Source organism: Schistocerca serialis, chromosome 7 (genome assembly GCF_023864345.2).
Source record: "Schistocerca serialis cubense isolate TAMUIC-IGC-003099 chromosome 7, iqSchSeri2.2, whole genome shotgun sequence".
In the NCBI taxonomy this organism is placed as follows: Eukaryota; Metazoa; Arthropoda; class Insecta; order Orthoptera; family Acrididae; genus Schistocerca; species Schistocerca serialis.
The window spans coordinates 557,765,538-557,837,626 of NC_064644.1; positions in this window are offsets into that span (position 1 = coordinate 557,765,538).

Consider the following 72,089-nt stretch of genomic DNA (forward strand, 5'->3'; position numbering starts at 1 on the left):
TATCTTACAGAAGTAACTGCTACCAGTGTTTGTTCCGCTATCATATAATCATACAATAAAGGATCCTTCTTTCTATGTATTCGCAATACATTACATTTGTCTATGTTAAGGGTCAGTTGCCACTCCCTGCACCAAGTGCCTATCCGCTGCAGATCTTCCTGCATTTCGCTACAATTTTCTAATGCTACAACTTCTCTGTATACTATAGCATCATCCGCGAAAACCCGCATGGAACTTCCGACACCATCTACTAGGTAATTTATATATATTGTAAAAAGCAATGGTCCCATAACACTCCCCTGTGGCACGCCAGAGGTTACTTTAACGTCTGTAGACGTCTCTCCATTGATAACAACATGCTGTGTTCTGTTTGCTAAAAACTCTTCAATCCAGCCACACAGCTGGTCTGATATTCCATAGGCTCTTACTTTGTTCATCAGGCGACAGTGCGGAACTGTATCGAACGCCTTCCGGAAGTCAAGGAAAATAGCATCTACCTGGGAGCCTGTATCTAATATTTTCTGGGTCTCATGAACAAATAAAGCGAGTTGGGTCTCACACGATCGCTGTTTCCGGAATCCATGTTGATTCCTACAGAGTAGATTCTGGGTTTCCAAAAACGACATGATACTCGAGCAAAAAACATGTTCTAAAATTCTACAACAGATCGACGCCAGAGATATAGGTCTATAGTTTTGCGCATCTGCTCGACGACCCTTCTTGAAGACTGGGACTACCTGTGCTCTTTTCCAATCACTTGGAACCTTCCGTTCCTCTAGAGACTTGCGGTACACGGCTGTTAGAATGGGGGGCAAGTTCTTTCGCGTGCTCTTTGTAGAATCGAATTGGTATCCCGTCAGGTCCAGTGGACTTTCCTCTGTTGAGTGATTCCAGTTGCATTTCTATTCCATGGACACTTATTTCGATGTCAGCCATTTTTTCGTTTGTGCGAGGATTTAGAGAAGGAACTGCAGTGCGGTCTTCCTCTGTGAAACAGCTTTGGAAAAAGGTGTTTAGTATTTCAGCTTTACGCGTGTCATCCTCTGTTTCAATGCCATCATCATTCCGGAGTGTCTGGATATGCTGTTTCGCGCCACTTACTGATTTAACGTAAGACCAGAACTTCCTAGGATTTTCTGTCAAGTCGGTACATAGAATTTTACTTTCGAATTCACTGAACGCTTCACGCGTAGCCCTCCTTACGCAAACTTTGACATCGCTTAGCTTCTGTTTGTCTGAGAGGTTTTGGCTGCGTTTAAACTTGGAGTGAAGCTCTCTTTGTTTTCGCAGTAGTTTCCTAACTTTGTTGTTGAACCACGGTGGGTTTATCCCGTCCCTCACAGTTTTACTCGACACGTACCTGTCTAAAACGCATTTTACGATTGCCTTAAACTTTTTCCATAAACACTCAACATTGTCAGTGTCGGAACAGAAATTTTCGTTTTGATCTGTTAGGTAGTTGAAATCTGCCTTCCATTACTCTTGCAAAACAGATAAACCTTCCTCCTTTTTTTTATATTCCTATTAACTTCCATATTGAGGGATGCTGCAACGGCCTTATGATCACTGATTCCCTGTTCTGCACTTACAGAGTCGAAAAGCTCGGGTCTGTTTGTTATCAGTAGGTCCAACATGTTACCTCCACGAGTCGGTTCTCTGTTTAACTGCTCGAGGTAATTTTACCACAGCATCATCCGCAAAAAGCCTCAGTGAACTTCCGATGTTATCCACAAGGTCATTTATATGTAATGCGAATAGCAACGGTCCTACGACACTCCCCTGCGGCACACCTGAAATCACTCTTACTTCGGAAGACTTCTCTCAATTGAGAATGACATGCTGCGTTCTGTTATCTAGGAACTCTTAATCCAATCACACGTTTGGTCGGATAGTTCATATGCTCTTACTTTGTTCATTAGACGACTGTGGGCAACTGTATCGAACGCCTTGCGGAAGTCAAGAAACATGGCATCTACTTGGGAACCCGTGTCTATGGGCCCCTGAGTCTCGTGGACGAATAGCGCGAGCTGGGTTTCACACGATCGTCTTTTTCGAAACCCATGTTGATTCCTACAGAGTAGATTTCTAGCCTCCAGAAAAGTCATTGTACTCGAACATAATACGTGTTCCAAAATTGTACAACTGATCGACGTTAGAGATATATGTCTATATTTCTGCACATCTGTTAGACGTCCTTTCTAGTATGTGTGGTGTCACCGCCAGACACCACACTTGATAGGTGGTAGCCTTTAAATCGGCCGCGGTCCGTTAGTATACGTCTGATCCGCGTGTCGCCACTGTCAGTGATTGCAGACCGAGCGCCGCCACACGGCAGGTCTACAGAGACTTCCTAGCACTCGCCCCAGTTGTACAGCCGACTTTGCTAGCGATTGTTCACTGACAAATTACGCTCTCATTTGCCGAGAAGATAGTTAGCATAGCCTTCAGCTACGTCATTTGCTACGACCTAGCAAGGCGCGATTATCAATTGCTATTTATCCTGTGATGCATGTACCGTCAGACCGATGTTCACCAATTATGGATTAAAGTTAAGTATTCCAGCAGCTACGTACTTTTTTTGCTAGTATAATTACTTTACCTGTTCCAGACCTCACGCCAGCCTGCGTGAGCTTAAACGCGTGCCTTTCGGCTTCCTCCTAGTGGCTTGGCTGTCTTTCCAAGTCACAACAGTATGTGTTTTTTTTTAACTTACAGGAATCAGAAGAGGGCAGAACAGTAGTCAGGAGTCGTCATTCTTAATCGGAAAGCTCAAATACTGAATGCGTACATAATTGGGCAACTCTCCTTGGTGTTTGAGTGAGCGTGGCTTGTATCTGTGTGTGTGTGTGTGTGTGTGTGTGTGTGTGTGTGCGTGCGGCGATCTGGCATCCACTGGAGTAGCAGCTTTCGCTGTGCAGACGTTGTTGTGGCCAGCGGCTTATGCTGTACCGGCGGACTTTTGGCGCGGAGATGGAGAAAGCAGCGTAGTGCGGCGACGAAGGCTTTGTCGCGAACAGGTACTGGCAGTGACAGCGAGGGATTGTGGAGGGTCCAGTACGTTATGGAGCAGCTGGTGCGACTGCCCTGCGTCCCGGGGACAGACAGGTGCGGCTATGGGAGGCTGATCCGTCGCGAGGCCGGAGCCACCTTAGTTATGCGGACCGTCCCGTGTCTTTATGTCTCTGTCGTTCGGGATACGCGACGTCTCTGCGTTGAACTGTTGCGAAACATTGACCTATTCTTCTAATGATTGCCAATTAGTAAAGGAAAGTGCTGATATATTGACAGCAACAGCATACAGCGAGGCGTGGAAAGTATGTTTTGCGCAGTATTTTTGCTAGTTAATTTGGCTTTATTCTCGGAGACGCAGATGTTTGGCGGGGGCCACCTTTAGGTGTTCGTGATAAACCTAGGGACTGGCGCGAGTGACAGCTGCCTTATAACGAGCGAAGGGGTGTCGCGTCTTTGTGCGACTGCAATCATTGTCACTGTTTATTGGCCGTAAGAGAATGTCAAAAGCAGAAAAAAATAAGTGCTAGCTTATAATTCAAATGACAGGTGGGAACAGTGTAGTTTACACCTGTGGCAAGAGAAGGCGGAAAGAACGAAATACAACTTCCCAAGACCGCTGAAGTACTGGCCGTAGTTATAGGCTGCTCTGGAAAGAAAAGCAACAAGTAGCGTGGTCTCCTCCAGAAGAACCCCAATACTGCCAAACAGGAAAGATGGAAACCAGTTTCTCGTTCAGAAGCTATGATTTACGTATTTTCTGATAATGTGCGTCTATCGTGTTATATCACCTACTAGCGTTTGTTTGTTTTGTTTTGCTTTAGGGCGCAAAAAACAACTGGGGTCATGCGCGCCCAAACTAGAGTATCAGTTCTGTTATCTTATTTACTAGTTATTTACTTACTATTATTAGCACAACCTCAGTAATAAACTAAACACATCATAATCATAGTGTAAAACCATTGCTGCTTATGGAACTCACAGCGTCATTTTGACTTTCGTAAAAGAGCCTCCAGGAGTTGTGAGAATATGGATTCTGTCATTAAATCTGTATCTCGATTATTATTTATGAAAATAAGAAATGCAGCTTAAAACCCTTTCGCAGTAGGTACGCTATAAAGCACTATATCTTTCATCAAAATCCGTAGGCTGATTCTCGACTTATATGTCAAAAATTTTGAGATGTTGTGAAAATCATTTTTTCCATCGCACCTCGACATCGTCGTATGTGACTCAGGGACAGTTCAACCGATTTTGGTTTAATAAGGAATACCCTTATTTTTGGAATGATGACAGTATCTTGTTTACGATACCTGAGTTTCTCCTGTCGTACACAATTTTCAAAAAACTTACGGGAATTCAGCCAGGTTATATTAAAAGCGACCGTCGATATTTCGGTGGGAGCACACCCCGCCATTTTCAAGGCAAACAGCAACGGACAGGCGATGTACAGGCAAATTTAAAACCTCGATTCTTGGACTAATGCAGGAAAGACACACCCTGAACATTAGTGCCACCAAAGATGATCAATGTTAGAGATATCGATAGTGAGACAACGAACTAACAGGTGAGGAAACATTGACTCTCTCCCTCTGTTTTTGACAGGGGAGACAGCAGGATTCCAAACAGAGTTTAAGAAAAGCTCCATCCCTGTTTACAATGTTGCTCGCCAATTTAATCTCAACTGCCTCCTTAATAACACTGTCCCAATAGCTGGACGTATATCTTGGTGTTGTTGTATAATGTAGGGTGACCAGTATCCAAGCAATGTTCGGCGATAGCGGATCTACTTGGCTGCTGTAATCGTCCGTTTAGCTCTGTACATCGATCCTCCACGGTCCTGAGATAGTTTGACCAATATATGCCACGCCAAGGCTACAAGGAATGCGATGTACACCCGCCTTACGCAAACCAAGATCATCTTTAACGGTATCCAAAAGCATTCTAATTTTAGTTGGAGGTCGGAAAACTCATTTCACATCGTATTTCCGTAAAATACGACCGATCTTGTTGGACGTGCTTCCTACGTAAGGCAAAAAGGCAGTAGAGTTAGATGTTGACTCAGTATTACTATCAATCACCCGATGCACGGTTTGTCGATAGCGCAAGGCACGTTCAATGTGTCTTTCACTATAGCCATTTTGACGAAATGTAGTTTCAAGATGGGACAGTTCAGCTGGCAAAGTCTCAGTGTCGGAAATGACATGTGCCCTGTGCACCAAGGTACAAAGTACCCCTTGAAACACGTATGTAACGTAGCAGCGATGGTGAGCCACGTTAAAATCTTTGACCAGAGAGCCTATTATCGTGGTTAGTATGCGCTTGACCGCGCGAGTGTTACGAGCAGTCTGTTAGTAGTCGTCGTGTAGAGTACTCTGTCAGTAGTCGTGCAGTACAGTTGCGAGGAGTTCGCTAGTGGTCGTCATGCAGAGCGGACGGTCAGTAGTAGCAGCCCAGTGCGGTTGTGTGATGTAGTCTGTCGGCAACACTGGTCAAGATGCTGAATGAGGTATTTTGTTAATTAAGATAATCATCGGATAATGTAAAGTTTATTTATTGTAATTAATTTTCAACAAGTGCCCCCAATAATAATTTTGATTTTAAAAGCAATTTTACATAAAAATTTTATTTAATTGAAGTAACTATTTCGTTCCACTTCCCTTAAAGAAAAGTTTCAGTTTTCAGTTAAAATTACAAAAAAAAAAAAAAAAGGAATATTATTATTTGCAATGCAGTTGCTCCGAGCCGTGCGCAAGAATAAGAGCAGAAATTTGACTAGCAGTTACAATGAGGTAAGAATTTAATTCTGATTTTTTGCACAGGGCCAAAGACCGATATTTCGGTTTAATTGAATTATCATTATCACTGAGATTTCATTAGCACTGAATTGTTTTTCATCATTTTTCGTGACAGCTTATACTTTCAGTCAGATTGCGATTCTCATTTTTTATTGTCATTAAATTTAATTGCTAGAGAGGTTACGTTTGGCTCCATTTCTATTAATTACTGTCTTTAAAATTTCAGTGGAGAGGTTACACTTAGCGCAATGTCCATTAGCACTCTTAAATAATATTGTCATTTTCTTTAAAATTTTTGTGGGGAGGTTACACTTGGCGACACCCAGGCCAGGATCGAATTTCGTTGAGAATCTTTTGAGCGACAGTCAGATATCTGCTCTTATTTGCTTAGATATAATTAGGATTTGGCGCTACGCTTTTAATAATATTGTGACTTTATTTCTACAGGTCAACGGCAATTTGTTGCTTTGTTGTATTTGTGTGTTGCTTTTGCATTGTGCTTATTTATTTTGTGAATAATTTTGACTATTGTTAAAATGCCGCGAAAGACTGTGAATAGCGTATCGCGAGGTATTATGAATGAAATTACCGACCCAAACAACTTTACCGATAGGACATGTGACACGCAGTGTAATGATGACAATCCTGCGTTCACTAACAATCACTGCATTACAACCACTGATGATGACTTTTATCTTAATGATGAACAAACGAACTCAATTGTCTCGTCTGTTAATTTGGCGACAATTGATGACGCGGGACGCTCTATTGTAATGAGCGCTGCCGAGCTTAACACACCCGATTTGGAAAACTCAAGTAACGAACAGACAAATTTGTCTAATGAAAATGAACAGGATACACAAAGTACGACGGATTCATTTAATTCCGAAATAGTGAGTGACAGTGTACGTCCGACTGATAATCCTTTTTGTAAATTGCAGAATGACCAAATGGTCACACAAAGCGCGACAATTCCAGGTACACAATCAAACAGCACAGATAATGGAGTAGGTAATGTTACTTTGGATCAATTTATAGCAATAATGCTACAGTTTAGGAACGAACAGAACGAAAAACAAGACAAACTTAGTGAACAGGTCAAACAACAGAGTGTAGATAACAAACAATTTAAAGAGAATTTCAAACAACTTAGGGAAGATAACAAACACTTAAATGAGAAACTTGACAATAATGACGAAAATCTCAAACAACTTAGTGAACAGGTCAGACAACAGAATGAAAAATTAGACGACAATTCCAGACAGCTTAGTGAACAAATCAGAGCCGTTGCCGCGCAGTGCCATGACACTAAGGAACAGTTGCGCGTGGAAATTGAGGCTTGTTCACAAAAAAATAGCGAAGAAATTAAGTCTGTTGCGCAAGATTTAAGGGAATTGCAAACAGCCGCAACAGAAACACTCAGAGACGAAATTAGCGGAGTCGCTAAACAATGCTCTGAAAAAGCTACACAATTACGGGATGAGTTTAAAGCAATGACGGTAGAACTTTCGCGCACAATGGACGCAAAGATAGACGCGAAATTCGAACAGCAGAACACTCAGATTAACGAGCGCTTTAATCAGCACATACAAAACAGTGATACGCGTTTCCGCAAATTTATTCAAGATCAAAACAAAGTAAAACGACAAGTCATGGAAACAATCACTGCACAAAGACAAGAGGACAAACGTAAAATGTTCGCGAAAGCGAAGACGTATGTAGACAATAATATTACTACAGTGTCCGACAAAATTAATACCATAGAACAATTGAACGCCGAATTACGGGATGAAATTTCTGATCTTAAATCAAAAACAGATACACACACACAGTAAATATTCAAACAGTGACAGACAGATTCGAACAATTAGAACTAACACAGGATTGCGATGTCATCAAAGCTGATGTTAAAAAACTTGGCGAAACTACGGGTAAGTTGCAAAAACAGATTAATGCGTCTGATTCTAAAACCGATGATCAGGTTAAAATACTGACTGAAAAATGTGGTGAATTGGTCAGTCGTATTGATGTTATCGAAAATACTAATGCCAATAAATCAGACGATACTGCACCGGTTTCATTTATCCAAACACCTGAATTTCAAAATTTACAGCAGACAATTAATGAGATCGATTCATCTAACAACACGTTACGTAGGAAGTTATCAAATTTACAACAAGAAGTAACAGAGATAAAAAACATTTCAGTTAATAATAACATACCACAACAGACGCCACTTTATGAACATTTGTCAGACTCACGCAGCGCGTATAATTTGGGTAATCTACAGAGAGTACGGGACTTAGATTCCGATCAACCACAGTTCAATAGATTCTCTTACGATCCTGAACATGTTCCATTACACAGAGATGATAATTTCGACTACAAACATTTTCTGTCAGTGAGAAAGTTTAAGGTTTTCAAAAACGATAGAACGCAGATTCACCCACTGGATTGGATTCAACAATTTAGCTTTGCTCTTCCACCGACTTGGCCTGTAACACACAAACTTGAATTTATTTGCAGTTTTTTGGAAGGCGAACCGGCAACTCGTATGAGACCGATCGCGAGACAGTGTTACTCGGTAGAGGAATTTCAGAATGCTTTTCTGTCAGCGTACTGGTCGAAGACGACACAGCGCGGAATTAAAGATCAGTTAATTAGCTTACCAAATTATGAGAACTCCAATTTTCCCAGTGTGACGCAATTTTTTGAGCACATGGTGCAACAAAACCAGTACCTAAGTGAACCGTACAGTGAATCCGCACTTATACAATTATGCATTTCCAAATTACCACGGTCATTACGAGTGTCACTTCTAACGGGGCAGCAAAAGGAAAACATTTCAGCATTCAGAGATCTTTTACAGCTCCTGGAAGTACAGCAATCAGATTATTCTTTTATAAACAAAAACTTTTCGTGTAACAACCAAGGTCAACAAAAGTACAGCAATTATGATCAGACACGTAATTTCAACAGAAAAGGTAACAGACGCTTTAGAAACGGCAACTACCAGAACTTTGGTGACAGACAAAATTCTAATTATCAATATCGTCAAAATTTTCAGCAACAGGAACCATACTTTAGTAACAATAGAGGTGTTTCAAAACAACAACATCAAAACCAGCCGGTTAGCATACCTAACCAACAATGGAATGCACAAGGTCAACCAGGCTTTAATGTTCCGCCGCGAGCACGTATAGTCCCTGATACAACAAATAGTAACGTACGTCAGCAAGGAAACAACTACGTTCAAAGAAGACAGTATTTCAATTCCTATCGTAATGCACCGTATAGGAATGACTTTCACGACAGACGTAAAAACGATGAGCACAATTATCAGCATACTTATAATAACAGTCGGTCTCACCAACAGCAAAATCATATGCAAGAACATATTCTCATGAATGAACCCGACAGTAGATACCATCCAGAGCGTAACACGTCTGGAAGAAGTAATAGAACAGTTCAAATAGTAGAAATGCCACAGAATCCTCCTAATAATAATAACACGTCAGATAGAATCTGACCAAATACTGCACAGGACGCATCCTCTAATAACACAAGCACTACCTTTGACACGCAAAATGTTATTCACGAAAATGTAATTACTTTTGACGATATCAGAGACACTCTCTTGCAGGAAAGACCAGTTGTTCAGAAAACTATTTCACATCCTGTTATCGAAATTAAAATTGGTTCATCGAAATTTTCAGCAGTAATTGATTCCGGATCACCTATATCAGTAATAAATGAGGAGACTTTTAACGAGTGTAACAAAGAGAATACTTATCCGACATTACCTTTAGGCAAAACCAAAGTGAAAGGAGCAGTATCGAGTAAAGGTGTAGACGTTAAATTACAGACGCATTTATGATTTTGTATTGCAGGTCATACCTTCCACTCAAATTTTTGGATTGTTCCTTTATTGACAACAGACGTTATTTTAGGTACGAATTTTCTGGTACAACGCGACGCAGTCATTGATTTTCAGAATTCTTATTTAATGTTAAAGGATGAAGATATACAATTTGCTATAGAATTTCAGCACTCACTATCTGCGGAAGAGCAAACAATTAACCGCACAGAGGTCATTTCCGCAACACGTAACATAGACTGTAATCCCACATTGTTTACGGATACGTACGTACACAACTATAATACTCCAGACGAAGTTGACTACGACGTAACGCAAATGATTTCCGATAAAGTTAGACAAAGCAGTGCAACTACAGACGACGAACGAACGCAGTTACACAAAATTCTTTTACAGCAAGCTCCAGTTTTTGACAATGTTCCTGGTACTATGTCCGGATTTATGTATGAATTTCAAGTCAAACAGCACGATACATTTAAAGCTAAGCATTATCCTATTCCGTATATTCATAGAGAGCAAGTTAAAAAAGAATTGCAGGATATTCTCGACCAAGGAATTATAGAACCGGCAGTTAGTCCGTACATAAACCCGTTGCATATTGTTAAGAAAAAAGATGGCTCACTTCGCCTTGTACTTGATTCACGTCACATTAATGACATTATTATTAATGAAACTGATCGACCACAGACATTAGAGGAACTTCTACAGAAATTTCACGGTACTGCTATTTATTCTACAGTAGATTTGAAATCGGGATTTTGGCAAATTCAACTTCATCCGAATTGTAGAAAATATACAGCTTTTCTCTGTTTTGGCGACTGTTATCAATTTTGCAAATTGCCGTTCGGCTTAACTATTTCTTCTGCAGCTTTTATTCGCGGTTTGAACACAATACTTCCGACAGAACTTAAAGACAGAATTACGACGTACGTAGACGATATTCTTATTGCAGAAGCTAACTGGTCTGAACACAATCTGATTCTTGAACAACTGTTACAAACTTTTCATGCACAAGGACTTACAGTTAATCTTAGTAAATCGCACTTTGGCAAAACTTCTATAAAATTTCTTGGACACGTGATTTCAGCAGAAGGCATTGCACCTGATCCGGAAAAACTTCAAGCTCTACGTGACATTACTGTTCCTACGACAAAGAAGCAATTACGCAATTTTTTGGGCTTAATTAATTTTTTTCGTAAATTTATTCATCACTCTGCTTTAGACACACCCAGATTATGTCAATTAACAGGTAAAAACACTATTTGGTCTTGGGATAAGCAAGCACATTCTGAGTTCATGAACCTGAAGCATGCTCTGTTGAATGCTCCACTTTTATCGCACCCAGATCTTACCAGAAATTTTTCCATTGCCACTGACAGTTCCAACACCGCTTTAGGCGTACACATTTTCCAGGAAATTGAAGAAGATGGTTCAATAGTAATTAAAAACATCGCGTTTGCAAGCCGCATTCTGTCACCTGCTGAACGAAATTATTCCGTTACAGAACTTGAAACATTATGTGTTGTATGGGCTTTCACGAGATTTAGGCACTTTCTTTATGGCAGACATACCACCGTTTACACAGACCATAGAGCTATACAATTTTTGCTTTCAGTTACATTTACTCACGACAAGTTAAGTAGAAGGAAACTATATTTACAAGAATTTAATTTTACGATTGTCCACATTCCCGGCACACAAAATGTTACAGCAGACGCACTATCGCGTTCTCTCGGCAACAATCAGCAAGACGTAGCAACCAACTTCTGCAAAACAAATTTCAGTGTCATGTACATTCAGCAAGTTGCATTTGAAAACTTTATTTCATAGTCATTACAGGACATAGCACAAGAACAAAATAAAGACAACGTGTGGAAAGAAATTAAACACCTTTGGCAAGATAAGAATAATGTTACGATTAGAAACCATTACACTGTACGCAATGACATTCTGTTTCGCCGCTGTCATCGTGACAGCAACAGTTGGTTATTATGCATTCCTGACGAACTGGTTAACAAACTAATCTGGTACACTCATTTAAGTTACGCACATTACGGAGCACGAAAATGTTTTCTTATACTGAGACAGAACTGTTATTTTGCCAACATGGAGAAACGTATGCGACGAGTATTAGCGTCTTGTAAAATTTGCCAGAAAGCTAAATCAGACACCACTTCACATATTCCTCCATTATATCCCATTATACCTGTTAAATTAAGACACATGGCCGCAGTAGATATTTTTGGTCCGATTCCCAGAACTAACAGAGGTTTTTGCTACATCTTTGTCGCTGTTGAGCTCACTTCAAAATTTATTACTTTCACTCCATTACGCAAAGCTACTGCTAAAACTGTTTCGAAAGCATTTGTAAAACATTTTCTATTTCATGTAGGGCATGTGATGAAATTAATTTCTGACATTGGATCTCAATTTCGTAGTAGCGTATGGACACGCATGTTACGAGCCAGAAACATTTCTCCTATCCATATATCCAAGTACCATGCTTCTTCGAACCCCTGTGAACGATTAATGAAAGAAATTGGTAAGCTGTGCCGAATATACTGCCACAAAAGACATATTGATTGGGATACACACATACTCTCATTCCAAGATGTAATTAATTCCATTCCAAATGAATCCACTATGCTATCTCCGTCTGTTATATTGAAAAACGTTGAACCACCAAACAAAATTAAAGAATTAGTAAACTTCCCTAAATGTCGTCGACTAAGACACCACGAAATAATTGACATTGCGCTGAACAACATCAAACGTGCCGCAGAGCGCCGGAGAAGACAGCAAAAACAGGTTTGTAGACGCCGCGACTTTCACGTTGGACAGAAGATATTAGTGCGTACACACTATTTATCCAGCAAAATAAAAGGTAAGTGCAGTAAATTTGAACTTCTATACGCAGGTCCATATCGGATTCGCAGCATCCCTCACCCCAATGTTGTACACGTCGAAACTTCGAGAACCAGAAAATCGAAAGGCAACCACCATATCTCAAACATTAAACCGTTTATTGAATGAAGACACTTTATGATTCAACACACTATGATGCCATTTACTTATGCAATTATATTCACATGACTAATTACTGATGATTATCGTATTTTTTCTTGGCAAGTGCCCGGCAAGGTAAGGTTAGCAGATCGCTTTTCTTGTCGTTACACATCAGACCGTGCACATTTTCCATTTTTTTGTGTGTATATGATTGTACTCCAGTTTTGTTTATATGCAATGAGAAATAGTTAAGATATAACACACACCAGTTGACTTTGACATTTTTTTTGCCTTATGACATCTCAACATCGTGACTGTTTTACATTTTTTGCTGCTGCATTGTATTATTCTGTGTACATTTTTGCATCTGAACACTGCCAATGTCTTTGACACATTACGTTTTCTGTCATGTTATGCTGTATGGTTAATTATGTTACCATAAACCAGTCATTATTTAGTGGGTATATGATTTAAATGCAGGACATTAATCTTTGTTCATCAATTTCAGAAAGAAATGACGCGTGTAAGAAATAAATCCAACAGAAATGGGAATTTCACCTACGGAATAAACGAAAGAAGATGCAATAACTTTATGAGGAAGAGTAAATGGATCAGGATTAACAAGCATTAACAAGAATATACTATACTCATCGTAGAATAGCAGTCTTAACTAATTTTTTCTTTCAGAATACAAGGTGATTGATGCAGGCTGTCAGACAGAACTACACATCTTAGTTTTAGTGATGAAATATGCTAGAGATAAGGAATAGTTGTATAATGAGTAATGAAGTGATTTTTTTGCAGATGATAATGAATACTGATGAATAATGATGAAGAATATGCTGATATGAATAATGAAGTTTTTCTTTACAGGTGATGATGATAATGGTGTTATGATGAGATGTATAATGAAGTTTTCTTTACAGATGAGGATAATGTTGAAGTTATGTATCTATGCTATGTAGTTATTTAAGTATTTGTTGCAGTTTGTTTTGACAGCAGGTGTTATATTGCATAGCAGGATGACGGAAAGTTTTGGAAAGGACAGCTATGGAACACATTTTTATACACATTTCACTACCTGCTAATTCGAAGTTCACTACTTTTCAGCATAGTGTGCGTTTCTTCTTTCAGGTCAATAATCCATTTTGTATTTTTTCCAGGAGAAGCTTTTCATGATACTTACTAAACCTGTTACCTATTATACCTGTTCTAGTACTTGCATTTTTATTTTTTTTACCCATTTGTGTTTTTCATTTATAAATGTGATCACATATACTGCCTTGTTACATAACCTTGCTACAGCTGACTCATGACGAATGACGTTAACTATCCTCATTTGCAGCAATAGGTCAAAAGCAAAAAGTGTTATGCCTTAGCAATTAATTATCGATCCCAACGCAATGCATTGCTAACAAAAAAAATGTATTACCAGTCCCAAATAGTGATACCAGTTTGAGAAAGTTCTGAATAATACTGTTTAGCTCTGAATAGTATCTCACTTCAGTAATGACTTCTTAATGAGACAAAAAATATATATATATAAAATAATGCTTTGTAACTGGCCAAGGACTGCCACTGTTTATTGTAATGAGACTACTTATAATGCCCATGATTATTAATGCTATGACTGTAATTAACTGATTTTTAATGACTTCGTAATGATCTGAATAATACTGAATGAGGAACAATGTGTTATACTATTCGATACTTGCTGGCCACTGAGTGCCAATAATTAATGTCAATCAATGAATTATGTTATTAATTATGCCATTAATTAGCTCTTGTTTTCAATGTTGATACTATGTAACTGGAAAAGAATGTGACTGTTTAATAATGCTTTGTAATTAGGAAAAAGCTAATAATTCTTACTATATTCAAATGACAAATGATTAATTAACTATGCCATACTTTGTAACAAAATGAATGTGATTGTTTAATAATGCATTGTAATTAGGAGAAAGCTAATGATTATTACTATTGGAATGACAAATGATTAATTAATTATGCTATGCTTTATAATTGTGAAAGAATGTGATTGTTTAATAATGCTTTGTAATTAGAAGAAGGCTAATGATTCTTAATTATGCTTTGTAACTGGAAAAGAATGTGATTGTTTAATAATGCTTTGTAATTAGGAGAAGGCTAATGATTCTTAATTATGCTTTGTAACTGGAAAAGAATGTGATTGTTTCATAATGCTTTGTTCTTAGGAGAAGGCTAATGATTCTTACTATATTGGAATGACAAATAATTAACTATGCTATACGTAGTAACTGGAAAAGAATGCGATTATTTAATAATGCTTTGTAACTAAGAAAAGAAGGCTACTGATTCTATGTAAAACAATTAATGAACATTTTTCTGTAATACTACATACATGGTACAGAAATGTTCAATAACTGGGCTATGAATGCCGCAAACTACTACTGTAATTGACAATATTATGTGACTTAATGTCCTTCACCTTATGAGCTAACTATCCTGAATTACTGCAATGTCCATTTGTCCTGTTTATCCTAGTGATCATGGAGCACTATCTTTGGTTTTGCACTAATTCTACGTTGGTGTGCCTTGTAAGAGCGTGGTGTTGACACGACATGCTGTCCACCACCGTGAGTGTTGAAGACATTATTATGGTCCCACTGTTTGGTGTACCTAATGTACTGCCAAAATGAAAACATGGAACATTACTACGACAGTTCAGTGTCTTGGCTACATTGATAAATTCTGATGGGAAAAGAACTTCAAGTTGTGTCACTTGGTGTTGTACTTCTGTGGAAAGATATGGACTTTCAGAACAGCTGTGTGCAATCTAAAGTGCTACAACCATGATGCAATCCTTCCCTTTCCTATCCTAATTCTTGTCACATAGTGAAATCATATTTTTGCTACATCATTTATGTTCATGGCTATACATTTTTTTTCGATTCGCTGAACTCCAGTGCGAGTACACTTATGTCACTGGTCGACATAATTTTTTGCCATTATGTTTATTTGTTGTGAAAATGCTAAAGACATTTTTCGATTTGTTCTGAAGTACAGTATATGTACACTCTTGTCTTTTATATTGTATATACATTTTTTATTTTGATGATATGTTCTGAACTACAGTGCATGTGCACTTATGTTAAGTGTTAATATGTTTTCTACTGAACTTCAGTGCCTGTGCACTTTACTCATTTTTCAATATGATTTGTACTCATTCTGTATATTCAATACTTCAGTGTATGATTTTTTTGCCATTCTGCTTATGCTAAAGAATTTTTTCAGTGCCTGTGCACTTCGTTTTCTGTCAAATAATTTGTATATACAGTTTTCTGATTTGCTACTATGTTTTGTACTCACATTTTGTCTTTGTCTGATATATTTTGTACTCGGTGCATGTGCACAACATTTAATTTATGTACTAAATTTGAATATTCTGTAAATTGTAAAAATTTTTTGCGATGGCAAGTCCAAATGACTCACCATCGCTGCCAAATTTTTGCCCCCCCAGTGGAGGGTTATGAAACACGTATGTAACGTAGCAGCGATGGTGAGCCACGTTAAAATCTTTGACCAGAGAGCCTATTATCGTGGTTAGTATGCGCTTGACCGCGCGAGTGTTACGAGCAGTCTGTTAGTAGTCGTCGTGTAGAGTACTCTGTCAGTAGTCGTGCAGTACAGTTGCGAGGAGTTCGCTAGTGGTCGTCATGCAGAGCGGACGGTCAGTAGTAGCAGCCCAGTGCGGTTGTGTGATGTAGTCTGTCGGCAACACTGGTCAAGATGCTGAATGAGGTATTTTGTTAATTAAGATAATCATCGGATAATGTAAAGTTTATTTATTGTAATTAATTTTCAACAAGTGCCCCCAATAATAATTTTGATTTTAAAAGCAATTTTACATAAAAATTTTATTTAATTGAAGTAACTATTTCGTTCCACTTCCCTTAAAGAAAAGTTTCAGTTTTCAGTTAAAATTACAAAAAAAAAAAAAGGAATATTATTATTTGCAATGCAGTTGCTCCGAGCCGTGCGCAAGAATAAGAGCAGAAATTTGACTAGCAGTTACAATGAGGTAAGAATTTAATTCTGATTTTTTGCACAGGGCCAAAGACCGATATTTCGGTTTAATTGAATTATCATTATCACTGAGATTTCATTAGCACTGAATTGTTTTTCATCATTTTTCGTGACAGCTTATACTTTCAGTCAGATTGCGATTCTCATTTTTTATTGTCATTAAATTTAATTGCTAGGGAGGTTACGTTTGGCTCCATTTCTATTAAATACTGTCTTTAAAATTTCAGTGGAGAGGTTACACTTAGCGCAATGTCCATTAGCACTCTTAAATAATATTGTGATTTTCTTTAAAATTTTTGTGGGGAGGTTACACCCTTCAAGCTGAGACGGATGGTTACAACTATTAGTCTGTAAATACAAGTCGGTGTGAGTACGTTTCCTGTAAACTACATGTCCCAATGATCCATCATCGTTCCTCCTAACCAAAATGTCAAGAAAAGGACGGCAACCATCCTCTTCCACCTCCATCGTAAAACGATTGTTCGGGTGGATCGAGTTCAGATGTTCTAGAAAGGCATTCAAATTCTCCCTACTTATAACAGCTGTACTAGCTGTAAACAGCCTTTCGCTCCCTGCTACCTTCGGAATTTCAAAGAGAGTACTCCAGTCAACTTTGTCAAAAACTTTCCATAAGTTCACAAACGCTGTAAACGTAGATTTCCCTTCCTTAAACTATCTTCTAAGATAAATCGTAGGAGTTCAGTAATCAAGAAGAGAATAGAAGCTTTCGAAATGTGGTGCTACAGAAGACTGCTGAAGATTAGACGGGTAGATCACATAACTAATGAGGAGGTGTTGAATAGGATTGGGGGAGAAGAGAAGTTTGTGGTACACCTTGACTAGTAGAAGAGATCGGTTGGTAGGACATGTTCTGAGGCATCAATGAATCACCAATTTAGTATTGGAGGGCTGCGTGGAGGGTAAAAATCGTAGAGGGAGACCAAGAGATGAATACACCAAGCAGATTCAGAAGGATGTAGGTTGCAGTAGGTACTGGGAGATGAAGAAGCTTGCACAGGATAGAGTAGCATGGAGAGCTGCATCAAACCAGTCTCAGGACTCAACACCACAACAACAACAACAGTTCAGCAATATTGATACCTATCAGCATCTGCTTTCTTTGGAGTTGGAATTACTACGTTCTTCTTGAAGTCTGAGGATATTTCACCTGTCTCATATATCTTGCACACCAGATGGAAGAGTTTTGTCATGGCTGGCTCTCTCAAGGCTACCAGTCCGTCTGACGGAGTGTCGCCTATCCCGGCGACCTTGTTCGACTTAGGTCTTTGAGTGCTCTGTTAAAGTCTTCTCGCAGTGCCATATCGTCCACCTCCTCTTCGTCTACGTCCCGTTCCACGTCTATAATACTGCCTGCAAGCTCTTCCCTTTGTGTAGGCCCTCTATATACTCCTTCCACCTTTGAGCTTTCCGTTCTTTGCTTAGTTCTGGTTTTCTATCTGAGCTCTAGATATTCATATAGCTGCTTCTTTTTTCTCCAAAGGCCTCTTTAGTTTTCCTGTTGGCAGTATCTATCGTTGCCCTTCTCTGTCCTTACATTTGTGCTCTAGTCACTCCCGCTTAGCCATTTTCCACTTCCTATTAATCTCATTTTTTTAGACGTTGTATTCTCTTTCGACTGCTTCGTTTCCTGCATTTTTTTATATTTTCTCCTTTCATTAGTTAAATTCATTATCTCTGTGTCATCCAAGGATTTTTACTAGGCCTAGTATTTTTACGTATTTGATCATCTGCTGCCTTCACTGTTTCATTTCTTGAAGCTACCCATTCGTCTTGTACTGTATTCCTTCCCTCAATTCTAGTCAGTCGTTGCCCAAAGCTCCTTCTGAAAACCGCAACAACCTCTGGTTCTTTCAACTTATCCAGGTCCCATCTCCTTAGTTTCCTACTTTTTTTAGAATTTCTTTAGTTCTAATGTACAGTTGATAACCAATAAATTGTTGTCAGATTCCACATCTGCCCCTGGAAACGTCTCACAATTTAAAATCTGGTTCCTAAATCTCTGTCTCACCATAATATAAGCAGTCTGAAATCAATGGGTGTCTGTTGGTCTCTTCCACGTACAAAACTTTCTTTCATTATTCTTAACCCCCGTGTTAGCGACGATTAAATTATGCCCTGTGCAAAATTCTGCCAGGCGGCTTCCTCTTTCATTCCTTTCCCCCAGTTCATATTCACCAACTATTTTTCCTTCTCTTCCTTTTCCTAATATCGAATTCCAGTCCACCATCAGAATTAAATTTTCGACTCCCTTAATTATCTCAATAATTCCTTTCATCTCATCACACATTTCTTCAATCTCTTTTATCATCTGCAGCTAGTTGGTATATAAATTTATATTACTGTGATGGGTCTCGGCTTCGCGTCTATCTTTGCGAGGATAATGCGCTCACTATGCTATTCATGGCAGCTTACCCGCATTCCTATTTTCTTATTCGTTATTAAACCTATTCCTGCATTGCCTCTATTTGTTTTTGTATTCATAAATTTGAATTCATTTGGCCAGAAGTCCTGTTCCTGCTACCACCGGGCTTCGCTAATTCTCACTATATGTAACTTCAACATATCCAATTCCCTTTTTAAATTTTCTAATCCACTTGCGCGATTTAGGGATCTAACATTCCACACTCCGATACGTAAAATGTCAGTTTTGTGTTCTTGATAGCGACGTCCTTCCGAGCATACTCCATCCAGAAATCACAATGGTGGGGGGGGGGGGGGGGGGGGGGAGGACAATTCTATCTCTGGAATATTTTACTCGAGAGCTTTCCACCATAATTTAACAACGCAGTAGAGCTGCATGCCCTCGGGAAAAATCACAGCTGTAGCTTCCCCTTACTTTCAGCCGTTCGCAGTACCAGTACACCAAGGTGGTTTTGGTTAATGTTACAAGGCCAGATGAGTCAAGCATCTAGACTGTTGCCCCTGCAACTGCTGAAAAGGCTGCTGCCCCTCTTCAGGAACCACACGTTTGTCTGGCCTCTCAACAGATACCCCTCCGTTGTGGTTGCACCTACGGTACGGCTATCTGTATCGCTGCGGCACGCTAGCTTCCCCACCAACGGCAAGATCCATGGTTCATGGGGGGATACCGATATTAGAGGAACTTATATATTAAAAGAAGTTCAAGGGGAAACAATCATTATTTTTTTATCAACTTCGCGTTCGGCACTGAATGTGAATAACATAAAAAGGCATGTCGTGCGTGACACTAAGAAAGCAGTGTGCAGAAGCTTTCAGCCTAAAGAAAATGTAGAAGTAGACTCGCTAACCAAACAAGATGTGTACACTGGTTGACTGAAATAATGTAAACTGCCATCTGACAATCTCCCACATACCATAAGGTCCACAACCATGGCCCGATGGAACGAAAACTACCATCGATCTTACAAAGTGAAAGGGAGACAACACGCTTCATTGGTACCCAATCTCTCATTGCTCCGTTGTTACCAGAATTGTAAATACACCAGGAAATTTGTAGTGACAATGGCAAGCCTTCCATTTAATCACGGAACTTTGTGGTAACATCTCTACCGCCCCTACATGATCCCATGTTAGAGGACCTTCTTCCGTTTCAGAGACAAAAGATGGAGCGTGACTGAAGCAGTGTGGCTTCAACATCCACGCGTTAAATAACTAGTTTTTAAAATTGTGTAGAATTTTACTCACCTTAAAACATGGTAGCCACAGATTTATCAGTATCATCCAAATAACTGTGATGTATTGTACAGTACTTAAATGTGTAGTAACACACTCCAACAAGAAAAAAAAAACCGGTGCACCACGAATGAGTTACCCGAAAGGGATGGAATTCGGTAGATGTGATATACAAGCACAGACAAACAAATGATTACAATTTAACAAAAGTTGGATGATTTATTCGAGAGAAAAAGCCTCATAAATTAACCAAGTCGTTAGACGCATTGGTCCACGACCAGGTCGTTACGCTAGCAGTTATTCGACTCGGCAGTGATTGCCAGAGTTGTCGGGTGTCCTCAAAAGTTAAAATAAGACTCAAGGTCACTTTTCATTTTCTCCCACGACGCGTTTCAAGAGCTTATACTCTCATTTTCGAGTGGAAAACAGCGACATCTCCTTACATGCGTATCAACTGGATTCAGCTAATTGTTTGTTTTGGTTTCATTTTTCTACAAAAGTATAATAGGCACTTGTTATCGTCATACGGCTCTAAGATTATACAACTAAAATGGTTATCGAGCCACTTACGATTTGTTCCAGTGTACAGAATCCTGTAGTCTGTCATAAATGAACGTTTTGACTTAATTTTTCACACAGGAACACGAACCATTGACTCAAACACACTAACGATTCTGGCGATGTAAAGGTGTCGTACTTTGCCTCAGCGAGCTTTCATAGCTAGTTTACATTGTGGATCAGAGACACATATAGTAAATATAAAATTATTTCTTTTTTGCAAAATCTTGTTAAAAAGCATTACATTGCAAAACATGTGATAGTAACGTGAAATAGATAAAATTATACACATCCAGACATACATACATACACTACGTGATCAAAAGTATCCCGACACCCACAAACACATACGTTTTTCATTTTACGTGCATTGTGCTTCCTCCTACTGCCAGGTACTCCATATCAGAAACCTCAGCAGTCATTAGACATCGTGGACTCACGGACTTCGAATGTGGTCAGGTGACTGGCTGTCACTTGTGTCATACGTCTATACGCCAGATTTCCACACTCCTAAACATCCCTAGGTCCACTGTTTCCTATGTGATAATGATGTCGAAACGTGAAGGGAGACGTACAACAGAAAAGCGTACAGTGCAACCTCGTCTATTGACTGACAGAAACCACCGACAGTTGAAGATGGTCGTAATGTGTGAGAGGCAGACATTTATCCAGACCATCACACAGGAATTCCAAACTGCAAGTACTATGACAGTTAGGTGGGAGGTGAGGAAACTTGGATTTCATGGTCGAGCGGCTGCTCATAAACCACACATCACGCCGGTAAATGCCAAACGACGCCTCGCGCGGTGTAAGGAGCGTAAACAATGGACGACTGAAAAGTGTGAAAACGTTGTGTGGGGTGACGAATAATGGTACACAATGTGGCGATCCGATGGCAGGGTGTGAGTATGACGAATGCCCGGTGAACGTCATCTGCCAGCGTGTGAGTGCCGACAGTAAAATTGGGAGGTGGTGGTGTTATGGTGCGATAGTGTTTTTCATGGAGGGAGCTTGCACTCCTTGTTGTATAGCGTGGCGCTATCACAGCACAGCCTGCATGGATGTTTTAAGCACCTTCTCGCTTCCCACTGTTCAAGAGCAATTCGGGTATGGCGATCGAGCACCTGTTCATAATGCACGGCCTGTAGCGGAGTGGTTACACAACAATAACATCCCTGCAATCGACGGCAGCAAGGAGCCCTGACCTGAATCCTACAGAACACCTTTGGTTTGAAACGCCAACGTCTTGCCAGGCCCTACCGACCGACATCTATGCCTCTCCTTAGTGCAGCACTCCGTGAAGAATGGGCTGCCATTCCAGAAGAAACCTTCCAGCACTTGATTCAACGTTTGACTGCTAGAGTGAAAGCTGTTATCAAGGCTAAGGGTGGGCCAAAGTCTTATTGAATTCCAGCATTACCGATGGAGGGCACCACTAACTTGTAAGTCATTTTCAGCCAGGTGTCCGGATACGTTTCATCACATAGTGGATAGCTTCCAGACAGTATGAATATATAGTTTTTCTACATTGTTTTGAGTTCTTTTTATTTATTTATAAGTGACTCAGGAAGTAGAAGGTACAAAGAGTTATAATGCGCCATCTAATATACCTGCAAAGTTCTTAAAGAAGCTCATTACCACTGTCTCAGCTTTTTCGTTTAGTGTGTTCTGTCCATGTTTTCTGTTATGAATGAACATTTCCAGCTCTTCGTAAAGGTTGAGTTTGTGGTCTTTGCTCATTTTCAGAAGTATAGTATTATTAGATCATCCTCTGTGTTATCAAATGAATTTTCTCTGTCCGTAGCTCTGGCTGATTTATTGGGCGTGTTGTATCTAAATGTATTAATGTGTTCTTTGAATCTATTTCGAAAACTTCGTCTGGTCTGGCCTACATATTGTACAGAGCATTGACAGAATGTATACACCTGAGTTGGAGTATTTATCTTTTTTTTTGGTTTTCGTATTGTGTAGCAGTCTATTATATAATTTATTGATTGTGGAGAAAGCAAGTCTTACGCTGTATGGTCTCAAAACATCAGCAATTTTTTGCGAAATGGTACCAAAGTAGAGGGCATACTGTTCTGCTGTTTGTTTGTTGATCTTATGCAAGTTTCTGTTTATTCCCTTCTTAATTTTCTTAGATATTTCTATATGAGAGCAGGTTGAAAACCATTTGTGGCTTCTATCTGTTTAATGACATCAGTTTCATTTTGGATTGTTTCCTTACTTAATGACATTTAGTGAGCTCTGTGCAACATGGATCTAAAGGCTAGTAATTTGTGTGTTTGTGTGGGTGGCATGAAGAAACATGGAAATTTACATCTGTAGTTGTGTTTGCTGTAAATACTAAGCACATGTTCACTGATTTTTCTAGTGATGGTAAGGTCCAAAATGCTTATTGACTTCCGACTTTCATATTGACAAGTGAATTGAATGTTCTTGTGCATGTTGTTGAATGCCTGAATTATTGCCTCAAACTTTTGTTTGCTTCCCCCTTCTGTTATTACTAATGTGTGATCGACATATCTTTTGTAAAACTTCAAGTCTTGTATGCATGAGGTGTTGTTACTGAATAATTTTTGTTCAAGGTTGTTAATGGTTATACTGTATCAGATATGGTCCCTGATATGCTCGAGCCTATTGCTAGACCATTCGGTTGCTTACATACTTCATTGTTGAAAATGAAATAGTTCAAGCAAATTAATGAATTCAATTATTTCAGCGACTGATAGTCTTTTGTGTTTTATGAGACTGTGATTAACATCGTCTACTGCTTCATATATGGTGATGTTTGTGTATAAATTGGTGACATTTAGTGACATCATCTGGCGTTTATCAGGAACAGGTACGTTTAGTAGCTCATGTGCTAATGTATAATAACTGCTTTTGACAGAGTAGTTTGTTTCAAATGTCTGGTTCTTCCGCAGAATCTCATTTATTTTATGTGTTAAGTTATTGCTTGGGCTGTTTCTAGAGTTAACAGTACGTCTAAAAGGACAGTCCTCCTTGTGAATCTTTAAGTGTGACCTGAGCTGTGGTGCTTTTGGCTTCATGGATACGCATCTGTATTTCTCCTTCTCAGTTTTCTTTAAAAGTGCCTTGATCTCAGCTTGAAGTTTGTCTGTTGGGTCTTTTTTATCTTTACAGAATTGTTTCCGTTAAAGAATTGTAAAGTTTTCTCAGTATAAGTTTGTTCATGTTCAGTCACCAATATATTGCTCTCGTCTGCTTTTGTTGCTATTGCTTCATGTTCTGGTAGTTTCTTGTTTCTGGTTTTGAGTGTTTTACTGACCTTGCTGGATTTAAAAGTACTACATTTTGTGCCACTGAGTTCTCGTTCTAATATTCTATTTACCTTGTGGCTATGCACAGAACACACTAAATGCATTAACTAAGGAAACGCTCCAAAATCAGTATTATTTAACAAAGCAAATAGCAGCCATGAATGGTTTTCATCCTACACGCATAGAGTAAAATCTAAGAAAATTAAGAAAGGAATACACAGAAACTTATATAAGAACAACAAACAGACACCAAGACAGAATGCCTTCCCTACTTTAGCACCATTTCACAAAGAGCTGCTAATGTTTTGAGACCATATAAGGTAGGACTTGTTTTCTCCACAAAAAATAAATTAGGTAATAGACTGTACACAATACGAAAACCAATAAAGATAAGTACTCCGACTCAGATATATATAAGATAAAATGGAATCAATGCTCTATACAATATGAAGGTCAGATCAGACGAAGTTTTCGAAATAGACTCAGAGAACATATTAATGCATTTAGAAACAAGACACCCAATAAATCTGCTGGAGCTACACTCATTCAGGGCAGAGGGCATTTGTTTGATAAATGGAAAAATGGAAATGTCGTGTGGCTAGGGCCTCCCGTCGGGTTGACCGTTCGTTTGATGACATAGAGGACAGTCTGATAATACGTCACAAAATGAAACAAGACCACAAACTTGTCTACGAAGAGCTAGAAATTTTCATTCACAACATAAAAAATGGACAGAACACACTAAACGTAAAAGCTGAGACGATGGAAATGAGCTTTTTTAAGAGTTTTGGAGGTATACTAGATTATACATTATAACTCTTTGTACCTTCTACTTCCTCAGTCAGTTGTAAATAAATAAAAAAATCTCAAACCAATGTAGAAAAACAGTACGTTCATACTATGAAATATATATATATATATATATATATATATATATATATATATATGTATGTGTGTGTGTGTGTGTGTGTGTGTGTGTGTGTGTGTGTGTGTGTGTGTGTAATTTTATCTATTTTATGTTACTGTCACATGTTATCCAATATAATACTTAACAAGATGTTGCAAAGGAAGAAATAATTCTATAGTTGCTATATGTATCTCTGATCCACAATGTAAACTATCTATGTATGATCGTTGATACGAAGTGTCACATCTTTACAAAGCTGCAACCTTCGGTGTTTTTATGTTAGTGGTTGGTGTTTCAGTGTGAGAAATAAAGTCAGAAACGTTCATTTATGAAGGACTACTGGATTCTGCACACTGGAACAAATCGTAAGTAACTCGGTAACAATTTGAGATGTACAATCTTAGTGCTATATGACGATAACAAGTGCCTATTGCATTTTTTGCAGCGAAATGTAACCAAAACAAACAACTCTCTGCATGCAGCTGATAGACATGTAACAAGATATCACTGTTTTCCACCTGAAACTGAGAGTATAAACTCTCGAAACGCGTCGTGGTAGGAAACAAAAAGTGACTGACGCCGATAAATTGTTTTATTTAAACTTTTACTATCAAAACAGTCGTAGTTTCCTTAAAGAACAGTCGAATTTGGACGACATAACGTGCTGGATGTCCTGGTGAGGAATTCTGTCCAGTTAGCGAAGTGCATCTTCTGACTTTCCAGCTGGTTGCAGGACCCTGCCCATGAGGCTCTAAAGTCCAAACGTTCTCATCTCGGGAGAGATCCGGCGGCTTTGCTGGTCAAGGTAGGGTTCAGCAAGCACGGAGACGAGCAGTACAAACTCGCCGTGTATGGACAGGCATTATCTTGCTGAAATGTTAGGGAAATGTGCATTACCGTGAGGGGAAACAAAACGGGGCATAGAATATCGTCGACGTCGACGTATCGCACTGCTGTAAGGGTGCCGCGGATGACAACCAAAGAGGCCTTACTATGAAAAGAAATTGCTTGCGCGTATGGCGGGCGACCATCAGACTGGTATCCCGCCGATGTCAGGGGCACCTCCAGACACATCTTCGCTGTTCGTCGGGGCTCAGTTTGAAGCGAGACATTACTGAAGACAATTCAACTCCAGTCAATGAGATTGTAGGCCGAAGACGTGTGTGTAGACGGCCTGAACAACGGTGAGAGACCAACCTGACATTCGGCCGCAGTACGGTTCGTCAACCAACGCGTCGACTTGCTCAGCTTGTGAAACTCTTTCTCTTGAATACGTCATCAATTTTTCTTAATTTTTTCTGTACATTACTTCGCATCTACGAATTTCGGTATAATTCGTATAATTCCTTCGTGGTGCGTCGCTTTTTTTCATTTTAGAGTGTATTTTCAGACACTGCACAATATACGACATGTCTCATAACAACAAAAACCAGTATAAAATGCCGAAGAGTGCTTTTGGTGGGTTCTAATACGTAATTCTTTACGTGATTCTTAAATCAGTCACCGGCGGGGTGGCCGAGCGGCTCTAGGCACTACAGAAGGGAACCGCGCGACCGCTACGGTCGCGGGTTCGAATCCTGCCTCGGGCATGGATGTGTGTGATATCCTTAGGTTAGTTAGGTTTAAGTAGTTCTAAGTTCTAGGGGACTGATGACCTCAGAAGTTAAGACCCATAGTGCTCAGAGCCATTTGAACCATTTTTTAAACCAGTGACTAGATGGAAACATCTACCAGGAAACATGATTCGTTCCTTGTTACACTGTTCTCCATGTATAACACTCTCTCCTACTTGTATCACACGTTTCCGACTCCAGGCTGCCAGATACTTAAACGTTAAAAACAATTCTCAGGCTCTCTGTACTGATGATGTCCTGCTGCCAGTAATTTTTTTCTTTTTTTTTTAAGCTCCATGCCGTTGGTTCATTTCCTCTTGCAAGGACCTACTGATGTTTAAAAAAAATGGTTCAAATTGCTCTGAGCACTATGGGACGTAACATCTGAGGTCACCAGTTCCCTAGAACTAACTAACCTAAGGACGTCACACACATCCATGCCAGAGACAGCATTCGAACCTGCGACAGTAGCGGTCACGCGGCTCCAGACTGAAGCGCCTAGAACCGCTCGGCCACAACGGGCGGCTTGATGTTTTCAGATTGTGTCTTAAAGTCTTAAATACACAATTCTGCCACGTTAGCACAGCAAATAAAAAGGTTAGTATCACTAAACATAAGAGAGTCAACGAACGCAATTTTACTAGCGGTTTGGAAACCAATGTCCCTTGCTAACTTTACCATTTCCGTCTGGTCCCACGAATATATACTACAGTTCAGGATATCGAACAGGGAATAAATGCCGAGGAAAAATAGACGTTTATCTGGACAAAGGACAGTAGTTGCGTGTCCTATTCTAAGTAGCATAAGACAGAGTGTGGAACTGACAATGAACTGAACGTCACGGCTACAAGCTATCTAATGCGTCGGTCTTCACATTTCAGTTCCCAGTAGCCGGATTCCAGTTTTGTGACAAAGGCGGAGACGTAAAGGTCCAGCCAGCAGCCGCCGTGGACTGTCAGACACGCAAGGAAATCCGGGCGACAGCTTCGAGCGTATCGGAATTGCAGATCCCCGTCCGCCGGCCGTTAACGACACGCAGCGCCAGGGGGAGAGATTGCGATCTGGCGGGGCACCTTTATTATTCCCTGCCTGGCCGCGCGCTGCCCCTCGGTCCACCAGTGAGCGGAACCCTCGCTGCAATGACATCCGGACAGGTGGCGGTCGCTGGGTAGGCTACCCACACTGCTATGCATAATCTGCGGCTGCCTCCCCTGTTCTGGTCCCCCCTGCCGTCCTTAAGACCGGGACGCCGTCCGCCCTAGGGGTGAGACTGGACCAGAAGCACAGAAATCCTTCATCCCCCCTCACCCTCCCCCCTCAACTCACCCTTAAATACTACCCGGAAGCCCGCTCGGACCCACACGGAGGGAAATAAAGCTCTCCGGCATACATGGAAATTCGCACGTCGCGAGGCAAAAAAAAATTTTTTTTTTCTTTCCTTGGCGTATCGGCGGTCAGCTATTCCAGCTACTTGTTATTCCGGCGCATTGGCCGCACCGTGCTGCTGCCGCTATGAAAATTCAGTGTGAGAAAGCCGGGAATCTGAATAGATTATGCAAACCCCCGTAGCGGCGGTCAGTGCGGCCCCGAGGGGGCCGAGCGGAGGTTTCCCGTTCTTTGTAAATATTTGCAGCCGCCGAGGGACGCCCGTTTGTCATTCGCGGAGCAGCTCGCCGTTTCGAGATTTCTTTCCAGTTCTGGAACGACCGCATTCAAGCTGGTTCTCTTTTGTAAAACTCGAGGTATCCGCAGGCAGCCACTCGACTGGAAGTGTATTTCCCACACACGAAGCAAGGTCAGCTTCGAACTTACGTGTACACCACACACGCTTCTTTTTACAAGTCGTGTACTCATTGTGCTGATATTTTAGGTCAGTATAAACATTCGCCACAAGTGGGGCGATGAGACATTTCCCACCCTTAGTACACGGATGTCACAAGGTCTCCTATATCACTCACCTGCGACTTCCGTCTCCATGCAGTAAACGTATATAGATCTTAATTTTTCTCCTCTCTGCTGAAATGGCTCAAAAAACTCCCTAAATGCGCACTTATAAACATGTGGAAATTGACATACGTCGCGGAGATCCATTTTATCTGCCGATCGTCAACTCAATGAGTGACACATGAAGCAGCCAAGGACAATGAATTGAAGGATTGCACACGTACAAGTGAGGATATTTCATCCCTCCATGTTACGCAAACCCATACACGCATACACACACACACACACACATACACACACACACACACACACACGCATAAACAGTATAAAAAAGCCACACTCTCACTCATAAAAAAAGTAAACACACTCACAAATGAATAACGATCGCTTCTACAACCACGAAAACTAAGCAAAAGACGATCACATTCCGTAGAATCAATAAAAATACACGAGGTGTAATTTGATTTACATAACAGGAAAACGAAAATATTTTCCATGCCTGTGAAGTGTAGTCTACTAAAATCAAACACGAATGTGTTGAAGAACGTTAGATATAACACGTCAGATATAACAATAATGTAATACTGTTAAATTGTAGTTGTTTAAAACATGAGAACTGTATGCGTTCTTGCGAAACAAAGTTTTAAAAAAATTGTTCAAATGGCTCTGAGCACTATGGGACTTAACTTCTGAGGTCATCAGTCCCCTAGAACTTAGAACTACTTAAACCTAACTAACCTAGGGACATCACACACATCCATGCCCGAGGCAGGATTCGAACCTGCGACCGTAGCGGTCGCGCGGTTCCAGACTGTAGCGACTAGAACCGCTTGGCCCCACCAGCCGGCCAAAGTTTTAAGAAAAGCTATACTGTAACGGTGAACACTCAAAATTATTCAAAATGAATCGTTAGGAGGATCGTTTAAATGAGACGTTTATTACAGTCGCAAAAGATGTTATATAACAAATATTACTTGAATCGAATGAAGTTCAGCAGCTTCTCCATGTGCCAAAAGTCAAGCACCAGAAGGTCAAGTTCAGTCAACCACCAAGAATTTCTTCTCGACAGCGGTGGCATGGTCCAGCGGGAGATTTGTACTTAGAGACAAAGACATCAATGCCGAGTTTTAATACACAGGTTTTGAACATCGCAGTGTGTTGAGCCGATGTTGTACAGAACTGGACAGCGGTGTCCGACGAACGACCCGTCTTCTGAGTTATTCACAACAAACTGTTTCCTAACAGCTGCCGCACTCCGTGTATTTGGCGGCTACAGACCTCATCTTGTTCTCCTACTTGGGATTCACTTTAATTTAGTGCCCTGTGATCTTTACTTCTTACCAAGTATCTTCAAAACATATCGCGCTCTGTACAACAACTTTTCATCGTAAAACACACAGATTCACTTCACAAACAAGGTGATTTTTTCTATATCGGGACAAACTACAGGAAAACGTCACTGCGAGGATAAGGAGCAAAACGTCGTACGGGAATATGACAGGAGATGAGTTCCGAGGGACATGGAGATAAAAGATCTTTGACAATGTCGATTCCGATAATTTCAAGCATACGTGAGAAAACAACAGGCAAGTGGGAATATTTTGGAATATCAGCGTTTTTCCCCCACACCCAAGAGGCCGTTCATGGTTTCTTTGCTGCAAGGTCCCCGCAGAGACACGTCCATAGGCAATACATCTACATCTACATACATACTCCGCAATCCACCATATGGTGCGTGGCGGAGGGTACCTCGTACCACAACTACCATCTTCTCTCCCTGTTCCACTCCCAAACAGAACGAGGAAAAAATGACTGCCTATATGCGTCTGTACGTGCTCTAATCTCTCTTATCTTATCTTTGTGGTCTTTCCGCGAAATATAAGTTGGCGGCAGTAAAATTGTACTGCAGTCAGCCTCAAATGCTGGTTCTCTAAATTTCCTCAGTATCGATTCACGAAAAGAACGCCTCCTTTCCTCCAGAGAACCCCACCCGAGTTCCTGAAGCATTTCCGTAACACTCGCGTGATGTTCAAACCTACCAGTAACAAATCTAGCAGCCCGCCTCTGAATTGCTTCTATGTCCTCCCTCAATCCGACCTGATAGGGATCCCAAACGCTCGAGCAGTACTCAAGAATAGGTCGTATTAGTGTTTTATAAGCGGTCTCCTTTACAGATGAACCACATATTCCCTAAATTCTATCAATGAACCGAAGACGACAATCCGCCTTCTCCACAACCGCCATTACATGCTTGTCCCACTTCATATCGCTCAGCAGTGTTACGCCCAAAAATTTAATCGACGTGACTGTGTCAAGCGCTGCTCTACTAATGGAGTATTCAAACATTACGGGATTCTTTTTTCTATTCATCTGCATTAATTTACATTTATCTATATTTAGAGTTAGCTGCCATCCTTTACACCAATCACAGATCCGGTCCAAGTCATCTTGTATCCTCCTACAGCCACTCAACGACGACACCTTCCTGTACACCACAGCATCATCAGCAAACAGCCGCACATTGCTATCCACCCTATCTAAAAGATCATTTATGTAGATAGAAAACAACAGCGGACCTACCACACTTCCCTGGGGCACTCCAGGCGTGCACGAGTTGTAAATCGTCCGCAGCTGTAGTGTAGTGGCTAGTGTTGTTGCCACTGGATCACAGGGTCCCGGGTTCGATTCTCGGCCAGGTCGGGGATTTTCTCCGTCCGAGGGTTGGGTGTCTGTGTTGTCATCATCATTCGGGTAGTGCCGAGACTGGAAATAGAAAGACTGGAACTTGTATGGGCACTGATGACCACGATGTTGAACGCCCCACGAACCAACATCATCGAGTTGTAAGTCATACGGGTAGCGACGGTCGTCATGGGCCATATTGCTGCCCAGTTGCTTCAGAATGAGTTTTAAAACGTAATTCAGAAATGCTTTACAGCGGTCTTCGCGGTATTAGTTCGTAGCAACAAAACCAATTGCGTCGCTGTGAATAAGTCGTTGCCCTGCTTTACAATAAATGTTAGTAATGTTGGGGATAATTTATAATCATGAAGGAAGTCGCAATTCATAGCCACTCACTGACAGTTAGGCATCGCTTTGACGGGTAACAATTTCGACGCACCTCTAATGAGTGTCGCTACGTCGCCGAACTAGCGCCTGCTCGCCGCGTGCGAAATCTAAAGAATGTCAAAAGGGATGCCTGTCACGCTATGTAACGCAGGTGCGCGGGTGGCAGGGAGGCTCTTAGAGGCACCCTCTGCCATGTAATTCACGCAACTGTCAATGTCGCAGCCCCTCTCCCCTCCCGCTCTGCGCCCCCGCGAGCTTACCACAGAAGGCGCGAAACAAGAGGGCTGAAAAACGGTAGACAGCCTTTGCTGCTCTGAATCATTTTCAGATTTCAACAAATGGTTCTGAATTGTCCCTAGTGATTGCGCCTTGTACACCAGGGCAAAAGTTGCAGTTTTGGTACACTCCAAAGGTGTCCGATCACGTTCAGCGGAATTGCAGGCCCACGATGTCCTTAGAGAAGGATTGAATCGTTCGGGGAGGGGATGGGGGATGCCAGTGGTTCAAAAATGGCTCTGAGCACTATGGGACTCAACTGCTGTGGTCATAAGTCCCCTAGAACTTAGAACTACTTAAACCTGACGAACCTAAGGACAGCACACAACACCCAGCCATCACGAGGCAGAGAAAATCCCTGACCCCGCCGGGAATCGAACCCGGGAACCCGGCCGTGGGAAGCGAGAACGCTACCGCACGACCACGAGATGCGGGATGCCAGTGGTGTCAAAAGTCAAGAACATTGTTCATTGCACTGCGATCTGTCGTTTTCGACCGCGAGATGTGGGTAAATCAACACTCCGATGGAAGGGATGGTTTCATTAACGCCCTTTATGCCACTCCTTCATGGCTTTTCGTGTCGACTCTTAGCGGCTGAAATATTTTCCTCGGCCACACATATGAGAACCACATGCTTTCAACGCCGGGCGTCACGGTTCTGATCTCTGTTGCAGAGACGTCAAGTGAAGGGGTAAGATGTGAGTGATATGGCGCGCGCCGCTATCCTGTGATTTTGTTCAGAGCGCACACTGTAATCGATTATAGTTCGCTGTCCTGGTGCGGGTGGCGCTCCGGCGGCGATTTGCTATGACGTCGCTGGGGTGTGTTTGCGGTGGCCGGAGGAAAGCGAGAGGGTAGTTGGTTTTCCGGGTAGTGCACGGAACGTGAAATTCGCTCTGCCGGACCTGCTAGTGACTAGCGCTAGGGTTGTTGTGCCTCGCAATATGAGCAGAGTGGTCTGGGGCGGAGGCGACTCGCCGCTGTGCTGGCCATGCGGTGGTGATTAATTGGAGTCGGCGTACTTGTTCTTCCTGCCTGTCTGACGGGGAGGTCCGGTGGGGGTCCTGTGATACTCTGGCCCGGAGACAAGTAGTTGCTCAATTTTGGAGTCGTCTGCCAGGTTAGGGTGTGGGCTCGGTTGGCTCTTCAGATTTTCCCCTGGAAGCTGCAGCAGCGGTTTATGAACTTTTCTGATGTGGGACGGTGTTGTTGGAACTTTTTGCTGTGTGTGTGGCTCGTTAAGATATTTGTTGGTACTAATTTATTTGCTCAATTGGAGTCCTGCCCGGAGTTGCGTTCATGTATGGTACATTTGGCAGTCGATGTGTTAGGTAAAGTCTGCCTAAAAAGGGCGGTTTTGTACAGTATATACATAGTGAATTACTGCTGCATGGTATATGTGGTCTTCTGGGACCTGAACAACACGATCTCGTCAATTTGGTTGTGTAACAGCATTTAGTGGTATGTTCTATATTTTATTTTACTGTGTTATTATTAACTTGGTGGAATAGTCGCGTTTGGTGTCGTTAAGGAACTTTTAAGACTGTGGTTTGACTATTCATGTGCCCTCGGCTTTTATTGTTTCGTTTTAAGAAGCGAGAATTGTTTGAGATTTGTGTGTGTTGGCTTCCGGCACTTATTAAGAGCGCCCTAGTTAGCGGCACCGTGGTTATCATGAGCTTTCGCGATGTTATACTGTATTTTTGAATTTTATCTTGTGTTGATATTATCTGTCGTGTGTTACAGAACATAAACAGGTGCGTTAGTAATGGACAGTTGTGGGAGGCATGTCGGGCAGCTCTCAGCGGTTTATTTCGGGGACCGTTTCTAGTGGGAAGCCTCCGAAGTGTTGAGAGCTCGCTCGTCTGTGATTGTGTGGGGACTTGTCCTCACCCTGTGGTTGTATCAAAGTATTATTTTGTTATATTTATTCGTTGTGTGTTGCGCTTCTTTCATTTTATGGTGTCAAGCGCCATTATCTTTCTGAAAGTTTTTTATATAAATCATTTTAAATTGTAATGCCAAGTTAACTTATTATTGGATTTTGTCTTTTGGGTAAACTCTAAAAGCACTATTGTAAAAGGTTCTTGATTTTATGGTGGCAAGCCGCCATTATTATTTTTAAAGCTCACTTTTTAACCGTTTGTTAAGTTTTGTAAGTTATATGAATTTGTTGTTATTTAAAAGAGTTTAGTATTGGCAATTTAATAAATTGTGTACAGTCTGCTGTTTCGATATTATTGGGTGGAACTCCTTGGAAAGTTGTCCTGTAAGAATACACATTTCAAAGGGGGGAGGAGGGTGTTACGACCTGCTCAACGTGTGATACGTTTCACTCTGGCGTAGAGCTGAATTGTGGTGGAATGTGCTGCCAATGTGACATCTTTGATTGATGCGGGAGATGAGTCACTGGAAATACAACAGATGAAATGTTAGTGCACTTTCGAACATGAATAATAAAAAGATTTACTTATGCTGATGTAGTCCTTTTCCAGAGGAATCCTTGAAAATTTACAATTGTCATTGACTATTAAAGCGTCCCTTGTTGCTATAATCACAAACTCTTCTCTTGAAGTATGATGTTCAAGGTTAACAAAAGTACATTTCCATCTGAGACTAGAATAACTCTTTAGCCCTACTCGATGATGTTGACTGCCTCAGCTGAGGTCGCGACTGCAGTGAAGCGCTTCCATCCTCGGTCCTATGTTGACCACCGTAGGACGGCGCTGCCGTGTTGAGTGAGAGGCTGTCTTCTTCATTCATCGTTGCGGATTGCAGAGGGACATCACTAATGTCTATTCTAACGATGTGTGTTGCCGACTTTGGTGCGGCACCGCGCTCGTTGCACGATACCGCATCACTAATCCGTCCTACACCTCGCGTGAACTTCCGAGCTCCGACTTTTTTTCGAATTTGTCGACACCCAGCTACGCGCAGCGTTTCCAAGCACTAAGGTGACATCGCAGGGCGCCACGCTTTCGCATCGTTACACAGGAGGGTTGTAGGCGCCCTTGATCCAAATTTTGAAGTTCTGCGTTACAATGGGAGACAATTATTGGGTTTTCGAGAATGTGACCATTTAATTGTGTTGCGCAGTGTACTTAAGAAGACTTGTACGAAAAAAGACGGATAATTTCAGGCAATCTTATGTTCTAGTCTGAAGTGCCAGTTACGTTAAATTGCGACAGAAATTAGGTTATAAGGAGCAAAGAGCCTTTCGTGGGATGAAATCACTAAGATGTAGATCGAGTGATCAAATCGACTGCAGACAAAAAGCAACGGAAATTTCAACAGAATGACGTATCTACGTGGAGCGAGGTGTACTTCTCTTATATCTCTATCGTTTCCCCATATCTTCTTCCAATCGCAACTGGTGCACTGGAAAGAAAACTGTCGGTAAACTCCCCTGCGACCTCTAGTTTCTTTGATTTCATCGTAGTGGCCATTTAGCGAGTCGTATAGGCCCTGCACGGAAGGATGTAATTTGTTGCCTGACTCCTTTTGGAACGTGCGTTCTCCGTAGCGCATATCAGCTCTCTCGTAGCTTCTGCCACTGGATGGTTGAACAGTTCCACTGCACTCTCGCGCCCGTTAAACGAATCCGTAATGATATGTGTCGTATACGTCCATTCTTTTTAATTTTCTTCAGTTCCTGCATTAATTGTGCCTGGTATACAGGGTGAGTATAATTAAAATTAATCTTTTAAACTACTGTAGAAATAACACCACTGGTCAGAATGACGTCAAATTGCAGAGCGGGGGGCGGGGGGGGGGGGGGGGGGGGCATATGGCAGAAGAAAAATAAATAGTTACAAAATGTAGCAATGCATGGCGTTGTAAGCATCATGGTTTAATAGTGGTCGACTACAAATGACAAATGAATCACACAGCAATGCCTAAGGTATACGTTTGACGTTAAACAAATTGTACTTCTCAGTGTGCATGGGCGTACAGGTGTGATACTGTTAGTTACGTGAGCCCTTCCACCACGACACATCGGATGGGAAAAATTGGTTTTTAACTGTCCTGAGGCCAAAAACCGCTTAAAGAGCATCATTCACATAAGTTTTTAATTGTCCTGAGGTCAAAAACCGCATAAAAAGTATCTATCACAGCGGTTTTTAATTTTCCTGAGGCCAAAAACTGCATAAAAAGCATCAATCACATAGGTTTTTAAAGGCCAAAAACCGCATAAAAAACATCAGTCAAATGCAAATCGGATTATTAATTTCCGTGTGACTTGAGCAAAGTATGTTGAATATGCTGTCCACCGATATCTGCAACAAGTTGAAATCGAGAAACAGCAAGTTCCATAACTGAACGAAGGGTTTCCGGGTTGACTTTCACAATGTGTTGCGCAATGCGTGCCCTCAATGCAGCTAAGTTTGCAATCTCAACACTGAATACGCATCTTTCAGACAGCCCCACAGCCAGAAGTCACACGAATTAAGATCAGGTGATCGGTACGGCCAGGCTGTAGGGAAATGGCGGCTGATTCTTGTGGCATTTCAGGAATGGCGCTTCAGCAGCTGCTTAACTGGATTTGCAATGTACGGAGGTGCGCCACCTTGCATAAAAATGATGCTATCCACACATCATCCACGCTGTTGGAGAGCTGGAATGACGTGGTTGCGCAAAAGACACTCAAAGCGCTTACCAGTGACAGTACAGGTAACAGGACCGGAAGCACCCGTCTTTTCGAAAAAATGTGCCGTAAACCCGCAACACACAGTGACCTTTTCAGGATGAAGTGTTACTGGTTGATTTCCATGTGTATTTTCCTTTGCCCATATTTTACAATTCTGTGTATTGACATATCCTGTCAGATGGAAGTGGGCTTCGTCTGTCCACAAAATTTTCCACGGCCAATCATTGTCCACTTCCATGAGAGCAAGAAATTCTAAATCAAAGGTCTCTCTTGCTGGCAGGTTAACAGGAAGCAACTCGTGCACATGGGTAATTTTGAATGGATATCAAAGAAGGATGTTTCGTAGGATTTTACGCACCGTGTTCACGGGTATGTCTAATGTTGGGGCAATTCTCCCTGTCCTACCCGTTTGCAAACCACCACTCGCCTTCTCCTGCATTGCTGTGGCCACTGCTTCCACTGACGTCGAATCAACTCGTTTCCTTCCTCTACCAGGTTGCACGCCTAAAGAACCCGTCTTTTCGAATTTCCGAATCATTTTCTCCAGACCGACCTCAGTCATCGGACCAATGCCTTTTTTCAAATCCTTCAGTGCCCGGATCTTCTGCAGATCGACATGTGCACAATCATTCTTGTAATACAGCTTTACAAGCAGAGCTCGATCCTGCATTGAGACAGTCATGGCGAATGTCGCAGACGCGAAAGGAGGAAAAGGCGTGCACACGGTGTGTTTATACCAACTTCAATGGGTCGTGCGGATGGCAAGTGTTTTCATTTACCTATTCTGACACATACAGCGCTATCTATTGCCACATTTTGTAACTATTTACTCGTATTTTTCTTCTGCCATACGTTTTCCCCCACGTCCGACAGTACTCTGTTGCAATTTGACATCATTCCAGTGTTACTGTTTCTACAGCGTTTTGAAAATTTAATTTTAATGATAATCACCCTGTGGATCTAAGACACAGAAACAATAGATTCGGTCGAACGAGGGTTTTCAACGAATCTTTCTCCGGTGGGGTAATTGGATTTCCTTACAGTACTTTCGCACCATCAACAGAACAGGCTCTACTAACGATATACTACGTCTTCCACCTCGCTGGCAACGGGCTCTACACAACGCTCGTGGCTACTTTGAATGGCAGTAACAGGTGCAAACATGTAACTCTTTTGTATCGCTTGTGAATAAATAGTTGCCACTATTTAAGTTCCAACTCTCGTACGAACAGGTGAGACAATACTGACTACATGACTTATGATACAAGACAGACTGAAGAAAGGCAAACCTACGTTTATACCTTTCCGATCAAAAGAAAGCTTTTGACATTGTCGACTGGAATACACTATCCAAAAATTTTAAAGGTAGCAGACAAAAAAAAAACAGAGAGTCAAAAGCTATCCATAACTTATACAGAAACTAGACTGCAGTTGAAGGAGACCAGGGACTTACAAGAGAGGCGGTAGCTAAAAAGGGATTGAAACACATTTGTAGCGTATCCCCGACGCAGTAAGGGAAACCAACCTGAAATTTGGAAAGAGAAATATAATTCAGAGAGAGGAAATAAAAATTTCGAGCATTTTCGGCGACGTTGTAATTCTGTCAGAGACAGCAAAGGGCTTGGAAGAGTAGCTGGTCGAAATCTGTAGTACCTCGAAAACAGTTTATGAGACGAACAACAAAAGTAAAAGTCGAATTAAATCAGGCGATTCTGAGAGAATTAGCTTAGGAAATAAGACGCTGAAAGCTGTCGATTATTTTTTTCAATTAGGGCACAAAATAACTGACGATGGCCGAAGTATGTGCAATGGAGACTGACAACAGAAAGAAAAAGAGTCTTTTAACGTCATAAATATGAATGTTATAAATTCATTTCTGGATGTATTTGTCTGGATTGTAGACCTGTACAGTAGTGATGCTGCAGAACAATATTGAGGATTCGATGATACTGGATTGTAAGGCACACCCAGGAGAAGGATTGGATTGTTTGGGGGAAGAGACCAAACAGCGACGTCATCGGTCTCATCGGATTAGGGAAGGATGGGGAAGGAAGTCGGCCGTGTCCTTCCAGAGGAACCATCCCAGGCATCTGCCTGGAGCGATTTAGGGAAATCACGGAAAACCTAAATCAGGATGGCTGGACGCGGGATTGAACCGTCGTCCTCCCGAATGCGAGTCCAGTGTGCTACCACGGGCCACCTCGCTCGGTCAAGATTCGATGGGTAGAGCGAATTGGCAATGAGGATATTCTGAATGGAACTGGAAAGAAGAGAAATTTATGGCACACTTTGACTAAAAGGAGGTATCGGTTAATCGGACACATTCGGAGATATCAAGGAATAGTCAGTTCGGCGATGGAAGGAAGTGTGGGAGAAAAATTGTAGAGGGAGACCAGGCTTATCAGCAGCAGGCAGGTTGAAGTGGATGTACGTCACAGTAGTTGTGAGGCTTACTGGAGAGATTAAGAGGCCTGTTCTGGATAGACAAGGTTGGAGAGCTGCATCAAACCAGTTTACCAAATGAAGACCACAGCAACAACATATTTTAAAAGATTTTTTAACCTTGTCCAGCCCTGTCAGCAACTGTGATAATTGAACATGTAACAAAAAAATGGTTCAAATGGCTCTGAGCACTATGGGACTCAACTGCTGAGGTCATTAGTCCCCTAGAACTTAGAACTAGTTAAACCTAACTAACCTAAGGACATCACAAACATCCATGCCCGAGGCAGGATTCGAACCTGCGACCGTAGCGGTCCTGCGGTTCCAGACTGCAGCGCCTTTAACCGCACGGCCACTTCGGCCGGCCGAACATGTAACACGTCAGCCTCAGTTGCAAATAGAAACCAATCTTTACCCAGGTTTCAGCCAAAATAATTTGCTCTTCTTCAGAAGCCAAACTTTGGCATGCAATAGTTTAGTGTCACTGTCTTCTCAAGAAGGCCAAATTATTTTGGCTGACCTCTGGGTGAAGATTGGTTTCTATTTGCAACTGATGCTGACGTGTTACATGTTCATATTTTAAAAGTGCCACTAGTGTTACACCGTATTCGTGTTTCTACATCTACATCTACATCTACATGTTTACTGTGCAATTCACATTTAAGTGCTTGGCAGAGGGATCATCGAACCACAATCATACTATCTCTCTACCATTCCACTCCCGAACAGCGCGGGGAAAAAACGAAAACGTATACCTTTCTGTTCGAGCTGTGAGTTCTCTTATTTTATTTTGATGATCATTCCTACCTATGTAGGTTGGGCTCAACAAAATATTTTCGCATTCGGAAGAGAAAGTTGGTGACTGAAATTTCGTAAATAGATCTCGCCGCGACGAAAAACGTCTTTGCTTTAATGACTTCCATCCCAACTCGCGCATCATATCTGCCACACTCTCTCCCCTATTACGTGATAATACAAAACGAGCTTCCCTTTTTTGCACCCTTTCGATGTCCTCCGTCATTCCCACCTGGTAAGGATCCCACACCGCGCAACAATATTCTAACAGGGGACGGACGAGTGTAGTGTAAGCTGTCTCTTTAGTGGACTTGTTGTATCTTCTAAGCGTCCTGCCAATGAAACGCAACCTTTGGCTCGCCTTCCCTACAATATTATCTATGTGGTCTTTCCAACTGAAGTTGTTCGTAATTTTAAGACCCAGGTACTTAGTCGAATTGACAGCCTTGAGAATTGTACTATTTATCGAGTAATCGAATTCCAACGGATTTCTTTTGGAACTCATGTGGATCACCTCACACTTTTCGTTATTTAGCGTCAACTGACACCTGCCACACCATACAGCAATCTTTTCTAAATCGATTTGCAACTGATACTGGTCTTCGGATGACCTTACTAGACGGTAAATTACAGCATCATCTGCGAACAACCTAAGAGAACTGCTCAGATTGTCACCCAGGTCATTTATATAGATCAGAAACAGCAGAGGTCCCAGGACGCTTGCCTGGGGAACACCTGATATCACTTCAGTTTTACTCGATGATTTGCCGTCTATTACTACGAACTGCGACCTTCCTGACAGGAAATCACTAATCCAGTCGCACAACTGAGACGATACACCACAGGCCCGCAGCTTGATTAGAAGTCGCTTGTGAGGAACGGTGTCAAAAGCTTTCCGGAAATCTAGAAATACGGAATCAACTTGAGATCCCCTGTCGATAGCGGCCATTACTTCGTGCGAATAAAGACCTAGCTGCGTTGCACAAGAACGATGTTTTCTGAAACCATGCTGATTGCGTATCAATAGATCGTTCCCTTCGAGGTTTCAAGTCAGCTGTTTAATTAATTCGCGATGCGTTGTTTCTTTTATAATTTTTTCTCTGACTTGTATAAATGATCTTATTACAAGTGTAAGCAGTAGGTGAGACACGGCGACTACTGCAGCAGAAGACGCCGAGTTCAGATTAGGGCGTCAGAGGAGAATGCGAGCAGACAGCGGCTGCGTCTTGTAAGATAAGGACGGCGGGGGTCGGCCACGTTGACAGGCTGTCTCGGGCAGGCAAGCACACACACACAAACACACACACACACACACACACACACACACACACACACAGAGCAGGGGCGCGGTCAGACGAGGCGCATGCATAATGGCGAGCAGCAGACGGCGGCCGGAGCGCGTCTTGAGCGTGGCTTATCGCCGCCACCGCTCACTGGACGCCAAACACCGCGGACCACTCGCTGCTCATGTTTAGTAATGCTCGCCAAACAGCGCCGGCAGAGCCGCCGCCGCAGCCGCAGGTGCCACCTGCCACGCCCCAAGCATACGCCAAGTACGCCTCTCTGGGGCGCAACAGCTGTCCGGCATCAGGCATCTGCTTCTGTCAGAGGGAACCACACCTAATCCGTTCATTATTGTTGTGTACATAGTTCCGCATAGTCAGCGCGTACACAACTTTCCCACTAGAGCGCGCCCCGACAAGCACAACAGCGCAGGCGCAGCGCTCGTCCGTCTCCGCACTACGATATGGCGCTGCCTTAGGGACAGACGAAATTCTGCTTCCGCCGATCCGCGTATTAATATGTAACGCAGCCAATGAGATTGCTGCTAACGTAGAACCTTTTCACCTCGTGGATCACACTCGCGCAGTGATACCTGAACGCGCGAGATATTATAACGCGTGTACAGACCTCCGATTAGTCCGTCTGCATTTGTCTACCCTGTCTGTACCAGTCTGCGTTAGTCTGTACCAGTCTATAGTCAAGTTTCAGTCTGCACCTAAGAAGATTATCATATTCCTGTACATAGCCATGGAGATAAATGTATAGACACTTTGTCAAGTATCAGACATAAGGGAGAATAAGATTAACGTACGAAAACCAAAGGAACTTCAGATTGTCAATTGTAAATAGAATCCAGAATCAAGTTACGTAATGTTTATGCTTGTTAATATTTTAATAAATGTGTGTGAAAATTAATCAAGTTCTGTTTAAAGTTGGTCACCGTCAATCTGCTACTCTAAGTGTGAAAGTGGTATTTCTATCGTCTGACCTAACGGCAGAAGATAAACGCACCACGATAAGACCATGAGACGTATTGCTGACACTCGCCTACTTCGATAGAGCGACAAGTCAAATATTCTGATGGTGTGTGTACCGAAGGTCTTACAGTACGCACACCACAATTATACCGCCCTCTCGCTGCCATCATCAACATTTACTGTAGAGTGACATGAAAGAACAAGAGATTTGAAAAAAGGTTTCCAACCTCGAGCAGTTTTCTATTAGGATAAGGACGGAAATCTAATTGGAGATAACAGCAAAGTCCTAGAAAGATGGCAAAAGTATTTTACCGAACTGCTTGGCGGGAAAGAAGGTGATAAAGAAGAAGGAACCGTGATTGAGAGTGAAAGGCAACAGGACTCTGAATTGGAAAGAGTTAGATGTAGAGGATCGGGACGAGGAAGCAGCACCAGAGCTAGAGGAAGTGAAGAATGCTATGAAGAGACTAAAAATAATAAAGCTTAGATCCCGAATTATTAAAATATGGGGGAAAGAAAATGGAGGAGGCAGTCCATGAATTGATACAGGAAATATGGATAGAGGAGGTAATGCCTAAGGATTGGAACATGGGAATTATCTGCCCGTTACATAAAAAAGGCACCAAGTCAGAATGTAGCGATTATCGTGGCATCACTCTCTTGGACGTAACATATAAGATATTTAGGAAAATTCTAGCCTCCAGGCTTGCAAGGATGATAGAAGGGATATTGGGAGACTATCAGGCTAGATTTAGTAAGAACAGATCCACGATGGACCAGATATTTTTATTAAGCCAAGTGCGAGAGAAGTTTTATAAGTATGACAAGCAACTACATCACTTGTACATTGATTTTAAGCAAGCGCACGACAGCCCAAACAGGAAGAAAATTATACAGATCATGAAAGAATTTAGAATCCCACTAAAACTGCTCAATTTAACAGAAATGACAATGAAAGCAACAGTGTGTAAAGTAAGAACACAGCAAGAACTGTCTGGTGAATTCCAAGTACAGAGGGGGCTACGACAGGGACTGTGATCTCAACAGTGTTATTTCATTTAGTTTTAGAAAAGGTGATGCGGCAAATGCCGATAAACCCAGGAGGAACAGTACTTAATCGGAAAGTTCAAGTGGTAGCATATGTGGATGACGTAGCATTAATGGCAAGGAATGTAAGGACACTAAAGTGGAACTACGATACGTTAGAGGAAGCAGCAAGAGAAGTAGGTTTAGCCGGCCGCGGTGGCCGTGCGGTTCTAGGCACTTCAGTCCGGAACCGTGTGACTGCTACGGTCGCAGGTTCGAATCCTGCTTCGTGCAAGGATGTGTGTGATGTCTTTAGGTTAGTTAGGTTTCAGTAGTTCTAAGTTCTAGGGGACTGATGACCTCAGATATTGAGTCCCATAGTGCTCAGAACCATTTGAACTATTTTTGATGAAGTAGGTTTAGAAGTAAACATAAACAAAACGAAGTATATGGTGATGGGGGAACCCAATATAAACGGATGAAAGAATTCAATAATAATGAATGGGAAAGAATATCAAAGAGTGAAAACATTTAAACATTTAGCTTCTGTAATAACGGAGGACAATAAAGTAGCAGTAGAAATTCAAGAAAGGATAGCGAGTGAAAATCGTTGCTATTTTGCCTTGTAGAATGTATTTAATTCCAGGAATGTTGGTAGGAATACAAAAATCAAAATATACACGACCATATTAAGACCTATAGTAATATATGGATCAGAAGGTATTGACATTAAAGAAGGAGAACTGGTTATTGAAATGGTAAAGACAGATACTGAGAGCGATTTTTGAAGCAGTGAGAGAAGAAAATGGCTGGAGAGTAAGGTCAAATGTAGAACTACATACACCTTTTGGACAGATGGATATTGTTGTTAAAATTAAGCAGGGAAGAATAAGATGGGCAGGTCGAGTACAGAGAATGCCAGAAACTCGGAGTGTCAAGAAAGTTTTCATGGTAAAACCTGACGGGAGAAGGAAAAGAGTTAGACCCAAGAAAAGGTGGCTGGACGGTATGGAAGAAGATCTAAAGGCGATGGGAATAAGAAATTGGAGAAGGCAGGCGATGGACAGAGAAGAATGGAAGCAGGTGATATAAGAGGCCAAGGTTCTTTAAGGACTGTAGAGCCAATCAAGAAGAAGAAGACATGAATGTGACCAACTATCAAAAACTTGAATAACAACCTTACACAAGGGCAGACCACTGAGAGACGACCAGCAGCAGAGTCAGAAAGGTTCTGGAAGGTCCAGACAGGGATGTGCAGTGATTCCGACGCCAGCCCATGGCCATCTGCCTTAGGTTTCCGATTGAGGACCCATGGCACATACAACGAGATCGAGATCGTCCGACAGATTCTCGACTGGGTTTAAATCCCGGAAGTATGGGACCAGGGGAGTACGGTAAACTCATCCTGGTGCGCCTCGAACCACGCACTCGGTCTGCGAGCTGTTGGAAATGTTGCATTGTCCTGTTGGTAGATGTCGTAGTGCAGAGGAGAAACAAACTGCATGTAGGGGTGGACGTGGTCCCAATGATAGATCCATACTTGTGTTCATCCATTATGTCTTCAAGAATGAGGAAATCATCCTGGGAATGCCATGAATACGTTCCCCAGATTACGCGCCCTCTTCCGGTCTGGAACCTTCCGACGACTGTTGCAGTGCCTTACACGCCAGCGTCCATCTGTTCGATGGAGAGTAAAACGCGATTCTGACAAGGCAACCAGTCTCCTCTCAGTGGACGTCCAGATGCGGTATTTGTGTGCAAATTCCAGCCTTCTTCGCCGACGAGTAGTAATCAGCATTGGTGCATGAACCAGCTGCGAGCTGCGGAGGCCAATCCGGAGCCACGTTCGCTGGACGGTCGTTGAGGAAACACTGTTGGCAGCCCCTCGGTTGATGTCACTAGTTGCACTTCTATTCGCCTGGACACATCTGTGTAGCCGTCTTTGACCACTGTCGTTTATGTCCCGTGGTGCATCAGTGTTGCCTCCGCGGCCGTTTTGGATGGCGCCGTTTTGCCACGTAACCACTGCGACACACGAACAGTTTGCCATCTTGGCTGTCCCAGAAATGCTGCCACGTTGGCCCGAAAGGCAATGATCATGCCCTTTTCGACGTCAGATAAATCGCTCGGTTTCCGCTTTACGAGAATCACTGGGCTGTTTTCCGAGTCCTCCTGATAGGCTCTCTACAGGGTAGCCCATTGATAGTGACCGGGCCAAATATCTCACGAAATAAGCATCAAACGAAAAAACAACAAAGAACGAAACTCGTCTAGCTCGAAGGGGGAAACCACATGGCGCTATGGTTGGCCCGCTTGATGGGGCTGCTATAGGTCAAACGGATACCAACTGGGTTTTTTTAAATAGGAGCCTCGGTTTTTTATTAGATATTCGTGTAGTACGTAAAGAAATATGAATGTTTTAGCTGGCGCTGTAATAGTCACAAACGTATAATTACGTGGTATCACGTAACATTCCGCCACTGCGGACGGTATTTGCTTCGTGACAAAATGGACCGTTTACCAATTGCGGAAAAGGTTGATGTATGGCTGTTATTATCAAAATGCCCAACGGGCGTGTGCTAATTGTGCTGCTCGGTATCCTGGACGACATCATCCAAGTGTCCGGAACGTTCACCGGTTAGTTATGTTATTTAAGGAAACAGAGAGTGTTCAGCCACATGTGAAACGTCAGCCACGACCTGCAACAAATGATGATGCCCAAGTAGGTGTTTTCGCTGCTGTCGCGGCTAATTCGCACATCAGTAGCAGACAAATTGCGCGAGAATCCGGAATCTCAAAATCGCCGGTGTTGAGAATGCTACATCAACATCGACTGCACCCTTACCATATTTCTATGCACCAGGAATTGCATGGCGACGACTTTGAACGTCGTGCACAGTTCCGCCACTGGGCACAAGAGAAATTACGGGACGATGACAGATTTTTTGCACGCGTTCTATTTACCGGTGAAGCGTCATTCACAAACAGCGTTAACGTAAACCGGCATAATGTGCACTATTGGGCAACGGAAAATCCACGATGGCTGCGACAAGTGGAACATCACCGACCTTGGCGGGTTAATGTATGGTGCGGCATTATGGGAGGTAGGATAATTGGCCCCCATTTTGTCGGTGGCAATCTAAATGGTGCAATGTATGCTGATTTCCTACGTAACGTTCTACCGATGTTACTACAAGATGTTTCACTGCGTGACAGAATGGCGATGTACTTCCAACATGATGGATGTCCGGCACATAGCTCTCGTGCGGTTGAAGCGGTATTGTATAGCATATTTCATGACAGGTGGATTGGTCATCGAAGCACCATACCATGGCCCGCACGTTCACCAGGTCTGACGTCGCCGGATTTCTTTCTGTGGGGAGATTTGAAGGATTTTTGCCATCGTGATCCACCGACAACGCCTGACAACATGCGTCAGCGCTTTGTCAATGCATGTGCGAACATTATGAAAGGCGAACTACTCGCTGTTGAGAGGAATGTCGTTACACGTATTGCCAAATGCATTGAGGTTGACGGACATCATTTTGAGCATTTATTGCATTAATGTGGTATTTACAGTTAATCACGCTGTAACAGCATGAGTTCTCGGAAATGATAAGTTCACAAAGGTACATGTATTACATTGGAACAACCGAAATAAAATGTTCAAACGTACCTACGTTCTGTATTTTAATTTTAAAAAAACCTACCTGTTACCAACTGTTCGTCTAAAATTGTGAGCCATATGTTTGTGGCTATTACAGCGCCATCTATCACAAAGCGAAAAAAGTGGTGCAACTAAAACATTCATATTTCTTTTCGCACTACACGAATGTGTGATAAAAAATGGGGGTTCGTATTTAAAAAGACGCAGTTGATATCCGTTTGACCTATGGCAGCGCCATCTAGCGGGCCAACCATAGCCCCGTCTGGTTTCCCCCTTCAATCTAGACAAGTTTTGTTCTTTGTAGCTCTTTCGTTAGACGGTTATTTCGTGAGATATTTGGCCCGGTCACGATCAATGGACCACCCTGTATACACTCCACTGCTGCTCCTGCTCTCTGCCGTCTCTGAGTGGTTATTGCTCCTTAAAGTCGAACACAGCCGTTGGTCACAGTACTGTGACTGGACCGTGTATACGTACATCTATACCCCGCAAGTCACCTTAAGGTGTCTGACAGAGGGCGCCTCTGGTTGCATCACCATTTCCCTCGTTACCTTTTCTATTCGTGAATGGTGCGTGGGAAAAACGACTGACGATGAACTTCCATTTGCGCTGTGATTTCCCTGATTTTCTTCTCGTGCTTAATTCGTACGACGTACGTGGTATGAACTAATATGTTGCACAGCTCGTCTCAGAACGTGCGCTCTCAGATTTTCAACAGTAACCTTCTCTGTGCTTCACGTTGCCTCCTTCGGATCGTATCGAATGCCACCGAAGTTCGTTGAGCAGCTCCGTAATTGTTACATGTTTACTAAATGATCCCCTGACAAAACGTGCCGCTCCTGTTTGTATCTCCTTAGCCTGTTCAGTTAATCCTACTTGGTAAGTACCCTAGACTGATAAGCAATACGCAAGAGTAGGTCGAGCAAATGTTTCGTAAATCACATCTTTCGTGAAGAATGACATTTACTTGAGATTATTCCAGTAAACTCACCTTACATCTGCATATTGGCCCTAGATGCCTACACATAGCTATGTTACGGTTGTTACTGTTTCCAGTCATTTTCCGCCAATAACGTAGTCGAATGATATTGGAACTCTTCGCCAATTTACACGCCATATGTCATATTCATTACGTTCAGGGTCAACTGCGAGTACACGCCCAAATCACTCATAATTCGCAGGTCTTTCTGCATATCGCTAGGCTTCTGTTACTGCAACTTTTCTGTAGACAACAGCATTTTCATCTGCAAAAAGCATCATATACGTTCTGGCTTTATCGACTAGATTGTGTACAGTAGTGGCACTGTAACACTGCACTGAAGTGCTCCCAAAATTACCGCTACATTTGTCGATTTCATCCCGTTAAGAATAAGGTATTGACTTAAGCCTATTAGAGAGTTCTGAAACCAATCACAAATCTGGTCCGACATTCAGTAAGCTCGCATTTCGTTCACTAAACGACAGTGTATAGCTGCATCTAACGCCCTCTCCTGAAGTCAGGGAACATGCATTCAATCAGGGCTCCTTTATCTGCGACGCTCTGGTTTCCATGGATGAACAGAGCGAGATGTGCTTCACAAGATCTCTGTTTGAGGAATCCTTGTTGGTTTTTATAAGGAAGACTTTTGTTCTCCAGAAAGGTCATAATGCGTGAGCACACAACATGTTCCATAATTCAACAACAGATCGACGTCAGAGACATAGCCCTATAAATATGTACATCAGTTCGGTGACCCTTCTTGGAAACGGAAATGACCTGCGTATTTTTCCAATGGCTCGGTATTCGTTGTCATCATCATTAAAGGTTAAACGGTTCCTACTTGGTACCAACACTCTCATAATCGTCTTGGTAATTGACGATTACAATATTCCAATTCGTTCTTTATTCAAAATTCGTTGTTTTCACATAACTCTGTCAATTCATTTCCTCACGTTCTCTCGGTAATCATTACCGAAAATTAAAACATTTCTGGTTGGTGTTCTCCTCAAAAGTCCATGTTACTTATAATCCGTTTTGATTGCATAAAATGTTTATTCACATGAATGGTTTCGGTTCTTCTAGAGCCATCTTCAGATCGACAATTTCGGTTACCGGAGTAACCCGTCCACACACCGCAACCTTCACATGCTGCGTCACAGCACATGTAACACAGCATGTTCAGCAAAAGTGGAGTTTTCCTTTTCAGTCTCTACTTCCATTCACGTTCTGTCAGTTTAGACTAGAGGCTCCGATACTTTCTGAGACGACTAACAAAGAGTGCAATCAAGTATTAGCTACTACCTACAATCTCCAAACTCTTCAAACTCTTCTCCCCGCCAAACCCCCCCCCCCCCCCCCAATCCGTCCCACCAGCTTCGTCAACATTAGGACCAACTAAACTTTAGAATGAAAAGGAACTTTCTTTGAAGATTTTTATTTTTAAAGTGTCGAAAGATAAATGATGTTTAGTTTTAGTAGGTGTTGACGAAGTAATGAGCCATCGAGACAACTGTACTGGATCTTTCTAACAATCATTTTTCATAGAACGAGAAAGCAATCCCCAGTGTACCTCGAGTATTACATGCAAAACTTTCTCAGAAAACAAAGCTGAGTATCCGCATCGATGGCAGCAACTTCTGCAAAATATGCTGCACTACACCTCTTCCAAGAGACAATTGCTTCACTCACGCCCTGCATCCACATTAAAAATCACATAAGTTAAAATGTTGGCACTACACTTACAGTTTGTAAATCACTTGATTACTGGACTTCTTATTTCAACATGGCAGAAGCTGGAACACATCAGGCTGTCAAAAATTTTTGTCTGACCAATAATTAAACTAAACTAAACTCCACCCGAACAGGCAATGAAGGCCCCAACTGTACCACATGCAGGTCAGCTATCATGTCGTACTGGTCGAAGCATCTTCGTGCGATCGCGGTAGAGTGCTATTTTCGCCACGGCGAATCTGTCGTCCGCGTACAACGTGCCTTTCTCAAGCATTTCAAGATTCGGCAGCGATATCTAATTCCTGTTCGTGGAACAATATTGAACTGGGTAAGAGACATAAGTTGAACTAATAGTGCATCTCATCGAAAGCCAGCTCGCTCTCGGAAAACTGCTCTAATTCCGTGCCAGACTTTTGCCTATAGGATTATTTTAAGGCGATAGTGTACTCCGACGCACCGAGAAGCTTGGAACAGTTAAAAGACTGAACTCACGATGAAATTTCTAGGTATCCTTCAGGAGCTAAAAAAGGTGTGTTTAAAAACAGGGTGAAACGCCTCGAGTGTTGTGTAGGCGCAAATGATCGTCATTCGTCCAATTCAATATTTCATAAGTAAACTTGAATAAGTGTTGTCCCTTGTGTAAAACTTTCAACTTTATTTCGCGATCAGTTCCTGCGCTATTCAAATTTGATATCATCAGGATATTGCGAAAAACCATGCGTAATACCGTGTAGACTCTGCAGCAGTGTAGTGGTAATTGCATACTTACTGTTGTGCTGTCAGCTTGTTCATTTATTGTTCCGAAGTGAATAATGAAGCAATTTCTGGACCATTTCGAGAACTACTTACAACTTGGAGAAGGCATTTTCAAGAGATAAATTGAAGTTTGTATGATGTATATGTCTCAGTTTTACTGTCACAGATGTGTTACAACGTATGTGTGTAATGGATGGATTACATCAGGAAGATGTTCATACGTTCGTTTCACAAGCTGCTACCTCCAATACACTGTGTGACGCGTTAATGCTAGTATTTGAAAAAAAAAAAGTTGTTATTGATAACGCACGTAATCAGCTTTACAGCCTTGCAAGATACACTCCTGGAAATGGAAAAAAGAACACATTGACACCGGTGTGTCAGACCCACCATACTTGTGAAACGTCCCCTTTGAACAATTATACATGACTGTGCTTAAACTGACATAAAATATTTTTAGCGCAACGCAATCTGACTATCAAAGATCCCTGCAAAAGAATGGCCCTGACTAACATTAACCTATACCTTTCATAAATCACTTACCTCACAAAAATCTTCGCTACTCAAGCTACTGCAATACAGCGAGCGCCACTACTGCCAGCTAAATAAAAGATTCAAACTACTGAAGGCACTAACTACTGATAGGGATAGTTAGCAAATGAAAGATATTAATAGAGAACAAACAATGTATTTACCTTGATATCATCACAAGTCATAATATATATATCAGTTCATGACAAATTACAAACCTCCGCCATCTCTCTCCCCACATCCACCACTGCTGGCGGCTCACCTCCAACTGCGCAACGCTACGCGTTGTTCACAGCCAGCTGCCGCTGCCTAACACTACAATGGCGAGTATTACAACAATGCAAAGCAGACACAGACTGCCCACAGCACAGCCAGTGATTTTCATACAGAGGTGGCGTTACCAATAAAAAAACCTAAACAGCCTACTTACATAGCCCCCATGCTCCCCACAAAAAATTTTACAAATTGGATTGGGCAGTGGCCAATACAGATTTGAAAAAAATTTTTCATAATTACAATAACAAAGAAATCAAATGCACACACTTATTGATACAATGTTGGTCAAAAGCTAAAATTTTCTCACAGTCCATAAAGACAGTCCTCATCATTCGTCACAGTAAAATTGCAGTGTTTTTCTCAAAGTCTGAGCAGTAAAGGAAAATGCACACAGAAGTAATGGATTTCCATGCAATCTTGAAGAAGTAGTGTTGTCCTTCCAACGGAACGACAGTGCTGACTCTTGACATGCATACAGGTAATGGGCCACAACAGAGCAAACCCACAGCATAGTCAGTCGAAATTTTGAAGAGTATTGGTAGGTCATCACAGAGCAGACCCACTGTAAGTTCTGGTAGAGATTACGGTATTGGTAGGCCACCAGAGGCGCAGACCCACTGCAGGCCTTGTAGAAATAATGGTACTGGTGAGTCAGCAAAGACGCAGACCCACTGTAGTCCTTGTAGAGACGGCCAGCAGCCATCTGTTGCAAATGTGCAGGTGCACAATCATCATCGAAGAGTCTTGCAGACAATATAGCAAGTCCATATACCACCACTTGTGCACTCACAAAGTTTCTGGAATTGTCCTTAGAACCAGCAATGCTGTTATTCAGTCCCTTGCTGAATAATTAACACACGTGCAAACACTAACAGTCCCTACTTCTCACATAATGTCCATATACTATGACCAACAGAAACGTGTGCAGTGAAATGTAACTTACAAGTTAATAATAAGATGAACTGGTGTCAATTACAATTTTATAAATTTACAACATGAAAATACAATTACAAAGGTACAAAATACATCATTAAAGAACATAATAATACAGATAACATTTGTAGTACAGGCTTTACAAAAGAATAGAAATAGACATATACATCAGTGTTACAGGAATTATGACATAAGTAAATACATAAAGATCACAAGAACTTTTGAAACATCACCTTCACATGTGAGCAACAAACCAGAATAAATAATGTCTAAGCATATTTACAAGGTAAATAACATATTATCAATGCAAATTATATTTGAGGATAACAGTATTCCTCATCATAGTGAATGTAGCTTAATATTAAAAGAAGAAAAAATTCTATAAAACTACACAGAGACAGGACAAAAACAAATACACAAGGGTACACAAACATATAGTGGGATAACACAAAAGGGAAAGGAGAGGGTTTGTTTTACTGCAGTATTTTGCATGGAGATCTCCCTTTGTTCATCATTATTCCCAAAAAGTCCTATCTAAGCCTGCTTTCTGTATTCTGTTCATATTTCTTTCAAAATAATTATTTCTGATTGTACAATACTCATTTGGGCCCAAATCGTTTTCATATAACTTTCAAAGCATTCTTTCCCTATTCTCCATAGTTAGGTTCTTATATAGTCTACCCCCTCTTAAGCTAACTTAAATCTACTGAGCTCAGATATTAAACTAAGGGACGAGGCAATGCAGCAACACAAAACAATTAACACAAACAGCAATGATAAAAAAATACAAATGCCAAAGCAAGCAGCATAAATTATCAGAGCAACTGCAATATTACAACTAATATAAGGCAATGTGCTGCAAACAATAAAAATAAATCAGTAGTAAATCAGTAGTCAAATTCAGTAACACTATGCCTGGCAAACAGCAGCTTATATCTAAACATGACATAGCTCAAGCAGAAAAAATTGTACACTAAAGATAACAATGCAGATAAGGGAAATGTATAATCACATCTTAATGTCTAAGTAATTAAAGTGGTGCACCACAACAACTGATTGTAAAAGGAAATATTACCATGTACTTGAAAAGAAAATTGTGTGTGCAGTTACTGTTACTAGTCCCTTCTTATTGTTCTTTCCTTTCCAAGAGCTCCTCTTTCGAAGAATGTGGATCATAAAGTAATTATTTAATAGATCTGTTGACAGAAAGTGTTCACATTAGCAAATGCATTTAATTTTATTTTATGAAACCAATGCTGCAACACAGCTGGAAAACAGATGTCAAATGAAATAAGCAATTATGCAAACCAAAGCATAAAAACATCATTCAATAGCTATGTGGCATTTCGTAAGTCAGTAGCTCTCAACTCTCGTAGAAAGACACTTGTCATTATCAGGTTTGCAGATGTAAGAATATTTCTGAGGATAATGGCCTCCCCTTTTTTTTTCTACCTGTGCCGCTGAGAGGTTAATGGCTTTTTTTTCGGGCGGCTGTCGCCCAGGTGGGTGCCCACGACGCATTATGTGCAGGTGGTCACTTAACTTTCTTACGGAAATATTTACGACAGCAGTTTCCGCTACAGTGACAGTCTCACATAAAAATGTTTCACAGGTCAAGAATTAGCGTTGCAAATCTGTAGAAAGAAAATCCTATAAATATAACAGCGTCCAAAAAATTTTCGGCAGCATTGTGATACATCCACGCATATACACACATAACTCTTAAAGTACGATTCTTGGTTTCCAACAACCTTTCTCACAAATCAGCGTCCCTAACCACTACTCATTATTCCTTACTTTATTCGTCGACACTTCTTCAATATTTCATCATGAGAAATACGTAGCATAATAAACATTCCTCAACAACATAATACACATCGTCGTCGTAATAATAACATCATAACACCTCAGTCAAATCTCAAAAACGTCGTAGCTTTCTGCAATAATTTCAAAACCTAAAAAAAATTCTCTGCTCATTTCAATAGTGTCATCTGCCTCAAACGTACTTTAAAAATCATGATCTCATACCAAATACATCATTCAAAGCTCTCATAGTATCACAATGGTTCCAAAAAAATATGAAGAGTTCACAAAGTACATACAAAATACAATTTCATAAGTGTGAAGTTATCCAACTGTATAATTGCGTAAACATCTGTCACTGATGTAATAAAAAAAAGTTTAGATAGCTGTGTAATTTGTGTGTTAGAGAAATATGGTACCGATGTGTAAAGTTGTATAAGCAAATACCATATTAGCTAGGGTTCCTTGTGGTTGCCACACACATGGTACACAAAGTAAGCATGTACCCGCTGAGGATTAATGTAATTATACCCTCAGGTGTTACAGATTACAGCAATGGAATGAAATGTATCACGGAAAACTTTCTTTGTAATTCAAAAATCTTTAAAAATAAATGTTTTAAGTACAAAACTTAATCACTCAAATACGTGTCCTGTAGCGCTAAATGTGCGTCTTGTTGCAACATAATCTCTGTGGAAGTGTCGTAGTTATCGTCCTCCAAAAGCTAAGTTCTGCAGAAGTCAATGTACTTACCTCATGATAAACAAAAGTGAAATGCTTTGCGTATAGATATCTTCGTTATTACGCTTATTACCGTGATGAAGAAAGTACTGTGCTGTAACATATTGTTGTGCTACAGAAAAGGCTGTCTCCTTGTAGCTATACCACAAAAGTTACTACTAAAATATGTTTTACTTTCCAGAATAAAACAGAAAACTGTGCAGATATAAAACAGATACACCGCAAAAGCAACACTGTAAATTGTCACTCATTAGTAGCGTCGTGATAAAATCGTGTAGTTGTCACTTAAACTAACCACTGTGTCGTCTGGTATCTCACAGAAAGTACATTAAACCCAGAATGTATTTTCAAGTAAACCAAAATGTTGCATTAAAATCTCATTAGCAGTACCAGTATGTGTCCTAAGTATATAAGCCTGATAGTCGTTCCATAATCGTGCAACTAACAAGCAAGAATGTACACACACAATAACACTGTGACGTCTGTTCACTATAACAATGCATTCGTCATTTCTGTTTCAATAAGTTCTCTTGGTTCTTGACTGGATATTTAACTTCAAACATTGTTGCATGTTAACAGATTCTAAGTCTGACAAGCATACTAGAAATGTGAAGTGAAAAGTTTTATGGCAAAGACAAAGTTAAAAAGCAGATTATCTTTCAATAAACGGTTTTACATGTGAAATGTGGTGTAAACCTTTACTCTTCCTAGTACGCAGAGTTTCAACTTCAACGCAATTATCATGTTGTATACATCGGTAAAGAATGCTAAAGTTTTTCTCAAGGCTAGCGTCTTATGTTATTTTTGTCGGAGCCAGTGGGCGCACGCGGCTGCCTGCTGTGCGAGTCATTGTCTGTCTCTTTGTTGGCGCGCACCGTTATTGGGATTAGGGGACCTAACTTCCACAAATTCGCCTTGCCGAGAGGGCCCAGCTCTGTTTAAAGCTCGCCAGTTCTGATGGAATTCAGGTCTGTCGTTTTGTCGGTAGTTTACACAGTTTCTTTCGTGTTGGTCACGTGGTGGAGAATTTCTCCCTGAATCGTAACTGCGCGCTGGTCCGTTGCGTCTAAAGTTATCCTGTCTCCCTTGATAATAATAGTTCTGGTTCCCATATTGTCTGTTTCTCTTATTGTCTCTGTGATAGTCATTACCACGGAGAGGTGATCTTTCCCTGTAGTTATTACTACTCTGCCAGTGGTTGTCATACGGGAGCTGTCTGTTTTGGTCACAATTTACGTTGTAAGAGTAGCCTTGTCGTGGCCATTTATTGTTTCTGTCGTCACGGAATTGTGACGGATGTGACCTGTAGTGATTGTTGTGTTCCTGGTTTCGCGTTCCGCGATTGTCAGTGTCAATTTCTAATTCTTGCAAGAGTCCCTGAAATGCCTCAATGTCGTCTTTGCAACGTCCTGCCAAAATAATATGTCGTAAATGTTCAGGCAGTTTGATTAAGCAAATGCGGATGAGTTCTGAGGGGCTGTATGGGTTTGAAAGATACTGATTCTTATGCAACATGTCTTCAAAATATTTCATAAGACTGGAAAATTCAGATTGTTCGAAACGTTTCATCATTATGATGTTATGTTTTACTCGGTCTTGTGTGGCTTGAGACCAATATGCTGAGAGGAAGGCATGGTAAAATTCTCCTTCACTGTGGCAATTGTGAATGACCAATCGCATTCTTACAGCTGGTTCATTCTCTAAATAGCCACACATGAATTCTAATCTGTGTTCTAACGACCAGTTGGGAGGAAAACAATGAGAGAATTGATGGAGCCATGCTTGTGGATGAATGTCGTTGCCAGAATTCTTGAATGTTTTGAATTTACGTGTTGTAATGAACAGCTTATAGTCAAAATCATCATGTCGGCGAGTCGCATATCGGTCATTGTTAGGTCGTGTCGGCCGTTCCATCTCAAAATTCGGTGCACATTGACAATTTCTTTCATAACTTCCGAAATGCCCTGTGTTATTATTTTGCGGCTTTTCCGTGTTTCTAAGTCCCTCTTCCCGTGTTGGAGAGCGAGTGTCCTCTGAAATACGTAATTCTTGTATTACTTGTGTCAGCTGATCTTGTACTTCCCGGATTTCTCTTTGGTGTTGTGTATTAATTTGATACTGATTTTGTTTGAATTTTCTTATTTGTTCATACTCTTCTGTGTCAGTGAAGGCTACGGGTCTTGTGTCATTCAGATCATCATCTACCTTTGTAGATAAGTTAGTGACCTGATCCGAAAGTTCGGCTACTTTCTCCGATAGTGAACACATTTCCTCAGTGTGTTTTTCTGAACCAAGTTTCAGAGTGTCCATTTGTGTTGAAATCGAATCTACTGTGTCCTTTAAGTTTTCCTGAGTTTTTGCAAGTTGCGTAACCGAATCGGTAGATGCAACTGAGTCAATTTTAGCCCACAAGGTCTCATGATTTTCATGAACAATGGTTTGCAGTTCTTTTATGGCTGCTTCGTGATTCTGTAAGGCATTTTCATGCCGCGAAAAAATAGGTTGAAAATGCTCACAAATTTGTGTTTTTACGTCATTACAGACTTTTTGACATTTCGATTCAATGTTATGTAACTCAGTAGTTAAATCTTCACGTGTTTGTTCAAGTGTTTGTTCCAATGAGTCTACCTTTTTAAGATTTTGTTCCACTGTGTCTAACTTTTGAAGCTTTTGCTGTGTTTGTCTCTGATTTTGTTCCATTTGTTGCATTAATTGCAATAATAATGTATTAGTGTCTGGAATCTGTTTCTCTACGCTTTTCGGCAGTGCATTTGCACCGGCAACATTCACATTTTGACAAGCAGAAAATGTATCTTGACTTATTTGAGAAAACGGTGAGGATCCAAAACCTGAATCTACAGTATTTGCGAGATCGTGTCGTGTCATTTCGGCTTCCTGAGGCGAGCTATTGCCGACCGATCGATCGATAATGCTTCCCTCTTCACTAATTGTTTCACTGTCCACGCCATTGTTTGACGCCCGCTCCATTTCCCTGTGCACAGTTACCAAATTACTACTTTGAACATTAGTTAATTCATTACTCTGCGGCGCTAACACACTGCTTTCATTTTCACTGTCATTTCTCAGTTTACTTGGGAGCCTAGTATTACGTTTTTCACACGCCATTATTGTCACAGTATTTCACACGACAACACAGAAAAACACAATTTGAAGATCAACAATAAGAGAACACATTAACATAGCACTGAAAATAATATCTAGTTAATTGCAGCTGCGAAATACTTGGTGCAAATCTACATGCATGCGACAACTGTTTCACTGTACAACAATGAAAGACTGCAACTACAAAGGGGATTTTCTCTACAATTACGCGCTAGCAATAAACAATAGCTACACTAATTACACAAACTACAAGAAAAGAATTAGAAGATTCCATTGAGGTATCCTAGGCTAAGGGTCGACATATGAAACGTCCCCTTTGAACAATTATACATGACTGTGCTTAAACTGACATAAAATATTTTTAGCGCAACGCAATCTGACTATCAAAGATCCCTGCAAAAGAATGGCCCTGACTAACATTAACCTATACCTTTCACAAATCACTTACCTCACAAAAATCTTCGCTACTCAAGCTACAGCAATACAGCGAGCGCCACTACTGCCAGCTAAATAAAAGATTCAAACTACTGAAGGCACTAACTACTGATAGGGATAGTTAGCAAATGAAAGATATTAATAGAGAACAAACGATGTATTTACCTTGATATCATCACAAGTCATAATATATATATCAGTTCATGACAAATTACAAACCTTCGCCATCTCTCTCCCCACACCCACCACTGCTGGCGGCTCACCTCCAACTGCGCAACGCTACGCGTTGTTCACAGCCAGCTGCCACTGCCCAACACTACAATGACGAGTATTACAACAATGCAAAGCAGACACAGACTGCCCACAGCACAGCCAGTGATTTTCATACAGAGGTGGCGTTACCAATAAAAAAACCTAAACAGCCTACTTACACTTGCTCCGGACACTGCGAGAGGGCTGTACAAGCAATGATCACACGCACGGCACAGCGGACACACCAGGAACCGCGGTGTTGGCCGTCGAATGGCGCTAGCTGCGCAGCATTTGTGCACCGCCGCCAGTTTGCCGTGGCATACGGAGCTCCATCGCAGTCTTTAACACTGGTAGCATGCCGCGACAGCGTGGACGTGAACCATATGTGCAGTTGACGGACTTTGAGCGAGGGCGTATAGTGGGCATGCGGGAGGCCGGGTGGACGTACCGCCGAATTGCTCAACACGTGGGGCGTGAGGTCTCCACAGTACATCGATGTTGTCGCCAGTGGTCGGCGGAAGGTGCACGTGCCCGTCGACCTGGGACCGGACCGCAGCGATGCACGGATGCACGCCAAGACCGTAGGATCCTACGCAGTGCCGTAGGGGACCGCACCGCCACTTCCCAGCAAATTAGGGACACTGTTGCTCCTGGGGTATCGGCGAGGACCATTCACAACCGTCTCCATGAAGCTGGGCTACGGTCCCGCACACCATTAGGCCGTCTTCCGCTCACGCCCCAACATCGTGCAGCCCGTCACCAGTGGTGTCGCGACAGGCGTGAATGGAGGGACGAATGGAGACGTGTCGTCTTCAGCGATGAGAGTCGCTTCTGCCTTGGTGCCAATGATGGTCGTATGCGTGTTTGGCGCCGTGCAGGTGAACGCCACAATCAGGACTGCATACGACCGAGGCACACAGGGCCAACACCCGGCATCATGGTGTGGGGAGCGATCTCCTACACTGGCCGTACACCACTGGTGATCGTCGAGGGGACACTGAATAGTGCACGGTACATCCAAACCGTCATCGAACCCATCGTTCTATCATTCCTAGACCGGCAAGGGAACTTGCTGTTCCAACAGGACAATGCACGTCCGCATGTATCCCGTGCCACCCAACGTGCTCTAGAAGGTGTAAGTCAACTACCCTGGCCAGCGAGATCTCCGGATCTGTCCCCCATTGAGCATGTTTGGGACTGGATGAAGCGTCGTCTCACGCGGTCTGCACGTCCAGCACGAACGCTGGTCCAACTGAGGCGCCAGGTGGAAATGGCATGGCAAGCCGTTCCACAGGACTACATCCAGCATCTCTACGATCGTCTCCATGGGAGAATAGCAGCCTGCATTGCTGCGAAAGGTGGATATACACTGTACTAGTGCCGACATTGTGCATGCTCTGTTGCCTGTGTCTATGTGCCTGTCGTTCTGTCAGTGTGATCATGTGATGTATCTGACCCCAGGAATGTGTCAATAAAGTTTCCCCTTCCTGGGACAATGAATTCACGGTGTTCTTATTTCAATTCCAGGAGTGTAGTAATAACAATCTTTTAAAAATAATTAACCGACAGATAACTGACCCCTCTTGGTTTTAGATCTCAGATAGTTTCATTTCACTCCTTAGGGGTAATTACCCCAGGTTGTCAATCAATGATAAAGTAGCTACAGCCCTATATCTATAGCCCAATCTTATTGACCTACACATAACTTGCCACACTAATTACCGGAAATACTATAAATTCCACTTCGCTCTAAAGGTGGAATCTTGTCTTTACTATTGAACGGAATTTGGGAAACAATATTCCTTGTATGAAAAGCATATGTCTATTTCCTGGGATACGTATTGGAGTTTTTATTTTACTCTTTTGTTTTATTTCTGGTTATTGACTTACGTATCTGATGTGTCGACAGAAGTGCCGACACAGTGTTATTTTGAGGGGGCCGATAGGCACGCTATCTAACGCAGACGGGCGTGGAGTCTGGAACAGGATAACTATTGAATGGTAGCAAGAAAAGTACGTAGCTGCTTTATACTTAACTTTAATGACTCCTATTGATACATCTCTCTTGACTATACAAATGCGACTCGTAAGATACATGCACTGTTACAATTGGCGCCTTGCTAGGTCGTAGCCATGGACTTAGCAGAAGGCTATTCTAACTGTCTCTCGGCAAATGAGAGGAAGGCTTCGTCCGTATTGTCGCTAGCAATGTCGTCCGTACAACTGGGGCGAGTGCTCTCTCGTATCTCGAGACCTGCCTTGTGGTGGCGCTAGGTCTGCGATCACACAGTGGCGACACGCGGGTCCGACATGTACTAAATGGACCGCAGCCGATTTAAACTACCACCTAGCAAGTGTGGTATCTGGCGGTGACACCACATTCCTCCCCCGCAAATTGGCGAACGGTCGTGAGATAAGGCTTCCGCCCGCCGTGGGGAGGACCCCATGCTGACGTATGCGATGAGATGGGGAGCCTAACAACAGGCGAGGCTGTGCCACCCGCACCCGGCCATTCGGTCCGAGGGGATCTAGGAAACGCCTGAAAACCTAGTCCAGGGTGCACGTCAACATGCGGTGTATGCGCCCGTAATGAGACAGGAGGGGCCGAAGGGTCGACCTCCATTGCGTCGGGGTACCCGACGCGCGATGACGTCATTTGGTCCGGAGCGGGCAAGAGTTCCATGGCGGAGGACAGCTGGTCACGGGAAGCGATCGGCGGCGCGTGACCCAGGGAGGCGCTGGGCGGCGGCAGCGAAGCGTCGAATGCAGGCGGCGCCGGCGGGAGAACAGGCGGCGGCGGTGGCGGCGGCGGCGGCTGCGGCGGCTGCGGCGGCGCGTCGCCATGGGGCAAAATGGAAGGCAGCGTCGGTAACACCTGGGGATGAGGCGAGCCAGTAGATGGATCCCCAGGCCGCTGACCGGACGGCACCGTCGCTGAAAGCAGACGGGGAGCGGCAGAACCCGTGCGACGACAGAGGCGCAGCTGATTGAGATGCCGACGCACCTCACCAGAGGCCCCAAAAACCAAATACATCGCGCGGCCGAGGCAGCGAAGAATGCGCCCTGCGAGCCAACGCCGTGAACCGCGATAGGTGCGATAGAATACAACGTCGCCTGGAGCAAAAGCAGGAGTCTGCCGCTGCACAGGAACCTGATGCGGCGGATGCAGCAAAGACATCAAGGTGCGATGAGGACGACCGTGGAGCAACTCAGCCGGCGAGCGACCATCTCGGGGCTGAGAGCGATACGAAGACAAAAACTGCAACAATGCGTCCTCCCGAGAATGCGACTCTTTCAACTTCAACATCTGCGACTTGAAAGTCCGGACCAATCGTTCAGCGGCACCGTTTGACTGAGGCGAAAACGGCGCGGATGTCAGATGTTGAATACCATTGGCCTGGCAGAATGACTGAAATTCTGCGGACATGAATTGTGGGCCATTGTCGGAAACAATAGTCTGCGGAAGACCTTCAATGCAAAAGATAGCAGACAACGCTTGGATGGTGGCGGAGGACGTCGTGGAAGACATCCGGACAACAAAAGGAAAATTACTGAAGGCATCGACCAGAACCAACCATCGAGCATTCCAGAAGGGACCAGCAAAATCAATGTGCAAGCGTTGCCAAGGGGAAGTGGCTTTTGGCCATGCAAAGACTTTCCGCGGCGGTGCGGATTGTTGTTCGACACACGCCATGCAAGAAGAACACATATTCGTAATCGCAGCATCTATTCCGAACCAAGTACAGTGCTGACGAGCAAGTTGTTTCGTTCGCACTATACCCCAATGTCCGTGGTGAAGAAGCCGTAAAACAGAGGACTGTAACGAACGTGGGACCACGACTCTGGACTGATCATTATCAGAACGCAACAACAAAACACCACGTCGAACAAAAAGTCTCTCCTTGTGAGCAAAACATCGGCGAACCAACGGATCCGCAATCCGAGACTTTGACAAAGGCCATTGCGTAGCAACAAAACGCAAAACAGTAGCAAGGACAGGGTCAGCAGCTGTGGCTGTAGCTACACGACGAAAATCAATCAGAAACGATTCGACCACGTCATCGGTTTCCGAATCAATGAACATGCAAGCAAGTTCGGAAGAATCGAATGCTTTATCCTCAGCAACAGGCAAACGGGACAACGCATCGGCGTTTCCGTGCTTAGCAGTGGACCGATACAAGATATCGTAGCGGTACTGCGAGAGGAAAATAGACCAGCGAATGAATTTCTGCGCTGTACGTGGAGGTACAGGCTTGGTCGGATGAAAAAGCGATGTCAAAGGTTTGTGGTCTGTGATGATGGTGAAGTGACGACCATACAAGAAATCATGGAACTTAGTAACACCAAATACGAGAGCCAAAGCTTCTTTCTCTATCTGCGAGTAATTTCGTTGCGCAGACGAGAGCAATTTGGACGCAAAGGCAATAGGGCGATCATGGGAGCCAACTTTGGGCGCAAGCACAGCACCGATCCCGAAATCCGATGCATCTACCATCAACAAAAGGGGTTTCTGGGGATCGAAAGGCATGAGGCAAGTATTAGAAAGCAACGCCGATTTCAACTGGCGAAAGGCGCGTTCGCATTCCGTCGTCCAGACGAACGGAACACCTTTACGGCGTAAGCGATGAAGCGGAGCTGAAAGAGAAGAGGCATTGCGCACATTCACTCACACCTTGTGATTCTAAATCCTTTAACGGTCGTGCGACCGCATCACGCAATGCGTGGGGAACATTGTGAGCTCGGAAAAATTTCGGTTGCACGTGGATTTTCAGTTCCAAATGTGCTGCATAGTTTTTAGAGCAACCAAGGCCCGGTACAAAAATGTCTGCAAATTCTTCACAAACGCTAGAAACACTGTCTGGAGGCACAGTTTGATGCACTGATAGGACCTGATTTACTATAGACATGTTAAACAACTGAAATAAATCTAAACCAAACAAGTTCACTGCAGTAGACGAACGAAGAACGTAAAATGACACAAGTTTTGTTTGTCCCTTGTATGTTGCAAGAAGGCTGCACTGTCCTAACACAGGAATTGTCTGTCCTGAATATGTGGTTAGCTTAACATTTGCGGCACGCAACGGAGGTTTGCCCAGTTGTCTGTACGTGTCGTGATTGATCAATGAAACTGCAGCTTCGGTATCAAGCTGGAATGGAATGACCGTGCCATTAAAGTCCAAATCTACAAAAAGTTTATTGTCCTGCTGACGACAAGAGCGACTGTCTCGTGCAATTTGAACAGACACTGGTACAGAATCACTTGCTAATTGACGTGATTTCCGGCGACGTCGACGCACAGTTTTTGTGGGACGAACACAGTCACTGTTAGAGAAAGTGTCACTGGACGAAGTGCAATTAACGACATGAATGTCCATGGGCGAAGGTCCACGAGCCTGAGTGTCCTTGGTTCGAGTCCGGCGCGAAGCAAAGGGCCTGGAATGGTTGTGATTGTATGATCTGAGCTTTTTCTGGCAAACACTTTGAACATGTCCTTTCCTATTGCAGAAAAAGCAAATAGCTTGGCGTGACGGGCAATGTTCACGCGAATGTCTAGTAGCACACCGCGGGCATGATTTCACTGCATTTGTGAGCTGGCGCGGCACACGTGGCTTAGAGCGCGGCGGCAGCTGCTTCCTCGTGCGCGAGGGCAATTTACCGGGCCGCGCAGCTCGCCCGGCGGGCCGGTTAATGTTACACACGGCTGGCGAAGTTTCAAAAGATTCCTGAGCACAGTCAAGTGTGTCTTGTCTATCCAATATGTCTATCACTTGTTGAAGGGAGGGATTTACTAGTTTCAAAATTTGCTCCCGTATGCTAACATCAGAAACGTTCTGTGCAATTGCATCACGCACCATTGTATCTGAATAAGAAAGGCCACAGTCACAGTCAAAAGAACACTCCCTAGTAAGTCCTTGCAATGTTGCTACCCACTCCCTATTAGTTTGAGCGGCCATACGTTTTGTACGAAAAAACGTATACCGTTTTGCAACCACATTAACTGTTTCTTTAAAATAGGCATCTAAAGCAGACAAAATTTCCTCGTAGGACAGAGTTGCTACGTCGCGTCGGGGAAACAATTTCACTATCACACGGTAGTGGGACACACCGACACAAGAAAGCAAAAACGGCTGCCGCTCATTACCTTGAATTCTGTAGGCGGCTAGATGGAAGGCGAACTGTCGGGACCATTCTGTCCACGACTCGTGGTTTTGATTAAACTGGCGAAACTGCGGTGCAACTGCATGTTGTGGCTGCGGTAGCGGTGAAGCGGCGGCTGCCGCATCGGTTTGAATGGCACGTTGACCCTGGACGAGCTGTCCAAGGGCATCCAATAACGCCTGCGTCTGCTGATTCTGCAAGCGATAAAATTCGGACAGTACATCTGGAGATTGTGGCGAAGCCATGACACAAATAAATGTAAGCAATCAGAAAGAACACTTTTCCTTTAAGCCGCGTCGCCAAATGATGTGTCGACAGAAGTGCCGACACAGTGTTATTTTGAGGGGGCCGAGAGGCACGCTATCTAACGCAGACGGGCGTGAAGTCTGGAACAGGATAACTATTGAATGGTAGCAAGAAAAGTACGTAGCTGCTTTATACTTAACTTTAATGACTCCTTGTGATACATCTCTCTTGACTATACAAATGTGACTTATAAGATACATGCACTGTTACAATTGGCGCCTTGCTAGGTCATAGCCATGGACTTAGCAGAAGGCTATTCTAACTGTCTCTCGGCAAATGAGAGGAAGGCTTCGTCCGTATTGTCGCTAGCAATGTCGTCCGTACAACTGGGGCGAGTGCTCTCTCGTATCTCGAGACCTGCCTTGTGGTGGCGCTAGGTCTGCGATCACACAGTGGCGACACGCGGGTCCGACTTGTACTAAATGGACCGCGGCCGATTTAAGCTACCACCTAGCAAGTGTGGTATCTGGCGGTGACACCACAGTATCATTATTAGTTTATGAGAAGCAAATAAAATCTCTTGTTTATTGCACATCATAATAAAACCAATGTGCTGTAGCCATTAACAAAAGATACAGATTTTGTTTTACATCCTGTTTATGCGGAATGTTAATACAATTTGTAATTTATTTACTACAATAATACATTTAATGTTATGTGTGTAATATTTCAGATCAATACTGTTCATTTAAGATATATTTTTCAATAATGCTACGCTTTTTAATTTACTTTCAGTCAAGATATGATGGTAAACACTAAAAGAAAAAGTACTCCAGAAGGTAAATAATTCTTCACAACTGGAAACCGTGATGAAACTAGGCCATTGGATTCTCGAGAGCCTAAAACATCATCCAAGGAAAAACATCTGTTAAGAACATTCAACATCAACAGTTTACTAAAGACTGGAAAACTTAAAAAATTGACGGTAGTGTTAAATAGAGCGGCTGGTCCCGGTGGAGGTTTGAGTCCTCCCCGGGCATGGGTGTGTGTGTTGTCCTTAGGATACTTTAGCTTAAGTAGTGTGTAAGCTTAGAGACTGATGACCTTAGCAGTTAAGTCCCATAAGATTTCACACACATTTGAACATTTTTTTGTAAAATAGACGAAACATACTCATTCTAGCACTTCAGAAAACCAGACACCGATGATGAGAATGCATTTGAGTCAGAGAGCCATAGTCATATAAAGGAAAAGAGGCCATAAAGAATGAACAGAAAGTCACTATGCTTGGGACGTCTTTCAGGTCAAACGGAATCTATCAGAAACCGTAACAAATTTTGCGTCTCCATTGGAGCTAATACCATCTCTCACGTTCAGTTCAGCAAAGACAGGCTGTACCATCATAAACGTACACGCACCTGCCAACAATAACAACAACAAAAATCCAGAAAGAGTCGAACAATTTTGAGATATGCGAAAAAATGAGATATAAAAAAATCAAAGCAACACATGAAACTACTCGTAGGAGATTTCAGTGCACTGATCGGCAGAGAAGTGAAATACATGGTAAAATTAGGAAACTTCCCCGCATACAAACGCACCAATAAGAATGGAGAAAGGTTCATCATCTTCTCCAGGCAATTCGACTTAAAACTAATGTCACCCTTTTTCAGAAAATTGTTAAGGAGAAAGATCTGGTCTCCCCTAAATACATACTTAGGCTCATATCGATTGTGTCATGTGGTAAACACCAAGCAAAATTATAAAGAAATCATTAATTTCAGGCTCAGAAGAGGACTAGGCATACATTCGAACCATTTTTTAACAGAAATCAAATCCAAATTTCAACCTAAAAAACCAAACTCCAAAATTAAAAACTCCACAAAACTGACACAAAATTTCTGTCGGACAAGAGGAACTAATTAGTTAAAAAGCTTCACACAAAGAAGATTGTGAATTAGGATGAAATCAGAGAAGCAATGATAGAAACGGTGAAAGAAGTAGAGCAACCACGAAGAAGAAGGAAACATTGGTGATGGGATAAAGTATGTGACGAAGCGGTAGAGCATAGTCTAACAGCTTGGAAAAATCGAATTCCGGCAAAATGTAAAGAGACAGGAATACATTTACTGAGATGACAAAATAGACATAAAAAATTATTCGAATGGAGAAGCGGAAATATGACAAATAACGACTAGAGGAAACAGATACACGTTTCAGGCAGAACAAGGGAAGAGACTTCTAGAACGTTATCAATGAAAAGGATGCAAGCCTTTGAGCCTATACTTAGAAGACTCCGTAGGCAAACTGATTACCAAAACCAGAGTCAACTGTGAGTTACTAGAAAAATACTTCAAAAATCTTCTAAACTGCGAGAAAGCAACACGACTGATTTTCAGACAGGCGCGAAAGGAAAACCCATCTTCAGAACCACCGTCACTGCACCAAAGAGAACAGTACTTTGGCCAGCTGAAAAACAACAGAGCGGAGAGAACGAAAGAATAATGGACGACTGGAAACAAACAATAACCACCCGCTACAAAAGAAGGGTGGCAGGGCAGACATCAATTATCGGGGTTTATATCTGCTTCCAGTCACTTGCAAAATTCTGTCCAAACCTCTTCTGAATAACACAGAAAATCAAACAGAATACACAATTAGCTAGCATCAAGTGCAGCTCACAAAAACCAGCCGTGCCCTGAACAAATTTTTCACTTGAAAACTATCCTCAAGGTCAGAACAATCCAGATCCTTAACACAGTTGTTGCATTCATTAATTTCAAAAAAAAGTCTACGATTCTGTAGAGAGACAGACAGTATTCCTAGAACTGGTACGCCCAGATATCGAAAGAACCACCAGACAAATAGTCGAACAGACACTTACATACATAATTTCAAAATTTAGTTTCTGAGCCCTTCAGATTTAACACAAGCGTTCGGCAAGGCGATGGGCCCACCTCATACTCTTCAATGTGGCCTTAGACAAGGTCATGGGAGAATGGCATATACAGCCACAAGAGAAAAGGATCGAAGAAATCCATCTAGGAAAAAAACAGATGCAAAGATAGTGACAGAAGAATGTCGAAAAATTGCAGTCAAATAACATGATCAAATGAGGAAATGGAACAAATTGCGTATAAACACAAAATAAAAAAAATATGTACAAACACAACGTGGAAACATCAAGAAAGTTGATAAGTTAAGTATTAGAGAGAATGGATACAATCAAATGACTTAGATAATACCACAAGTAAAGAAAGATCGAAGAAAATAGTATTAGCATACAAACTCGTCCAAAATCGATATAATAAAAGATCAGCGCAATTCCAGGCAAAGATTATGCACTACGCAACAGTAATGAAACCGGAAGCACCTTACGAATCTGAATGCCTAACAATGAATAAAAGTGCTAAACAAGAAGAATTGGAAAAGAAAGAAAGGAAACACTCAGAAACATTTTAGGACCTCAAAGGAGCAAAGATAACAAATAGACGTCCGCAGCTCGTGGTCTAGCGGTTAGTGTTGCTGCCTCTTGATCACGGGGTCCCAGATTCCATTCCCGGCCGGGACGGGGATTTTCTCCTTCCGGGGAGTGTGTGTGTGTGTCGTCCTTATTATTTCACCATCATTCATGAACACGGCCAGACTGAACCGTGAAAAGATAGGGAATTTGTACGGGCGCTGATTATCACGCCGTTGAGCGTCCCAGAAACTGAAGCCATCGTCCACATCATCAACAACTGGACGAAGAGGAGAAATGAAGATCTAGACAGAAACATAGAAACAATCACAGACACAATAAGAAAGAGGAGATTTAAGTTTTAGTGTCGTATGTGCAGAATGAATGAAAATAGCCTAAGGAATAAAATATTTAATTTCATTTCCAAATTAAAAAACATAACGGGCTGGCTCGAAAATACAAAAAATAACTTTGGAAAACTTAACATCAGAGAAGACACCACAAAGAACAGGGAACATTTTACACTACTGATCAGAAAAAAAAGACAACTTCGGAGGGCGGTATCAAATGAACAGAGGCAGGTTATCAGCCAACGCGTGAGAAAGTTCTGAGAAGAAGGCAAAAACTGTGCTTTTGTATTAGGTTCGTATCGGTCCATAACTGGCCAAATTACGTAATTCAAATGGTTCAAATGGCTCTGAGCACTATGGGACTCAACTGCTGTGGTCATAAGTCCCCTAGAACTTAGAACTACTTAAACCTAACTAACCTAAGGACATCACACACATCCATGCCCGACGCAGGATTCGAACCTGCGACCGTAGCAGCAGCGCGGCTCCGGACTGGAGCGCCTAGATCTGCACGGCCACCGCGGCCGGCAATTACGTAATAAATGTGTTTACAAAACAATAAAATCAGCACAGGAAAAATTGCAGAAGGTTTTTGGAATGTAGGCTTCTTCGACGAATTTCGGTAATGAAATCATCTCGGGTTACCAACCGAGTAATGTTGTCGCAACTTTTCGGCGAGCTTCCTATGCTTGACCTTCGCTTGCAGATGACTGGTAGCAAACACATCGAAACGTTGCGACAAATACGATTCCACGGTTCGGCTCATAACCCGAGAAGATTTCGTCAGTGGCTGAAGGCAGTTTTCGGAGGGTTGCACAGCTTTGGTAGTTGTACCAAGGGCTCGCCGCAATAAGTAAGGCAGAAAATTTCCCGCCAGAACGTCCCCGCTGCGTCTCTGGTGCTCCAGGCGCAGCCAACAAATCAGTGTCTTCCAGACGGCGCTCCAGCGGAACCGTCCGGGGACGTCTGCGCTGACTATTGACGACCTGGGGAGAGGGGAGCGGCGATCCGGCAGGCAGATAAAACCGCACGTAATCCGCGGACGCTGTGGGAATCGATAGCAGGACAATGCGGGGCCGCGAACTAGCAGATGAGCGGCCGGCCGGGCGGCCACAGCCGCGGCCTGCCCATATACCTGGCCGCGCCGCGGTTCTGGGAGAGTGGAGACGATCGGCAGCCACAAAGGGCGCAGGGCGCAGGGCACAGGACGCAGGGCAGCTCGCGCCCTCGCCGCGGCGCCCAGAGTCACCCGGAAACTGTATCGGCCCTTTGTGGTCAGTCAGTCTCTGTGGGTGCGCCCGCATTGTTCTGCGCGCCATGGGAACCGCCGGCACCTGCGCACACCCCACACGGCACCCTTCTCTTCTCCACCGCTGGCCGATGTTGCGTCACCAGGGGCGCTGCCGAGCGGCCGGTTCTCGATGCTGCGGTCATCCACCTGGATCTCAAACCCTCTTCGGCCTGCAGTGTGGAAAAGGCTACCAGTTCTCTTCTGAGCCAACAAGAGAAGCCGGCCTAAGGTCGAACATGATAAACTTCCTTGAGAAATGAAAGATTCTCTTAAAATTTCTTCCACTCCACTGTTGTTGTTGTGGTCTTCAGTCCTGAGACTGGTTTGATACAGCTCTCCATGCTACTCTATCCTGTGCAAGCTTCTTCATCTCCCGGTACCTACTGCAGCCTGCATCCTTATGAATCTGCTTAGTGTATTCACCTCTTGGTCCCCTTCTACGATTTTTACCCTCCGCACTGCCCTCCAATACTAAATTGGTGATCCCTCGAAGTCATAGAACATGTCCTACCAACCGATCCCTTCTTCTAGTCAAGCTCCTCTTCTCCGCAATTCTATTCAATACCTCCTCATTAGTTATGTGATCTACCCATCTAATCTTCAGCATTCTTCTGTAGCACCACATTTCGAAAACTTCTATTCTCTACTTGTCTACACTATTTATCGTCCACGTTACACTTCCATACATGGCTACACTCCATACAAATAGTTTCAGAAACGACTTTCTGACAATTAAATCTATACTCGATGTTAACAAATTTTTCTTTTTCAGAAACGCTTTCCTTGCCATTGCCAGTCTACATTTTATATCCTCTCTACTTAGACCATCATCACTTATTTTGCTACCCAAATAGCAAAACTCCTGTACTACTTTAAGTGTTTCATTTCCTAATCTGATTCCCTCAGCATCACCCGACTTAAGTCGACTACATTCCATTATCCTCGTTTTGCTTTTGTTGATGTTCATCTTATATCCTCCTTTCAAGACACTGTCCATTCCGTTAAACTGCTCTTCCAAGTCCTTTGCTGTCCCTGACAGAATTACAATGTCATCGGCGAACCTCCAAGTTTTTATTTCTTCTCCATGGATTCTAATACCTACTCCGAATTTTTCTTTTGTTTTCTTTACTGCTTGCTCAATATACAGATTGAATAACATCGGGGAGAGGCTACAATCCTGTCTCACACTCTTCCCAACCACTGCTTCCCTTTCATGTCCTTCGACTCTTATAACTGCCATCTGGTTTTTGTACAAATTGTAAATAGCCTTTCACTCCCTGTATTTTACCCCTGCCACCTTTAGAATTTGAAAGAGTGTATTCCAGTCAACATTGTCAAAAGCTTTCTCTAAGTCTACAAATGCTAGAAACGTAGGTTTGCCCTTCCTTAATCTAGCTTCTAAGATAAGTTGTAGGGTCTGTATTGCCTCACGTGTTCCAACATTTCTACGGAATCCAAACTGATCTTCCCCGAGGTCGGCTTCTACTAGTTTTTCCATTCGTCTGTAAAGAATTCGCGTTAGTATTTTGCAGCTGTGACTTATTAAACTGATAATTCGGTAATTTTCACATCTGTCGACACCTGCTTTCTTTGGGATTGCAATTATTATATTCTTCTTGAAGTCTGAGGGTATTTCGCCTGTTTCATACATCTTGCTCACCAGATGGTAGAGTTTTGTCAGGACTGGCTCTCCCAAGGCCGTCAGTAGTTCCAATGGAATGTTGTCTACTCCGACTCAGGTATTTCAGTGCTCTGTCAAACTCTTCACGCAGTATCGTATCTCCCATTTCATCTTCATCTACATCCTCTTCCATTTCCATAATATTGTCCTCAAGTACATCGCCCTTGTATAGACCCTCTATATACTCCTTCCTCCATTCTGCTTTCCCTTCTTTGCTTAGAACTGGGTTTCCATCTGAGCTCTTGATGTTCATGCAAGTGGTTCTCTTTTCTCCAAAGGTCTCTTTAATTTTCCTGTAGGCAGTATCCATCTTACCCCTAGTGAGATAAGACTCTACATCCTTACATTTGTCCTCTATCCATCCCTGCTTAGCCATTTTGCACTGCCTGTCGATATCATTCCACTGCATTAGTCCGTCTCAT